General features: G+C 50.0%; 4 protein-coding genes and 1 long non-coding RNA gene across 6 annotated transcripts; 3 read left to right on the forward strand and 2 right to left on the reverse strand.

Annotated features, from left to right (window-relative positions):
• Window positions 1–1,204: 1,204 nt before the first annotated feature.
• SARAF (store-operated calcium entry associated regulatory factor) lies at window positions 1,205–11,510 on the reverse strand. 2 transcript variants are annotated; one of them, XM_067297276.1, is made up of 6 exons: window positions 11,374–11,510; window positions 10,991–11,166; window positions 9,342–9,726; window positions 6,077–6,185; window positions 4,114–4,232; window positions 1,205–3,562 (listed from the first exon to the last, which is right to left on the reverse strand). In XM_067297276.1, the coding sequence occupies exons 1-6, from the start codon at window positions 11,477–11,479 to the stop codon at window positions 3,537–3,539; spliced, it is 921 nt and encodes a 306-aa protein (XP_067153377.1). In that variant the 5' UTR covers window positions 11,480–11,510; the 3' UTR covers window positions 1,205–3,536. The 2 variants fall into 2 exon arrangements, with proteins under 2 accessions (XP_067153377.1, XP_067153378.1); XM_067297277.1 differs by lacking the exons at window positions 1,205–3,562; window positions 4,114–4,232 and adding an exon at window positions 4,926–5,245.
• A 290-nt stretch (window positions 11,511–11,800) lies between these two features.
• On the forward strand, window positions 11,801–17,523 carry LEPROTL1 (leptin receptor overlapping transcript like 1). The gene is made up of 4 exons (XM_067297278.1): window positions 11,801–11,886; window positions 12,382–12,457; window positions 13,809–13,995; window positions 15,077–17,523. The coding sequence occupies exons 1-4, from the start codon at window positions 11,871–11,873 to the stop codon at window positions 15,191–15,193; spliced, it is 396 nt and encodes a 131-aa protein (XP_067153379.1). The 5' UTR covers window positions 11,801–11,870; the 3' UTR covers window positions 15,194–17,523.
• Window positions 17,524–17,925: 402 nt separating this feature from the next.
• Window positions 17,926–32,174, forward strand: SRP72 (signal recognition particle 72). Its single transcript, XM_067297279.1, has 19 exons — window positions 17,926–18,068; window positions 18,938–19,058; window positions 20,877–21,000; window positions 21,801–21,944; window positions 22,734–22,845; window positions 23,997–24,028; window positions 24,653–24,777; window positions 24,868–24,925; window positions 25,115–25,246; window positions 25,524–25,652; window positions 26,152–26,224; window positions 26,832–26,896; window positions 27,883–27,982; window positions 28,505–28,604; window positions 29,204–29,281; window positions 29,960–30,097; window positions 30,351–30,388; window positions 30,727–30,886; window positions 31,904–32,174. Exons 1-19 carry the CDS (start codon window positions 17,942–17,944, stop codon window positions 32,076–32,078), a joined length of 2,031 nt encoding a protein of 676 aa, XP_067153380.1. The 5' UTR covers window positions 17,926–17,941; the 3' UTR covers window positions 32,079–32,174.
• Window positions 32,175–40,044: 7,870 nt separating this feature from the next.
• Window positions 40,045–53,217, forward strand: LOC106495844 (uncharacterized). The gene is made up of 4 exons (XR_010884313.1): window positions 40,045–40,125; window positions 40,505–40,545; window positions 41,580–41,726; window positions 53,033–53,217. It is a non-coding gene; the product is annotated as an uncharacterized lncRNA (long non-coding RNA).
• Window positions 53,218–61,395: 8,178 nt separating this feature from the next.
• SPINK2 (serine peptidase inhibitor Kazal type 2) lies at window positions 61,396–66,687 on the reverse strand. Its single transcript, XM_067297038.1, has 4 exons — window positions 66,615–66,687; window positions 66,253–66,290; window positions 65,929–66,038; window positions 61,396–61,562 (listed from the first exon to the last, which is right to left on the reverse strand). Exons 1-4 carry the CDS (start codon window positions 66,667–66,669, stop codon window positions 61,517–61,519), a joined length of 249 nt encoding a protein of 82 aa, XP_067153139.1. The 5' UTR covers window positions 66,670–66,687; the 3' UTR covers window positions 61,396–61,516.
• Between the last annotated feature and the right edge of the window lie 1,404 nt (window positions 66,688–68,091).

Below are 68,091 nucleotides of genomic sequence, written 5' to 3' on the forward strand. Positions count from 1 at the left end.
GTGATATACCTTGTGTCTACCAGTGCGGAGACTAGCCTTCCTAGCACTGTTAAAAACCCTGGAGAGTTAAAGAGGCAGAATACTTTTTTCAGGTCTAACAGTTCCTACAAAACTTTTCCTTCAAGCTTTCTCCTGTCACATCGTGTGGCTCAACTTCAAAATGAACCTGACCCCAAGAAGCTTATTTCAAATTTAATTTGAGGCTGTGACAAGGGAAAACTTCTCCAGAACCAAAGAATTGGGGGCGGTTATGGGATTATGCACTCACAGAACATTTAAAACAAACACCTAACCCTGCTGATCAGTATAACACACCTTACAGCCAAAGAACAGAGCAAGCTGGGTAGCATGGCAGTCTGCAGAACTAGCCAAGATCTGACTTGGCAGCCGAGTTCAACCACAAGACAGGATGTCACAGAAAAAGTTTCTCTCTCTGCATCTGCTTTCTTTCACCACATGCTTCTGAGGAATTGAGCAGCAAACCAGGAGTTTCATCCCTGTAACGAGCTTTGTGAAGGTGGAAGCCATGTCAGTTAAGAGCAGAGCTAGGCCCAGGTGCAAAGCAGAACTGCAGTTATTACACAGAGGTGTAAAACATCCTAAACACTAATATATGCCTTGCAACTGTGCAGCTAAAGAAGCCACCAAAATCCTGTCCAGGAGCAGAAGGCAGACTAAGACCAACAGTTCAGATATTCAGGAAGAAAGCTCAAGGTTTCCTATAAACACGAACCCTAAGCCACCTTCCATAAGCTCTTTTCATTCAGGAGCCTCACCAACACCCTTGACCTAGACCAAACTGCACCCTGGAATTTGCAGGCCCTGGTTTAACCTTGCACAACTAGTGTCCAGACGTTGTACCACCTGTACCTGTAGGCCATGTCTCTGCTCAGCGGCGACGCGTTCTCAGTGTAAGCAGCAGACCTTGAGTTTGCTGGACCCATAACCAGCAACCGCAGCAGCGATCACAACTTCTTTCGAAAGGTTCAGCTAAACCCCTGTAAAACCAGAAACTAACAAACGTAATGGACCTTTTAGGCAAGCTTAGAAACCTCGATTTACATGAAATCCTTCATTTCTTCACGTGGCTCAGTATTTCCATATAAAGTCTAATCAATAAGATAACAAAATAAAACAATACTGGGAATAGCATGGCAATGCGGAGAGCCCTGCAGGCCTCCAGATACTGCTTCAAAGACAGAAATACCCCATTCTGACCTTTTTTATTACTTTATCAAAGGGAAGGGCAAAAACATCCTCTAAACAGATTCAGCAGCGTACAGAGGCTACAGCAAGTCATCACATTTATGCATCATAACAGATTCAATGCAGGAAATATAAATACAAATGAAAACATTATCTAAAACGTTTTACAGCACATCATAATTTTAGATCCAGCTCCAAACTCTACTCCAACAGTTAGACGGTAAAAATCCAGTTTCATTGTTAATAATTAGTTGGTGCATAGAGTAGTTACAGGTTGCAGCCTGAATACACTTACAAGCAAGTAAAAACTGCACATTTAAACTAGGTTACTTTGCTATACTTGGCCGAAAAGATAGAAGATTTACCGCATCCTTCTCCCCATAGCAGATAAGACATTCTAATTGGCCAACGGCAAGGTCTTCGCTTTTTCCTTGCTTTGCCGGTCGTCGGAGCAGGCTGTCAGTAACACTACCTTGCCTGTATTTTCCTCCAGCCACATAATCCTCAAGCTGCTCCGAGCAGCCGGCCTCCAGCATCAAACACACATGAACCTCTCAAATGATAAATCACTATTTTAATCATCAAGCTATCAACTGCATCAAGATTTCACTTTTTCAGCACAAGCTCTACACTCTTTAGCAGCTTTTGTTGGCTGCTTAAAGCTTTCTGTACATTTCTTGCTGCCTAAGCCAGATACTGAACTCAGGCATAATCATTCCAGCCAATTATTTTTGGGCTCATGAGCAGACACAGTTACGTTTTGGATGAGTAACAGTGAAGTCACCCTCCCAGACTAACCACACCTGCTAAACCTCCTCGTGGAGACGCAGCTTACACCAGCGAGAGCGCTTCGCTTTGCTGGAATAGTTTATGCCAGCTCCCCTACACAGGGGGATGCCTCCCTTCCGACCGCAGCCGGCACAGGGAAGCTGCTCGTGCAGGTGCTTCTGAGCCGTACGAGCGTGAAGGTCTGGCTTCTGGAGAGCGCCCAGCCGAGCGGCTCCTTCTTCACGCTTCCCCCACAGAACCGGGAGAAACGTCACTCTGTTTTTTCAACAATTCCTCTTCCTCTCCCAGGGCACAGCCAATCACAAGGACTGCGATACTTCTCAGAGGCCAAAAATATCGTTACAGAACAAAGCGAGGCCTCTCTCATACTGAAAGAGTCCCATTCACTCTTTAACAGCACTTAAAAAAAAAAAAAAAAAACCCGCAGGAATTCTCAAAAGTTTGTGTCCCATTAGCCATCGGCTTCCTTTCTTTGCTTAGTCTTAAGACCTGCTATGGTCTAGAGATACTACCGGCTTTGGAATAAGAATTCTCCCTTTCCATTTGTAATAAAAACCTTTGGTTTACTCTGTCCTGGAGAGGTGGGTCTTGCAGGAAGAACAGGAGCTGAGAAACAAGCCAGGTCACATCTGAAGCTTTCACAGCATTGCTAACTTTCACAGTAAAAATAAAATAAAATAAAACAGAGAAAGTCTAGGATCTTAACGTGGGTAAAGTGCCTACAACCACCTTAATTTAGAGGACCTCTAAATTCCCTCTTCTAGAAAAAGGTCTAGATTACACAAGCACCATCTTGTCTCAATTCAGGTTGTTAACTAATTACCAAAAGGATGAATAAAATCCCCTAAGTTTGTATGGTCACCTGGATAAAGCCTAGAACATGGACACCTTCAAATCCACAAATTTTTGGCTCCAGGAGTCGCATAGCACAGAGACAAACATCAGTGTTAGTCTCTCTACAGCTTTGCCCTCCTCTCCACTAAAGAACCCCCCCCCTCCCCCAAACTCATCTGATCAGCTGACTGCACTTACAGTACTGTTCACTTAATTTCACAAAGACAAGCGAAAAGAGGCATAAGGTACCCCTTAGAGAGCAGGTGGATTACATACTAGGCCTTCCAGATGCTGGATCACAAGGAAAAACAAAACAAAGCAGAAAACAACCCAAACACACAGAAATTCTGGATTAAATGAAGGTTACCCCAGAGTATGAGTAAGTTACTTGCTTTGCAAATCTGGTAAGGCTGCCAATGACATCAGTCAAGTACAGGCAACTGTAACGTTCCTTTTTTTTTTTAAATTTTGTATCTTATGATTTTTTATCTTATGAGACGCTGGTTTTGTGAAACAGTGGATGTTCCAGTACCTGCTATACCCTGAACAAGAATGAGTCCACATTTCCACAGGGAAAAAGAATTATTTGCCCAGTTCTTCACACCTCTTCTCATATTCACTCCCAAAACCTACTGTTAATAAAAAAAGGTGCTAGCACACATGAAGAAGGTTTAGTTCAATTGCTGAGATGCAATAATGCCAAGGATTTATCTTCGTTTTGTGCCACCAAAGCCTACAAAGAAAGAAAAAAAAAAGTCTCAGCTCCACCACAGCCTTTCCACTAGGCTCTCCCCAGTTGTAAAAAGAAAAAAAAAGAAAGAAGAAAAAAGCAAAAAGCTAAAGTTGGTAAGCAAATCGAGTTAAACAAATTCACATAAAGCGCAGCAGTAAGTAACTGTGGGCTGACAGCCCCGAAAAAAGCTCTTTGCAGCTTAAGACAACCTGGTTTCTACAAAGAAGTCATGTTGGTACACGTTTGCTAGAGAAGGGCACGTGCGGTGCGCTCCGAGGGAAAGCCTTTAGCTAACGCACCCCGCAGGTGACGACAAACCCAACGCCGGCAGTACCATGCTAACCGTAGGCCTGTGGGGGAGCTTCCCACCGCACAGTGCCGCCTTATTGCTATAGGAATAGAGACAAAAGACCTGGTACATGCCCATCCGTAACCAAATCCCGGCCAAAATAAAACTAGGAATGCTTGCTGAACCTCAGCTAATGTCTGCGTACTTTGGATAGGCTCAAAGTCTCTTGAGCTTCAGGAGATCAGAGTCTCCTGTGCCTTACCAGAAGCAGTTCTTGTTCCTGAACTGCTGCCCTGTGTGGAATTGCTGGACTGTCCACACGTCGGAGGTGCAGCCGCGTGATCTGTCCACGTACCGAAATACGGGGAATGCGACTGTGCTCTGACGAGAGAAAGAGAAGAGGCGTTTGTTAGTGACCTCATGAAAAATGAAGGTGGTATTACAAACCCCAGCAGCAAGGAAATGCATCTCTGAGGGAGAACTGCATGCGTGCAGCTGTTTCAAAGCTGTAATCCTCCCTTTTTAAAAGAACTAACATGCTGACAGCAAGGATAGCTAACGTTATCATACGTAACATCTACAGAACTCTCAAAAAAGTAGATTCAGCATATCAGAAGCGTAAATGCAGTTCAGCAGTGCCTATGTCCCAGCTGCGTAAGGTAAAAGAAAGCATTCCTCTGTGCCATTAGCCACCTTGAAAAAGTTGGATCGATACAGCTGCTTTGTCACGGCCTCTGACTCACTGATTTAAATTATTTGCTTCTATGGACATGGAATTTCCTGCTGTTGAAATTCACAAATTGCCATCTCACACCTTCTGGCACCAGTATTTTCGGGCACATCGTTTCAAAAACGACGAACAGAAAGAAATACTATGCCAAGTAAGCCTAAATTAGAAATTTTATTTATATATTTGGACTTAAGTGCTCAGTTAGGCCTCTAGTATCTTAAGCACCAAGAACAGGCCAGTGAAACAAGGGAAATAAAGTCACAGAATCTATATATACACCTTGTATTTAAAAGGTAACGAGCATCAAGCCAAGGCAGCTTTTAATGTTCCTTACCTTTCAGGAATCCTTAGCAAGGCTAAAATAGTAAAATAAGATGATCTTTCATCCTTTAACCTTTAAAGCTCTCCTCAAAGTGAATTTATAGGCAATTCCTATTTCTGATGGAATCACTGTCCCAGTTTCACCTCACTTGACTCTACAGCATCAAAACTGCCTACTGGACACTTTTTTCTTTATACTTCAGAAGTGCTCTCATCTCCCAAGCTTCCATTTCTTTAACAAACAGGCAATCCTGATCAGGCTGCTATCTTTACCAAGCAACCTTACCAAGCAGGCAGATGCTTCAACACACTCTTGCCTGCACGGTCTCTCTTACTCCCACACCTTCAATAGAAAAAAAAAGGATGTGGTTATATATAACCTATTATATTGCTACGTGCCTACAGAAGGAGAATTGATACATGCAGTTATTTGATAAACAGAGCAAACTACTTGGGCTCTACAGAGTCCCTGTAGAAGCCGCATATTCCCTCTAGTGAAGCCTAAAATGGCAGCAATTGCTCCCCTTACTAAGCTGTTTATCTAAAAATAAAGCGTTTTAAATGTTTAAAAGTGTTTACCAAACACAAACAGCAGATGTTGGCTCCAGCACCGAAATGGCTTTTGAATGCTGCCTGTGTTAAGTTTTTCCAAAAGGCAACTTGCATATGACCTACAAATCCTCTGGAAAAACCACACCTCTTGGATTTCCATACATGGGCCATGGCGAGACTAGAGTCAAACCTCTCTAATTTGGCCACACCGAATATCACAGAAGAGCAGCTGACATCCAGGCTGACTTTAGTAGAGATGACACTAGAGATCTATTTGCAAATAGTTTTATGCTTAATACTTTTATCTGTGTTTTAAGGCACTCTGTACAAGAATTGTTTAAATGCTCATGTTAAATTTGCAGGCCATCTGCCAGGTCAGAGTATTCAGATAAAGCAGAACCAAGAACTTTAGTCCTCCCAATTCCCCTCTCCCAGAAAGGAGTTTGAAATGGCTTCACCGCTGGAGCTACAGATTGCTCTTCAAAATTGCTCCAGAGGCAGGATTTTACAGTTTGAATGACACAGGACAAAAAAACCCCTTACAAACAATGTACGCAGAGAATACCCCCAGAAAGCGTAAATACTTAAGCTTAAAACAAGAGTGACAGCATATATATCTTACCTGTGACTGCCAGCCAAGTAGCCTAGCAAGCCTCCTGCTCCTAATCCAGTCCAAAATCCTGGTCCTGAATTGGTTCCATGACTGGAATGAGTCCCAAAGCTGCCAGGTTCTTAAACCAAGTGGAAAATAGAAGACGTATCAGTTAATGGCACCTAATTCTCAGGTCAGCTATTGCAACAAGACTCTGCCTTGTTAAAGGCAAGTTAGACATCAGATTCCTGTTGATTTCAGTAGATTACAGATCGAGCCCAACTTGAAAGGTGTCATGGTTTAGAAAGCAGGAAAAACACCCACAAAAAATCCCACCAGCAACAAATATAAGCTGCTTTATGTTAAAAATTAGCTTCCACTCAATCTTACAGCCCTGATGTTTGCAAAACACAAACAGCCCCTGCCTGCGGATTTGTAAACGTACAAAGTAGACTTAAAAAAAAAAAACAACAAAATCTGCTCAAGGTCACACAGCAGGTCAGGGGCAGACTCAGGAACAAAAATCAAGTATCTTAAGTCCTAGCAGTGACCTAACCATTAAGACACGTTGCTTCTAACCTCACTCAAAGCTTCTGCTCTTTTTGAGTAACAGTGGCTCAGCTCGGTAGCTAACATTACTTTGTATTATTTCTGGTAATTCTAGCCTGGCATTTGCCATCAAAAGACTTGTTAACTGCAATCGCATTGCAAGGTTTTTATGATGCATGAGTCACCGAGCTTGACCAATACCTTGATGAAACTGCAAGCAGATCAAATGGGTCGAGGGAAGAAGAACCACGATATTACATGTGAACTGAGCAGCGTGGGGTTCTGACTCAGAACTAAATGCATTTTGTTTAGAATTAAAAAGCAAAGTTGCAAAAACAAAGCTGAATCATTTATTTGGTCTAGAGAAAAATGGGGATGAAAGAACAAGATCAATTAAAGCTTTAACATATTTCATAACAAAGTGTAAAAGACAAGGACTGAAATAAGTGGACCAGAGATTTTGTATGCAAAAGTTGTACATGGCCTGATTTCTCTTCTTTAAACTGGTGTGGATTGCTTGAAGTTACAGAATACAGAAATCCTGATTTAAGTTATCAGTTTAAGCCTACATTGGATATGATAACGAATTTCATTTTGAGTGCATTGGAAGAGAGGTAACTCCCACAGGAACGATAACACCACTAAACTATGCCGCTTTGGAACCAAATATAGCATTTAATTTACTGTAAAAGCTATGTTAACCAGGGAGATGAACCAACTCATTTGTTCAAGAGCACCATGGCTGAACACTGACTCAGAAAACGGAGTCATCTTTTGTTGAAAAACCTAGAGTAAACATTAAGGATCATGTCAAACCACCAACAGAGGAAAAGTGGAATATAATGAAGATATGCTAGCTAAACGAGTTTCACAGGAGGCATTCTGCATGCTAAGGAGATTTAAAATGAAGCAAACTAAATATTAACAGCAGTAAGTGAACTACACCGCTTGGCATTACTGTCCAGATTTTCAAAGGTAAGTACATGTTTGGTATACATGCACATACACACCCAGAAATGTGCCTTTGCTCTGCTGTTAAAACTGAAGATAGATACTAAATCCATGAGGCATCATAACACTTAATTTGAGTTGGCCCCAAAATTAAAGGTTTTCCTCCTCACTGTCTGTATTAGAAGTAGCATTACTGCAGTGAAATCTCAAGAGGAATCACTGACAGTAGTTATTTAAAATGCCATAAATTAAGCCATATACAGCTCCCAATGTGCATTTTAAGTTTCTCAATTTTCAGTATTAATCCAGAGAAAATATTTTCAGCCCCTCAATCCTTGCTGGATTTCACAGGCACTTGCAAGGAAAGGTGTGTTGGTGCAATTAACTGAAAAGCAACAGGACAGAGAAGAAGAGGAAATAAAAAATAGAGAGAAAAAGAAAGAGAGGGAGAGAAACGTGACCCATTACTCCGACTGCTGCCTGGTACGATGGAGCCCTGTCTTGTGACCAGGGCTCTTTAGTAACTACCGCAATAATGCAATAACGTCAGTGGCATGCATACACAAGGTCACTAATAAATACACCGCATAGACAGATTGTCTGAAGTCTGAAATAACGAAATAGAAACCAATTTTCAAAGCCATCAGTAATACAGGAGCACAAACCCTCTAATTCTCTAGGTCCACCTGAAAGCCTCTGCTGCACATGCCCTGCACAAGAATATCCAGGGTTATCCTGGCACCCTCTGTTGGCTCACTGGCTTGAGCAAACCTAGTAGCGGGCATAAATTCTACTCTCACGGAGAGCACTAATAGTCAAGAGTTTATATTTGAGTAGTGAAGTCTAAGTAAACTTAACCCTTACAATTCACCTACTTGATAGGACCACTTCTCTATGTCACAGAAAGCAAGCAAGACAGAGATAAAGCGACTTGTCAGAAGATGATCTGTTCCTGTGCCAGGAGCATCCCACATGATCACAGGGTAAAATCAGTCAGTCAGACACCAGATGAATAACATTCGTTTCCCTTAAATGCTCTGGGTGTCCAATGCAGTCCTCTTAAGTGAGGAAATAAAAGTTATCAGTATTCCGGGAAAGGGAAAAGGGGCATTTTTCCTAGCAGCAGCCTTGTCATTGGTAATACAATTTCCAGTTCCAGATGTGAAGCACCGCATAAGATGCAGCTGTTGCGCCTCTAAAGATAGCTCAGACTCTTCTCCCTGCTCTGGGAGCCGCAGCTTTAGACCACTGGGTGGGACTACACCGAGGCATCTGTCACACAGATGACTGGTACGTGATACTCAGCTCTAGCAAATTAGGAATTAATGAAATAAGGGTCAGGCAGCCCAGCAGTGGAAAAAGCCTACTGCAAAGTTTCAAAGCACTTCTTTAACACGTTTGGTTTTGCCTGCGTTAGACTATTCTCCTCTCTTCCAGATGACTTGTGAAGGTTATTCTTCCCCTACCACAATCCTCACATTTCACCCGATATCACCATTTATGGGGGGGGGGAAAAAAACAAAAAAACCCTTGCAGAGCTTTGGGGGATGGGCTTTCAAATTTTCAAGGTTTTCAAAGGTTTGCTGAATGTCCTGCCTTGAAAGCCGGTGGGAAACCAAGCTCTTAATTTTTGCTTTTGAACAAAGAACAGAACGGAAAGCTGGCTGCAGCGTCTGCAGCAAACTCAGCACAGTACGCTGCCAGTGAATTAGTGTTAAGTCTATCCCACCTGCGCTTGCTGCAGCTGGCACAGTACAACCCAATTTTGAGTCCCATAACAGGCTTAGAGCCCTACCTGTGAAGCTGGATTTAAAACCAGGAGGAGGGGGTGCCTGCTGACTGTGCCAGGAAGGCCCGGAGAATCCATCACCAAAACTCTGCTGAGGCTGCTGGTTACTGAGGAAGAGCTTGTAAACTCCATAAGCGAGAATCAGAAGAACAATTACAACAATCGCTCCGGGACCGGAATCAGAAAAATCCTTCCTTGACTGATAATAGCCAGAGCCAAAGCTTCCAGAGGTCTTTGCCTTCCTTTCACCTTCCTCAGTCAGCTCGAGCCTGAACAGCAAACTACAGGATCCTCTCAAGATGTACGGATCATCTGGATAATCGTAGCCTTCGCAGCTCACTTCAATTTGTCCAAAACGATAGCTGTTTGCCAAGTCTGCTTTACACTGCCACTGGGGGAAAAAAAAAAAAAAAAAAGAAAGAAGAAAAAAAAAGAGAGAAACAAAATACAAAATATCACCTGCTTCTTGGAAGATGAAAATACCTGTCTGCGTCACCAAATATGCTATGAAATAAGGCAGTAACTATCAACAAATCATTTAAAAGGCCATAGGCTAAGGAATTTCTGAGCATTCTTATTTTGAAAATAACTAGGAATTCGAAATTAACTAGGAATATTTTTAAAAATCCTAAAAGTTAAAAGAATCTGATCGTTCAGAACACAGAAGAGTTGTAACCCTGAAATTTTTTTGCACTGAACAGGTTTTTCAGACATTCCTTTAGCATTACCAACGCTTCTAAAAATAACCCGTACACTGTGCAACAGCGACTTAATAAACGCCTGTCTCATGCAGCCTGGGTAGCAGTACTAAGGAGATCCTATGGAAGTCTGAAACCCAATGCATATGATTACACTTATATCCAGAAGGAAATAAAAGGAAATTGTGATACACACCCATAGGCATTTGCATGCAACTCATTTAACAATCAAACTACAATTCAGCAATGGAATTTACACGGATTCTTCAGTCTCGTATTTCCTTGAAGTATCTGGACTTAAGTATCATCTCTATCCATAAGTGGTATAGATTTTGAAAAAAAAATAAAATAGTTTCTAAATTAATAACTCAGGATAGCAGTAGGCATTGTCAATTCAGATCTGACTGTATTTTTACAATACTGTGTTAGTTTTAACAAGCAACTTCAGCTTTGATTCCCGATTAGTCTATTGGCAGGAGCATAGGTAATAGCTATCAAAGCAGAAATATTTTTCTATTTCTTGAAACACCTGGCATAAATACTTAACCTGCGAGACAAAATCATCGAAGTTTGAACTTTATTTGGCTTTAAAAGTACGGCTGAAGCAATGCAAAACTCTGTAGACCTTTTTATTCCACACCTATTGGGAAGCCATTTATCTATACCAAAGCAAGAGCATCCTCAGGGGCTTACATGAGTTTCACTGTATAAACTCGAACGATGGTCTAAAAACCATTGAAGGCTTGTTACGTAGTGTTTTTTGGTTAAGCCTTCAGAAGCGTTTCAGAGATATACCTCAAAAATCATTTGGAAAGACTTCAGCATTCAGGCTGAACCTCGCTTATCAAAGATCCTTTAACAGGAGCGAAGCTGCACTGGCACCTCAGCCCTTACTGCTCTTTTCCCGTTCAGAAGCCGCGAGGGCTGCCGGACGCGGGCTCTGTTCGGCGCCGTTACCTGCACGTCGTGGCCGTCCCAGCCTCTGTTGTAGCACTGCACAACCTCGGGGGCCGCGGCGCAGCCGGCAGCGCCGCCCGCGCACTGCAGCTGCGGGACGGCCGCCGTTCGCCGGGAGGCCGTGTACTGCCCGCGGCGGAGGGTGAGCGCCTGGACCTCCCTCAGCAGGACCCTGCCTGAAACGGGAGGCACCGAGAGGAGCACGGTGAGCGCGCGCTCCCGGCAGCCGCACCGGCGACGCGCAGTCCCCTTCCCCCCCCACCCCCCAGCGGGCCGCCATTAGCCCAGCAGGCCCCGGCGCCCCGTTGCCATGGCGACGCCGGGCGCGGCAGTTGGGATGGCGACTGGCGGAGCGGGAGCGCGCCCGGCCCCAGCGGCCTTACCCGGCTGCTCCCAGCACTGCGCGGGGCCCGCCGCGGCGCAGAGGAGGAGCAGGAGGAGCGCGGAGCTGCCGGCAGCGGCGGCGCGCCCCCAGCCCGCGGCCGCCATGACACCGCTACGGTGAGTCAACCTTCCCCCTCCGGCACCGCCCCTTCCGGCCGGAAGGGGTGGTGGCTTGGAACAGCTGCGGCTAAGCTCCGCCCCACCAGCGAGCAGAGCCAATGGAAAGCGCGTAAGTGGCATTTATGGCCCCGCTCCTTGCGGGAGAAGCCGCATTACTCCGAGTAGCTGCGCGAGCGTTTCCGTAGGCGGGGCCCGGGTGGGGGGAGGCGGGACGTCACGTGACCGGAGCGGGCCGCGGAAAGCGGGCTGCGCGCGCCTGCGCCTGCGCGCGAGCCGCCCGGAAGCGGCTCCTGGGCCGCCCGCGCACTTCCGGCTCCCGGCGCGCGCGCCCGCCCCTGTCCGCGGCGGCTGTGCGGCTCGCGGGACGGGCAGCGCCATGGCCGGTATCAAAGGTGCGCGCGCTGGCGGGGGGGGAGGGCAGAGCCGTTGCCCTGGCAACCGTGTGTGTGTGAGGGGTGGGCGGCCCTGCCCCTCCCTCCCTGCCTCCCTCCGCGGTCGGCGCGGGCGGACATCTTCCCTCGGCGGGGCCGCCGTGAGGGAGCGGGGCGGGGGCGAGCTCGGAGCGCGAGGGACGGAACGGGACGGGGCGGGTGGGCCTGCCTTCCCTCCCCCCCCCCCCCCCGCCGGTGCCTTCCCCTGCCCCCTTCGCGGCGCTTTCGCTGTTCTTGACAGAACAAAACTTCTCTGGGGCGTCGCCCGCGCCGTCGGCTTTGAAATCCTGAAGCGCTGGGTAGAAACTGCGCTTTGCAAGCGGCCGAGCGACAAGCCCGGCCCGTCCCTGGCGCTCCTTTGATGGCAAAGCTTAAATCCTGCTCGCGGGTCGTGCGTGGGGCTTCACGCGGTTTACTGAACCGGCCTTTTGCTCTTGGCTTGTGTTTTCTTTGTAGCTTTGATCAGCCTGTCCTTCGGGGGAGCAGTTGGACTCATGTTCTTGATGCTTGGATGCGCCCTTCCCCAATACAAGTAACGTGCACACTCTTCGTGTTCCTCGTTCCTTTTTGCATGTCTCTGATTTCGGAATAGGTTGGTTTTCATAATTAGCGAGTGATAAGCCCTATGTGCGGAGGCAGCATTTTTCCCCCCTCCTTTCTTGTGCCTTCCAAAGTTTGGGATGGTCATCCAGGACTTAATTCACTGTATAAGTGAAAGCAACAACAGTTACCTTACCAGACTTGGATACAAACTGTTAAAGAACGCACTGACCAAACATGTTTCCAGTATTTTCCCTCTCTATGGCAGATAAACTAATAGTATCTGCTGAAGTAGGTAGCACATATGTATTATCAGGGAAGTGAAGCGTTTGCATTTCCTGAGTAGTTCATGATATTTGGGCTGTTGGTTGCTATCAAAGGTGGACCCTTGGCTGTTTAACACACCAGGTAAAGTAGCACCTAGAACGATTGCTACGGCTCAGCTGTTGTTGGTTTTGGTCTATTGTCTCCTATCCCCTAATTTCCTAAAGGAGTGGGGCATGTCAGGCTTATGGCTTTTGACCAAGTGAGTGCTAGTTTTAAAGAAAATCTTCCAAATCTATGTATTTAATATTAAAAATAAAATAAAAATACCCTTTGTTAGTCTTTGCGTTAGAGGCTGTGGATTACAGTTCTCTACTTGTATGACTAACTTTCTTATGCCAGCTCTTGTTTGTTATAAAACTGGTGCTGGTGAAACGATGACTTAGAAGGGAGATCATTGTGCAGTCATCCTTAAAATAAAGCAATCAAGTGTTTATTTAGAAATGGGTATCTGCCTTGGTGCGTCTGAGAAATCGGATACTGGCAAGCTGCAAACAATAAAAGAAAATGTTTCCAGATATGATGGTGCAATTCATGCAGTGGTGGTTGCCCTCAAAAAGAAAAACAATTGTATCAAAGGTCTTGATGCCTGATGGCTGCTGAATATTTGCTGAGAGCAGTACTCTGTTCTGTGTATGTGCATTCAGAGTTTACAGGCAAAATGAGCTAAGAAATGCAGCGATCTCTGCAATTCTTAAGTAAATCTGGCAGGTTAAACATAACAGTTAAGCTCATCTTGCTAGACGTTACTGGGTTTAGGCCTGCTCAGTGAAACCTTGCTCTGTGAATATCCTGCTAATGAGTTCTCTACTGCTGCAGTTGAGGTCAACTGACAGAGTTCCCAAACACAGTGCGTTGGATTAATGACAGCTTGTTCCAGAGCAAAGGATTTGCTTTGCCTGGGCTTGTGTCCATCTTTCCCCAAAGCTGAAGCTGGATGGGGAAAATACCTTACACTGATGTTAACGAGTAGGAAGTAAACTAAGTTAACTTTAACTTTTTTCTCCTTTCTTTTTCAGCCAGTACTGGCCACTGTTTGTTCTGTTTTTTTACATCCTTTCTCCTATCCCGTACTGCATAGCAAGAAGATTAGTAGATGACACAGATGCTACGAGTAATGCCTGCAAGGAGCTAGCAATATTTCTTACAACAGGCATTGTTGTCTCAGCATTTGGGCTACCTATAGTGTTTGCCAGAGCAGAACTGGTTAGTAATGTTTCAATCTCTGAAATTGTTCTTTGCTAGATAACTTTGTTCTTTATCGCTTGTATTGAAGGTAAAGCTCTGAGGCACTAAGCAACTTTTATAAATATGTACTTAAGATGCTCGCAGTGGAAACAGAATAAGAGAATTCTTTCCGCAAGAAAGAATTTTCCAGCAACAGAAGCATGGCAAAAAAGGGGTGCTTGCCAATTGCTTTACATGATCTAGGAATAAACCCTAACATCTTATATACGCAATGCAAAGACAATCGGGTAGAAAATAGCAGTGTGAAAACTTAACAGGCAAGTAACCAAAGGTAGAAGTGTACAGAATATGTGAAAGATAATTTATGAAATAGTTGGGCTAAGAAAGTAAGAATAAACAATGCATTTTGGCACTCGTCATAAATGACATGGAGTTTTCTTTTCTTAAGCCTCCAAGTTATCATTATCTCTTTCTCATTATATGATTTAGTTTTATGTCACTTAAACCCCTTAAAAGATGATCTTGTTTGCTGAAACTCCTCAGAGAACATTACTAGATCAAAAAACCTGAAGTGCACTTTCATAAAATCTCTTTAGGCAAGAACAGTCCAAACGATCTGTTTGAATGCCTGACACCCTTTGACAGAGTTTTGAGCAAACTTTCTTGCTCTCTTTGGAAAACGAACACTCCCCTCCTTATTTTTTGTTACTAGGATTTTTATATTTTAAAGGCCTGCGTCCTTAGCTGTCTGTTTAAATAAAGTTGTATAGTAGGGTTACCAGGTATAGGTGGTCTGCAGTCTTGTTTGAGGCTGTTGCCTAGCCTTACTTAACTGTTGCTGGATGTTACAGCAAAGCAGCTTGCCTGCTAGCCAGCACGTTGACCATCGCTGGAAGGAAGCGCAGTGCTCTTTGGCCAGCTGTATGAATTGGTCAAGTCATTTTGGGTAAACCCAGCCTCCTTGGCATAAGAACAAATAGCGAACCTTGCCTCACGGGTTTGTTGCTCAGCTTCTGTCTGTCGCGACATCAAGACGTTTCCTTTTGTCTTGCCTCTATTGAGTTCGCTGCCTACCTAACTAAATTCCCCTTGTTCACAGATTTACTGGGGCGCGTGTGCACTTGTTCTCACAGGGAATACAGTCATCTTTGCGACGATCCTAGGATTTTTCTTGGTCTTTGGCAGCAATGACGACTTCAGCTGGCAGCAGTGGTGAACGGAAGACAGAACTCTCACAGACACCTTGTCATTTAGCGGCCATCCATACAAACGGGAGAATGGGCAACGAAGAGAAGTAGCGTAGCAAGCCTCTTGAGTATTCTAGCTACTCCTTTGCTCCTTGTTCGTTCTGAGTGTACCACTGTTTTGCTGATGGATTTCTAGGTTTTATGAAGTGGGGAGACGGCTGATTTCACTTTTACTTACAGTATATTTTTAGGTGCTCTCTTGGTTTAAACTTGTCGTTCTTGTTCTGTTTTGTGTTTATGTAAAACTTTAAAGCTGGAACAAGAATGTTTAAATATGCTTTCAGAGAAGATTAAAAGCTTTAAGTTTAGCAGTAAAACTAAGCTTCAGAAAACTTTATTTTTTGAATATGGTGATTAAATTATGATGCATAAAAGCTGAAGTGAGGTAAGAGGTTGTGCACCACCACTGTCAATTAGCAGATACGTAGATTGTTACTCTATTTCGGTGGGTACAATGCAGGGAAGTACCAGTTGTAGATTCTTCTGCTGTTCATACCTTGCTATGCGTGGTGAATGTCGATGACATTCATTTAAAGAGAAGGCTGAGGAGCAGGCAGAGTTACTTGGGAAAAATCCTAAATGTTAACATCGTTAGAACTTTTACCTGCTTTGTTTTCAACATTTGTGTGAATGTGACATGCAAATATTCTGTAAATTTATCGATGCTATGACATACAAAACTAAATTGCATTGTGGGGGAAGGGAAAAATAATGTTTAAATTCCATTTTGTAATCTCTTTTGAACTGTTTCTATTTGTAAGTGTTGTATTTCTGGTCTCTTACCACCACAAACGTGGTAAAATGTTCATTTATGGAAATACTGGTCTGTGTTAATTTGAAGCATATACAAAACTCTTCCCTGCTTCCCCTTTTTAATTTATTTTATACATAGTATATAGAGAGTAAAACTGCTTTTCAAATGTAGATTACACTTGTTACATGTTTAACTTGCCTAAGAATGAATGTTGGTTTTTTTTCTTCCACACAATGCAGTTGATGCATGACTTTTTTGCAAGTCGCTGACTGAACTGATTTCACTGACTTTAAGTTCTCATGCACTATTTGTTAATACTTAATGTTATGTCTAGAATTGTAGCTCTTGTTCTGTAAGATTACACACACAACTTCAAATATTTAAGACAAATTGTCTGCATACCTCTCAATTGTCTGAATCTTTTATTTTAAAGAAATCTGCCATTGGACATTCCATCACGAGAGAGTTGATGAATACCAGGTAACTGGGTTTCATTGTACCACATACAGTGATAAACCTGACCAAAAATGCTTCTAACTATATTTTTATCCAACTTAAAAAAAAAAAAAAAACTAGAAAACTTACTGTGCGTGATTAAAAGCTAAGGATTGCTTAGATCTGCTTAACAGTGCAGCCGTATGAAAAGGCATAGAATAAGCAGGTCTTAGCTGTATTTTGTTTGTAATATTTCTGTGTGCAGATGTAAACAAAATATAAAGCTTGAATATTTGAAGTCAGAGATAATCATGGTAGTTACCTATGCGATATGTTCAGGGAATTTATACCAGCAAGGAGGGGTGTGTTTACCTACGCTTGCTACTCTACTACTGTCATCCTGTGTATAAAATAAGGGGGAAATTTTTATCTTGTATCTGTACTGCTAAAGGAACAAGTAGGTGTCAAGACCACAGAGCAGAAGCGAGTCTTTGGCGGACAGCGTTTCAGCCATAACTAAATGCCTCACCAAACTGTCTGTGTTGATGATGTTGGAGGGTGCCTCAGGGCTGTAGAATCACCCATTTTATGAACTTTTTTCAATGTGACTTGTGCCCCCCCTTCCCCACCCCCAACATAGTAGATGCTTTTGAAAATTTTCTGAACTAGTGGCTAAATGTGCAGTCTCTGCCCTTGCAGAGGACTTGGACAAATCTTTTTTTTTTTTTTTAAATCTGTTACAGACTCTTTTGTGGACAGAAGCAGAGTTTTCTTTCTCATTCCCATGCTGCTAACCTGTTTGTCAGTGTGATGCTACTGTCCCACTCGCGGGGCCCTAGACCCGTCCATGCAACAGCTATGCATTTTTGTGCGTGTTAATTGTGTTCACAGCATTATGTTCTTCAGCTTGCACACCGACTACATGCAGCGTTGCTCTCATTTCCGAGCTAGGCACCTGAGAGGTATGATCTTTCGTTTAATACACACTGAGATAGCATTACCATCCTTCTGTGGGGAAAATTTTGAACAATAAAAATTTTAAATAGCGGTCCGAGTTCTGTATATTTAATAAAAAAAATACTCTAATAAAAGAGTATTCTGTTTAAAGTATTAATTGTTCTTTTCTTCCTTTCTTTGATGGGGTTGTCACTCCGGTTGAAGAAATTTCCTCGCGTTATTCAGTAGTTCTTAGGTGTGTTTCAGTGTCCGCGTCTGAAGGTCTAGGATCACCCTAAAGGAGCGGAGGATGTAATCCCAGCAGACTTCAGCAATCGGCGCTGCGCGGTGTCTGAAAAGCTCGGCTCTTTCGGCTGAGGCGGTTTCCCAGGAGGGAGAATGCGGACAACCGCCGGCTGTTAACGCGCAGACGTTTCGGGCGCGGTTCGCAGGCGGCACCAGGCAACGCGCAGCTTCCGGCGGCCTCGCCCCCTCCCTGCTCCTTCCGGGGCGCCGCCCCTCGCGGCCCTTCCGCTTCCGGGCCAGCGCCGGGCACCGCCTCCCCGCCGCTACTACGCGGCGCGCTCCCAAGATGGCGGCGGCCGGCGGCGGCAGCGGCGGCGGGGCGGCGGCGGCAGCGGCGGCGGCGCTGTGGAGCGAGGTGAACCGCTGCGGCCAGAACGGCGACTTCGCCCGCGCGCTCAAGTCCGTTAACAAGAGTGAGTCGGCGCGCGACACCCCCCTTCCCCCCCGGCTCCGCGGCGCATGGGCTCGTCCGACCCCCCCCCCCCCCCGTGGTCCGGTTCGGTCCGGTCCGGCCGGGGGCGGCGGTGACCAGTGCGCGGGGACGAGCCCTGGGGGATATATATATATAAAAAATATATAAATAAATATATATATATATATTTTTTTCCCCCCGGGTGGTGCCTTAGCCTGCATATGGCGTGAGTGACTTCTGGCTCGCCCGGGAGCAAGGGTTCGGGTTGACGTGTTGGCCGTCCGAAATGGTGCGGCTCCTTGTGAGCGGCTCGGTGTTTTGGCTTTGATGTTTGCTGGGAAGAGGGGCCGATCTCCTGTCCCGACGGATCGCAGAGCGGGAACCGCGTACAAAATCAGCTACCTGTTAAACCCACTTAGCTTTCCTGCTCCTTCCTCACTGGCTTCTGTTGGCAGCAAAGCATTAGCCTGTAAAACACATACCTGCCTAGATCCGTACTGTTCTACTGCATTGGGTGCAGTGGCCATCTTCTTCCAGAATACGCTTTGCATGGAGCCGAGGCAGGTTTGGCACCCTGTTTTCCGACTGGAAGTGAAATGCCAATGAAAGGTTTGGCCAGGTGTGCACAACTCTTCAGGTGTTTTAGCACAGTGGTCGCTTAGGGTAAGGTCACTGCTTACGCTGCGCTCTTTTATATTGGCGGGGTTCATTTCACATTCTGAACCGAAGCCAGCCACGCTAGGGCCCTTTTAAATTGATGCGACTGCTCTCTCTGGGGTTTTCCAATTTGAACAACGTATGGCTCTGCTAACAAGTTCGGGTGTCTGACGTTTAGTTAGCGTGTTGCGTTGAAACTGGTTTCCCCTCCAGTACTGCAGATCAGCAAAGACGATGTGACTGCGCTTCAGTGTAAAGTGGTGTGTCTTATCCAGAATGGGAGCTTCAAGGAAGCCCTCAGTGTAATCAACACCCACACCAAAGTGTTAACCAGGTGAGTCGTGTCATGCTGCACTCTGCAAAAAAATGGAACTGTGAGTCCCTGAGAAGCTGGAGGGGACTGGTGGCCAGCAGTATCAAGAGCAGGAGGTGCTCTGAGGCAGTGGAAGTGGGGTTTCCAGTGAGACACGGAGTGCCTTTAGAGATAATCTGGGTCAGTCTGAGCCTATCTAACAGCTTGCTGCTACTGTTGAAGGAAATGTCCCTAATCTAGTTTTCAGACACTTCCATGACCTGATTTTGCTTGTCAACCTGGGTGAACGCCAGGGCTGTTCCAAAGGAGAGGAGGGATCTCGTGGCAGGGTGAGGAGAGGAGGGAGAAGCCCTTGTCAGTGGTAGTGAACTCTTCGTTTTTGCTTGGCTGTTTCGTCTGACTGCTCCTGGGGTCCTTTCCTTGCCAGCCTGAAGGTATTACTTCAGCTTTTGGGATGGCGTAGTTCTGTGTGCATGTTTAGAAGATCAGGACCTTGGAGACCACTCAGGTTTGAGAGCAAATCGAGCTTCAGCCTTCCTGGTTGTGTCATTAAGCAGACTCTATAATTGTCTTCCTATCAGTGATCTTCTTTGTGCAAAGACTAGGATGAAAATTGCCACTCAGTAACTGCGTGGCAGCAAAATTTTTGCATTTCAGACGCTCAGGATTTGCATTCTAGTCGAGGAACAAAAACCGCAGAAAAGTGTGTTGTGGTATCAGAGTGAGGAAACACTTCCGTGCTTATATTCACACCTGGGGTTATAAATAAAAAAAAAAGTTAGTTTATTCAAAAATTTCTTCTTTCTGGGGAGGAAGGGGTTTGTTTCAAGTTTGTAGCTTGTTTTTTAATGTGTGTTGGGCAGGAGGAGTAATTTCTGTAGGTTCAACGGGCTTCAGAGTTCTCCCTATGATTCCTTTATCTTCTCTCTCTCTCTCTGTTCTGCAGAGCAGGAAGAGTTGTGGCTCTTGCAGTTTGCCCCGTCCTGCACTGAGGCCTGCCCCCTCCTTTGAATTCTTAATGCTATTCATTTATTGTCAGACCCCCCCCCCCCGACTTAGCTGTGCTGAGAACATTTTAAATAGACAGAGAAATGGCTGGTGACAAGCGGCTGTTGCTGCATTCCCAGCACCAGTGCTGAGCTAAGGGAATGGAGCGGTAACTCGGGGGATAGCTGGAACATAGTTTGCAGGACTCCGCTTGATTGATAGCACTTCTCTGCTGGTGTGAATTTGGCTTTGAAGCTGATTTCACGTTTATATCAGCGAATCCTTTTGTTTCAGTTCTACCACGCTGATATTTCAAAATAGGTTAATATTGCCATTGGCTTAATATCAGACTATCAGACTGTGTTTTATCCCATTTTCCTTCTCTCTCTGTGGGACATGGTTATGTGTATTTGAAAATTTGCAGTAACAACCTTTCCTTGTAGCAATATGCCTTCTCCTTAAGGAGTCACATAATGAAGTTTGCTATTATTTTACCTTTAAGCATTTGACTCACGTAATCAGTAGGAGGTCTGGGAAATTTCTGCCTGTGTAAAGAGCAGATTTGAAATGCCAGATGTCTGGAGAGACCAGAAAAAGGAACCTCCTCTTTAAGCTGGAGTTCTGATATTTCTTCCCTGTTGGATACAAGCCAAGTATAAGACACTTTCAGTGCTCAACAGATAAATAGTTCAGTGTTCTGGGATCAAGTGCTCGGCTCTGGTGTTTGGGCCCTCTGGGAATGTAGCAGTCTGTAACTAATTAGGACAGCTTAGGCAGGCACGTTCAGGTGGGTGAACGCTGCTTAACGAAGACTCCAGGTGCCTCTTTTCAGCCTTTGTGTTGTCCTCACAGTGACATTATTGCCTTTGAGAAGGCCTACTGCGAATACAGGTTGAATCGCATTGAAAACGCCCTCAAGACCATTCAGAGTGCCAGCCAGCAGACGGACAAACTGAAGGAACTTTACGGACAAGTGGTAATTACAAGCTCCTCTTCCCAGTGGCAGTTTCACATGCTGGATGTCCTGTCCATGCTCTGGTGTGGGGCAAGCAGGGGGGCAGGATTTCCTCCTCTGTCCGGAAGGTTAGGAGGTGTGCAGTCCCCACCTGCTCCAGCTTGGGTGAACCTCAGTTACCTGCTGCTGCAGGAAGAGGCCTTCCCTCATGGCCGCTAAACCAAGGCAGTGCATTCATGACTTCCTCTCCCCTCCCGGGTCTGGCCTGGTGTAGTTTTAGAAACCAAAGGGATGGGGGATGGAAGAGGGCTGATTGGATTTGTTTGTGGTTGAGCCCTCCGCTTGCATCAGATACCTGTCCGGGAAGGTCTGTGGGACTTGACATCTCAGGTTTTAGAGGTGAATCAGAAGAGAAACTGTTTTTCACCTATGGTTTCTCTCTGGTTGATCAAAACAGTTTCTTTGAAGAGTTGGCTGTCCTCTCAGTAGCACGGAGGACTGTTCATTTAACCTCAGAGTGAGATGGTCTAATCTGGAAAAAGCCTGGCTGAGAACAAAATTGCGTAAGGTGCTTCTTTTAAAAGAAGCTCTTTTAGGAGAAAAAAACTGTGCAGTCTGTGTCCGGGTATCTGCTGCCATTGCTTGAGTCCTGGCAAAAATCATCTACAGAGCTTGCCCTTAAGGCTGGATGCGAATATTAGTAATGCTGAGCCTAAAACATATAATACTCTGTTAGTGCCGGCCCATGGGGAGGAAGGAGGCTGTAGTTGCTGGCATACACAGGGCAATACTCTTCTGAAGACTGTTCCCTTTTTTCTCAGTTGTACAGGTTGGAGCGTTACGACGACTGTCTAGCCGCGTACCGGGATCTCATCCGTAACTCCCAGGATGAATATGAGGAAGAGAGAAAAACCAACCTTTCTGCTGTTGTGGCAGCACAGAGCACGTGGGAGAGAGTGGTGCCGGTAAGCGTGTGCTCGTATGTGTGTGAGAGCAAGAGCCAGGAGAACAAAGTGTCTGGAGTCCTAGCTCTTTAACAGGAGAGAAATGTTTTCCTGACTTTTAATGACCTCTGAATGTGCTGGAGATCACCTAGGGGTCTCCCCTATGTTGATGAATGAATGTGCTTGTTGGTCTGTGGGCTAGTGAACTACACTTGGTCACTGATTTCCAGGAGAGTCGTCTTAGCGGCTGTCTCAGCAAAGCATGAAGTACGTCTCTCTGAGGCTGGGTTAGGCAGAACACCTGGGGTGACGAGCGCTTTCCTCCTCCTCGCTGTGCTCTTGCTCTGGGTAAAACGAACTGCCCAGGTCACCCAACCAGGCTGAGGAACATTTTTGTTAAAGAGCAATGCAGATTTGAGTGTCAGAGACCTTTGTCCTCAGAGACGTGCGTGGCGTGCTCAGTTTTCCATTCAGTGCTCTGGATCCTCTTCCTAGTTCTCCAGAGCAGCAGTTCCTACCTGTCCTCTTCCAGCCTAGGCAATGCCCAAGTTCAGGCCGGAGTTCAGCTGCTGCCCTGCTGATTGCCCGGGGCTTTGCTGGGCGCTGTAACGGAATGTCCTTTACGCCGTGACTGACTTGGCAGATTCCTGCCCTTCTAAAATTGCTTCTAAGTGCAGCTTTCTGTAGCAAATCTGACTTTGCAAGGAATAGCTTGAGTATTTGTGAAGACTGTAGCTTGTATCTGCTGCCTGTCAAATCTGCATAGATCAGTTGGTATTTACGCTGTGTTGCATTTGTTTTCCACGCTAGGAAGATTTGGGCCTTCGAGAAGCTACCTACGAGCTGTGTTATAACACTGCATGTGCGTTGATCGGGCAAGGAAAATTGAATGAAGCGATGAAGAAACTCCAGAAAGCAGAAGGTAAAAATATGGTGAGGTTGGAAGGATTGGTATTGGTATTGTGCATTGGTAGTTTTGTTCTCTATACGCCCACTTCGAGAGAGAATGAAGTTTTGACTCTCAATTTAAAAACTGACCAAAAGCAGGATTTGCTGTAGATTTCCAGGTGGTTCCTGCCAGGATTGGTGTGTTTGTAGAAACATTTCTTTGCAAATCTTTTCTAGAGCCACACTGCATGTGGCATCTCCTGGCATTCTCCCGGCCTCCTGATTGGGATTGAATTCCTTTGAGCAGTTTTTTCAAAGTGGGAAGCAGATACGAATAATCTCTTCACATAAACCTAAAATGTTTAATCTAGTCCCAGTCCTAGTTTTGTTATTCAGTATATATAAAAAAATACTTTATTGTCTGAGTTATATATAAAATTAGTACAAGCAATAGATGAGCTTTTTTGTAACCTGGATTTTTTCCTGTAGGGCGGAAGGGGGATTTTGCATGTGTGTGGGGTTTTTTTTTTGTTTTTTTGTTTTTTAAGGGAGCAGGGGGGAGAGGATGAATTTCTTCATGATTTATTTACTTTTGCAGACGAATAGCTCGATTCTGTCCTGAATTTGGTGATAGCATAGCAGGTCTCCCATATGCCTAATTTCTTGAGCATGTGTACTTTCTGGGATTAATGAACCTGTGCGCTGTACTGGTAATCCTCTGGAGAATAAAACAAGTGATGTTCTGGTGAGGGCCATGAGGAAGTTAAGAAGTGAGTGGTATCTGTGCTGAAAACTAATGGAATTGCTGCCCCTAAAGGAAGGTGCAGTCTGAATATTCCAGGCTTGCAGCACTTCCTAACCATAGCGGTTAGTAGTCACAGCTGAGTGGTACCTGTGTAAAAGATGTGGAACTAGGTTTAACGGAAATTATTCAGGAGAGGAAACCAGTGCGCAGCTGTGCTCTCGGAAAGCAGCTCTGGGACAGACAGTATCTCCCGTGTGTTTGATGTTTCTCCTGCTTGCATCATTCTGGCTGGTAATCCAGCGTGCCCTGTAACGCTGCAGCAGTCTCAGGTGTAACATCTGCAAGGGACACGTGTGGTCAGTCTGTGCTCCCGTATGCTTCTAGACTGATTTTTCCCTAAAGCCTTCTAAATCAGGTTCTTCGTTTTTTTTCCTCTCCAGAGCTGTGCCGCCAGTCGCTCTCGGAAGACTCTGTAAGTTGCTGACGTTCCGAAAAGCGTTTGCTTTACACGGGGACAAACAAGCGTGCGGTCAGAACGCGTCAGACCGCAGGCAGGCAGCAGCCGGAGCTGCTGCGCGGCGCTGCCCCGCGATCGCGCTGCTGCTCGTGCCAGCTTGCGAGGCTGCGCCCCAGTCGTGGCTGTTGCGGGAGCGTAGCGCTGCCGGCTGGTCGCTGCCGCGCTCCTTGCGCCGTTGCCCGCGCTGGTGTGGGCAGCCTCGGGGCAGGGTTGTCTGAGGCCTCCCTGTGACCCATCCACGCTGTGGGTGAACCTGCTGGGTACGTGGCGGGAGACTTGGGGGATTCGTACCCCCTGCCGCTGGTGTGCTTCGAGCAGAGGAAAACATAGAGCACAAGTTGAGGGCATCTGCACGCTCTCACAACAGCGGGTGAGGAGTTTTCCTCTGTCCTGGTTCAAGCCGGATAAGTGTGTATTTGTGCTGTGGCTGCAAGGTTCCCCTGTAGTGGCTGGTGTTCTTTGCTGCTAGTACTATGCAAGAGAGTTCATAACATTTGGAAGCAAAATGCTGAAGTCAGGGGAAAAGAGGTGAGATTGCCCCCCCCCCCCTTTTTTTTTTCTGCCTTAATTTTCCTTCAGGATGTGACTGAGGAAGACATCGAGGCTGAACTGGCCATTATTCATGGACAGATGGCTTATATCATGCAACTGCAGGGTCGTACGGAGGATGCTCTACAGCTCTACAATCAAATAATCAAGTTAAAGTAGGGGCTTTTCTAAAACAAGTGCTCATTCTTCCAGCTGTAAAGAGACCTCTGTTTTATAGCAATGTGCTTTCTTTTTTTAATCCGCAGGCCAACAGACGTAGGACTGCTTGCTGTCATTGCAAATAATATCATCACAATTAACAAGGTACGGAATTACCTGGCCGCTTTCAGCGTGGGTCTTCCTGGGCGTTTCTCAGCCTGTTTCTGTGGTTCTGCGAGGGGAGGGGGGATGACTGGGAAAGACTTTTTCCTAAAGCAGAAGTTAAACCACAGGCCCCGAGACCTTTTCTTGTTCAAGCAACATCGTGAAACTGATGATGTGCAATTTCCGCAGGACCAAAATGTCTTTGACTCAAAGAAAAAGGTGAAGCTGACCAATGCAGAAGGTGTTGAGCATAAACTCTCCAAGAAGCAGCTCCAGGCGATTGAATTCAACAAAGCTCTGCTGGCTATGTACACTAACCAGGTAGGGGAAACTGATCTGCAGGAGCTGGCTACAAATTTAGCACCTTCCACAAGAACTTGGCTAGGCGGAAGAGGAGTGTGGGGTTCTTAGACGCAGCTGAACTGCCACCAAGAAGTCTTGTTCTTAGCCCTGCGTGCCCCTTTCAGGCAAGCGTCGCTAGCGGCTCTTCTTGGGCGTAGCTGGTACATCAGCCCCGTTCCTGCTCTCCTTGGGAAGGTCGCTGCGTCAGGCGCTTGCAGAGGTTGAGCGAAGCGTGTTCTCTCTTCCTCCCCCTCAGGCGGATCAGTGCCGCAAGCTGTCAGCAAGCCTGCAGTCGCAGAGCCCGGAGCATCTGCTCCCTGTGCTGATCCAGGCAGCCCAGCTGTGTCGTGAGAAGCAGCATGCAAAGGCTATCGGGCTTCTGCAGGTAGGTGAGGGAAAGCGCTCTTCTGGCCCGTCTCCCTTTAAACTGGTGCTGTCTGCTCTCTTGCCTGCTGTTTCACTTGGTTGGGTTTCAGTTTCTGGGGTTACCTGACCATGCTTGTTTTGCTTTAGTTTAATGCTGCTAGAAAGCGCTTACACCCAACTGAACTATACTGCTTTTGAAGGGAAATAGTTCCCTTGCACCGTTGGTTTTTATACTTAGGAAGCTGTAGCAAGCTTCTTCCAGGACAAGCAGTCCACTGTGCTGCTCCGCTTCCAAGCAGTTTGCAACAGCTTCATTTTGGAGGGAGTGGGTGGCCTGGTACTGAAATCTGAGAGCACAGTGGGCCGCTGCTGTTTTTCGGGGCCCTCTTCTGCTCCTTGCCGAAGCCTGCTTGTGCTGGAAAGCTTCCCTTGGCTCTTGCCAGCTTCGGTGATACGGCTCACCGGAGCAGCTGCCTGGTGCCCGCGCGTGTTGAATGGTTCTTCCCTCTGCCTCGCAGGACTTTGCGGACCAGCACCCTGCCAGCGCGGCCGAGATCAAGCTGACGATGGCCCAGCTAAAAATTGCTCAAGGTATCCAGTGTCCTCTGCGTTGGGAAGTGTCTGCACACGATCATGATGCAAGAGGGAAGAAAACCCAGGCTGTCACTGTTGTGCCAGGGGTGCAGAGCAGAGATACTTGCAGTCGGGCATTCTGTACAGGAGGCTGTGGCTGGATAGAGCTCATGTCTTAGTGCCTGGATGTCTGCTCTCCACAGATCCCCGGAAGAGCTGACCACACTCTTTGTGAACGATCGGGCTGAGTCTGTCTTGGGCCAGGGGATGTCTTGGGAGCAGTGTGGGGCTCCCTGATAGTACCATTCCTGCATACAGTCAGGCAGCACAGCGTTGTTCCCAAAAGAGAAGAAACTGCTTGTAAAAGGTTGCTCCTGAACCCTTGTGGGAGGTGGCAGAGGCAGGGAGGAGGTCTGTTGACTGGAAATCGAGGTGTGGAGGTCTGTCCCTTGTTCCTGGAAATGAGAGACATATTTTGAAAAAAAGGGGATCGTTTTGTCCCTGATGTTTTCCTGTGGCTGCAATTAGCAGAAATTCACAGGCTAGTGTCTTGCCCTGCCCGTCAGACAGGGTGAAGTGTTGTCATGCCGCTCAGAGCACGCTCTTCCCCCTTTTTCTCTCCTAGGCAGTGTCACCAAAGCCTGCATCATTCTGAGGAGCATAGAAGAACTGCAGCACAAGCCTGGTATGGTAAGCAAAACTCAGTCTGAACCGCATGAGGCTTTCCCTTGTAGAACAGCTTTGTATCGGTTGCTCCGTGCTGCTCCTTTCCTGTGGTTTTCCCTTGAACTGAATGTCTGCAGGGAATTTGAGCCCATCTTCCTTGTCTTGGGCAAAGCTGGGGATATAATTTGCATCAGGTGGCCTGACTTGGCTGTAAAAGTACTTTGTCTGTCAGCACAGATGCTCTTGACCTGCTTTCCCACCTTCTCACCATCCCCCAGACTTGCATGTTGCCTGGATTTACTCGTGTAACATCACTGAAGCAGCTGCTTACGTTGTACGAGCAGTTGGGAAGTTTTTGAAGCTGCTTTAGGACAACAGGCATTAGGGAGAAGATCCCGCGTGTCCCATCCCCACCGCATGACCCCTATCTGTACCCATCTGGCATTCAGAAAAGCCTGAGGGCCTTGAAAATGCTCGCGTGTACAGCCTAAGCCTCTTGAGCGGGAGCTGACAGTTGTAGGTCTGTTGCACTTGCACGTGCGCATGGTCAGAGTAATTTATGGAGGCGGTCAGCGATACCAGTTCCTTGCCCTGGATCATCTCCAGCTGTGACTTGGGTATAGAGCAGACAAGTGGTGTCTGCACCTCATCTCTTTAGCACTGGTTTCTTTTTTTCCAGGTTCTTGGGGGAGGAAACGGGAGAGGAAATGCTTGTCACTTGACAAGACTTGACTATAGAGAAGGTGCCAGGCAAGGAGGCCCTTTCTGTGAATGCTGCCTTAAGGTTGTACTGCAGGAGGAAGATTGGCAGGGACATTTCTGTGGGAGGGACCTGGTTAGGAAGGTCTTGCCTGGCTATCCCGTCTGTCACCACAGCTGTTTTTTAGGGACACTGAGCAGGAAGCTTGCACTGGCTCCATTTTTAGGAAATTCCTTAAATTACTGCTGACTCCCTGGCTACAGACAACTTGCTTGAGGGTCTGCTAAAAGCTGCTCTTGCATATTTGCAGGTATCTGCATTGGTGACAATGTACAGTCATGAAGAAGACATTGACAGTGCCATCGAGGTCTTCACGCAGGCTATCCAGTGGTATCAGCAGTTCCAGGCAAGTCGAGTCAGAGGATGCAGTGCGCAAGGCACTAAGTGCCTCAGTCTTTTCTAGCTTGTCCAAACTCAGCTTCTCCTGCTAATGCGTAGTCCCAGCAGCTCATCCAGTTGGGATTTTGGAGACCTGCGAGCTCCTGGTTGTTGTTTCTCTCGTTCTGTGGCAGGCTGCCGGTGCTTGTTTTGTTATTGTTATTTTGTTATTTTCGATGTGTTGCAAGGAGGGAGCAGCAGCTCCTGCTGTTTCTGTCGGATCAGGGGAGTGGGGATAACGGGTGCTCAAAGGCAGCGCTCGGAGCCTTCTGCCTGCTCGCGGAGCTCTGCAGAGCAGCAAGCAGTCGTGTGTCCCAGGCAGTCCTGCCTCACGTCCTTGAGCGCAGAGACGGCCCTGCTTTCTGCCCGACAGGGTGCTGGGCTCCGTTCTTCTGGGTCAGGTCTCCGGGACTTGGGGTATTGGAGCCAGCTAGAGCTGGGCTCCATGCTGCGAAAGTGAAGAGCTAATCACGGCTGCTGTGTCTTTCAGCCAGAGTCTCCCGTGCATTTGTCGCTGATAAGGGAAGCTGCCAACTTCAAACTGAAGCACGGCAGGAAGAAGGAAGCAATCAGTGACTTGGAGGAGCTCTGGAAGTGAGTCGGGGAGTTGCTGAGAAGAGCCTCGAGACCTCTGTGCAGGCTGTCGGGTGCCAGGTGGTGTCTCACGCAGCTGGGTGACTGGCAGCCCTCCGTTAGAGCTGCTTTTGCCCAGGGGCTCCGATGCAAAGCCCCATTCAAGAAGGGTGGGGGCTCATTCGTTTGATCTGTAGCTGATGTTCACTTGAGAACCTGGTTGGCTGGTCTCAGGGGCCTCTGTGTACAGCAAAGGTTGCTTTGGCTGCTGAGCTCTGTTGTTTTTTGCAGTGCTGCATAAACTGTGGATGTCCAGTTTTTCATTTTATTATCTGCTTGACGGGATTTTTGAGGGGGGACTGTTAATTCCCTTCTGCTAGCGGGACCTGAGAGGTTTTCCTCCTTGACTGCCTGCTTCATGATACTTTGGAGACCTCTCCATCCCCCTCCTCGTCCATGTCAGTGACGTGTGGCGATGTGCTCTGGAGGAGACCGCAGACTGGCATGTCTGTCCCTGGACATAGCAGCTGCGCTGAGGCAGCCAGTACTGCATACTGATACCAGTATCTTGGGGTGAGTATGTGCCTTGGTGACCTGATCTTTCTTTTCTTACTCCAAAGGCAAAACCCGAAAGATGTGCATACTCTGGCACAGCTCATCTCTGCATACTCCCTCGTGGACCCTGAGAAAGCTAAAGTGTATCCTTTTGATGGTCGTGTCTGGGGAAAGAAAGAGGTGTTTTGGCTCCCTGGACTTCAGCCATGTGGCGGATTTGGGCCTACTCTCATCTGAAGAAAAGTGAGGAAGGTGTCTAGAACGGCTGTGTGTCCAGGCCGAGTCTTCTGGAGCTGCTTTGTTTACTAACTGTGGTTTGATTCCTGTGGGATCCCAGGACTATTTTGTTCTTGGACACCTCCTCTTTGAGGAGTGGTATCTTAAGACTAGGAGAAACCAAAACTGGAGGTCTTCTGTCTTTTCTGTTGGAAACTTAGACCTGTGGTAGTAATGCAGGACTGTGCCCAACCAAACATGGCTAAGCTCTTGCTGACCCAAAATACCAGGTTCCCATACAGCTTTTTCCCTCCTCAGCAGCTTTCAGAGGAAGTTGCTGCTTCTGTCCCCATCTCAAAAGAAGGGAAAAATGAGGCAGTGGGAAATTAAGCAGCTGATCCCAGCATGTGCAGTGAGCTGGTGAGAGCTGGGAGTAGCTCCCTAGGTCTGTCTGGTTCTGTGCCACCAACAGGCGGAGTTTGTTCAAGCTGGAGTTGCCCGTCTGCATCTGTTCACGCAAAGCTGATCGTTGCCCTTCTGTGCTTGCCCCTTGCTGCTGGCTTGTCCGCTCTCCCGGTTTGCATCCCTGAACTCCCCCTTTGCAGTCTTAGCAAACACTTGCCTTCCTCGGACACCATGTCACTGAAAGTAGATGTGGATGCGCTGGAGAACTCCCATGGAGCAACTTATGTTCGGAAGAAAGCTGGGAAGCTCGCTGGAGACAGCCAGCAGAAGGAGCAAGGGTAAAGGGCGCTGCTTTGGTCATTCTTTCGGGTGGCAGAAGAACCTCGCCTGGCATGGTGGGGGTATCGCTGTAGAAAGGAGGCTGGTGGAATGGGAGCCTCGTAAGCACCTGCGGGAATTTAGGCAGCAGCAAACTTAAGTTCTGAGAGAGATGAGAACGGTTCAGCTTCTTTCAGAGGTGGTTTCTGGTTGGCTTGTTCACTGTGTCTGTGCTGTGTCACAGCTGCTGTTTCCCCTCTTCTTCCCTTTTAGGCAAGGGGATGTGAAGAAGAAAAAGAAGAAAAAGAAGGGTGAGTTGTGTTTCCTAGCCATTGGCAAGGCACAGCTCCAGAGAGCTGACCGGACTGTTTCATCCGGTAGCCAGCCCTGAGCACCCTGGCACTCTTCCCGGGAGCTGGAGCTCTTTGCTTGGGCTGGGTGCCTGTGAACCCAGTTGTTCATGATAACTTCTTCTGAACGGGGCTTTTCTCCACAGAAGTGAGAGCAGCACCCAGATGGGGGTGAGGGAACATGTTGTGGTTTGCTGGGCTCTGCACATCTGGCTACCGATATCCCATGTGTATCCCTTGTTGATGCCTCTCTAGTGTGTTGACCCCAGTCTCGTTTCCTTGCACTGGCTGTTCTGCAGGAAAGCTGCCCAAAAACTATGACCCTAAGGTAACCCCCGACCCCGAGCGGTGGCTCCCGATGCGAGAGCGTTCATACTACCGTGGGCGGAAGAAGGGCAAGAAGAAGGACCAGGTTGGCAAGGGGACGCAGGGCTCGACGACAGCTGGCTCCTCTGAACTGTGAGTACCCTTTGCAGGGCTCAGTGCGGGCCGTCGGCCTTGGGCAGCCGGGAGGGCTGGGTTTGCGCTGCTTTCCTCTGGTTCTGTTGCCTTACCAGTCCTGAGTAGCACAGGTGAAGCTGTGTGTTGTCGTTTGCACCTTTTACCAGCCGCTCTTCCAGAATATCCCCAAGAGGTCACTGAAAATCAAAATAATCTGATAAGCATGCTTGAAGCCAGACCTAAGGTGCAAATAAAATTCCCATAGTCTTTTAATTGCTTTTCTTAGCTTTGAAGATGAGATGAAGTACACATGTCCGCTCTCAAACTGTGTGCTCTTAAGTCTTTTGGCTGTTGGAGAGCTGCTAGCCATGATTTGGGGAAATAGTTATGCTTCCTTGTAACGTGACACTGATTTGAGCTGGAATCAAGGTTTGCTGCTGTGTATGAGGCCTGACAGCAAGATGGTGACTTGCTGGGTCTGGGAGAAGGATGCGCTTTTTAGAATAACACAGGGAATTGCCAGTGCTGGCTGATGCAGTTCCCCTTTATACAGCTCTCTTCCAAAATGGGAGCCTTTTGTGGGACTGTTGGCTTGAGCAATGCTTGTAAGGAAAGGTGGCGCAAAGATGCCCTTGTTGTTAAGGAGCAAGGAAGGATATTGGAGTCACCCTGCCTAACGGGGGGCCTGAACTGGTTCTCTTGCATTGCATGAGCTGTCGCCCATCTATTCAAAAGTGAGTCTTGCTTTTTTTGTTGGGGACGTCTAATATTTAGTGAACATCAGAGTTAGAAGGTAATTGCCTGCCCTTTGAGACGTATTTCCATCATCTGTCAGCCCTTCTATATACCTTGGAGCTCATCTAAGGTGAACAAGGTTTCTTGCCTGAATGCCCTCGCGTCCATGATGCTCTCTAGATCTCATGGGGCAGCTGCTGTTTTTAGCTGTCAGCTTCCTGCCCAGCTGTCGCTGAAGTTGTCCGTCTTGCAGGTGGTTGTGAGCCTCTGTGGCATCTTTTTCTCTGCTCTTTCCTGCAGGGATGCCAGCAGGACTGCCAGCAGCCCACCTACCTCCCCTCGGCCTGGCAGCGCTGCAGCTGTATCAGCCACAAGTAACGTCATCCCTCCCAGGCACCAAAAGCCAGCTGGGGCCCCAGCCACCAAGAAGAAACAGCAGCAGAAGAAGAAGAAAGGGGGCAAAGGAGGGTGGTAAAAAGCGGGGAGCCTTGCCTCCCTCCCTCGGTCGAAGATGCTGGTTGCAGAATAAAGGTCAAAAGCAAGTGGTGGCCAAAGGCTCCTGGCATCCAAAGCTCTGTCCTGTCTATCGGCAGTCTGGGGGGAGATGGGCTGGTATAGGCACCATGATTTGTTGCCTTCCTCACGCTTGCCCCCGCTGCGGCTTGTCTTGCTCCAGCTCTGCCTGTGCAGGGAGTGTAAACCAGAACAGGGAGCCAGGATAAGTGTGTTTGAGGTCTGCTGCATTTCCTCCTCTTGAGCAGACGGCCTGGGGTGTTGGATGCAGGAGTATCCGAGGTGCTGTCAAAAGGGCGCCAGGCTGGGGGAAGGGATCTGATGCTCTCGCTTCAGCTAATCTCAAATGAGCAGGGAGAGGGTGGCGTAGACTTCCGACAGGTCAAAACAGCACCTTCAGGGAGAGTTGTCAGATGTCATCCTAAAAGATAAAGGTTTCTGTGTCTGAAAGAATTCAAAGCCAAGGCCTGAAGAGGCTGGAAGCCAGGGAAATGTTACTGTGGATTGAAAAAAAAACCCAACCAACCAAACAGGTCAAACCTGACTGAAACGCTTTAAGCAGATAGAGATGCTGAGTTGTGACACTGCTGGAGCTGTGACCAGGCTACCTGAATGGTGCCCTGACCGCTCGCCCTGGGGATGTGTCCCTGCGTTGGACCGGTCTGGGAGCAAATCCCATTGCAGGGGGAGAAGGCAGCAGTGACAGCTGTGGGGAAAGGCGGCCTTCATCTAACAGCAAAAAGCCAAGAATGAAACAACTCTTTATTTTACTGAAACCCTAGGAGTTTGCAGTGCCAGACTGGAAAGTTCTTGAGTTGGGCAATAATACTGCTCAGAAAGGGATTAGCACAGAAGGGTTGAGGTTGGAAGGGACTTCTGGGGATTATCTAGTCCAACCCCCCTGCTCAAGCAGCGTCACCTAGAGCACGTTGCCCAGGACCAGGTCCAGACGGCTTTTGAATATCTCCAAGGATGGAGACTCCACAACCTCTGGGGTTGCGCCTGGGGGTGCAGGTGCGTGCACAAGGGGGGGGGGGGGGGTGGACGCGGCACCGCACTGCCGCTGCTGTCCACCTCCATGTCGAGGAGTCTGCGGTGGGACTCCTGGAGAGACAGGAGAAAGGCTGCCGCCCTGCCTCTGGGAGTCCGGCTCATGCTTAAAAACCTTCATTTTCACTCGTGCCCTGCTCCGGGTGATTCGACGGCAGCGGTTTTCCACCCTTAGGGTCCTGCTTCCTCGGAGGAGACGGTGTCGTGGTGTCAAGGAGGGTCTGTGCTCATGCAGCGAGTCTGCTCTGAGGGAGGGAGAGAAGGTTACCAGACCCAGCTGTGTGAAACCAGCCCAAAGCAGAGGTGTCCCTGCGTGGTGGTCCACAGCCGCTGCGTGCTGCACGGCTGCTCCTTGGCGTTCACGTCTGATGAAAGCCAGGAGCAGGAGAGAAGCTGAGCCCACGGTGTTTCTCTGTCCCTGCCTGGGGATCGTCCGGGCTCGGCGCTGTGCGACCCTGGCAGGACCTCTTGTTTCTGAGTCGCCCTTCCCTCCCCGCTCCAGGTTGGTAGTGACTGAGATGTGGTGGCTGCAGACTGACCTGTGTGCATGAAATGTCTCAGGCCGGTTTCAGGTAAGTCCGTGCATGGCTCTAATCCGGTTACTGACCTGGTCCGTAGCGTTGCTCAGTCCAGGGGTTAGCAGCCTACGCTGCGATCACGTGGCACAACATGCTCAGCGGACTGCAGGGTTTTGTTTTGCTGGCCTGGGCGGATGGAAGTCTTTGTACCATGAGATAGCTAAGGGGGGTGGTGTCCTGCCTCCGCAAGGCCCAGGGGCTCCTGGCTTCTGCTGAGTTCCTCCTGGTTTGGGAAAGAAAAACGCTCCCTTTGAGGTTGCTGAGCCCTGGGTTATGCTATGCGAGAATGCACTGAAGAAAGGGGGTGGTGGTGAGCCTCCGAAACATCGCAGGACGACATCAGGAGCGCCCGTCACGTGTGTGACGTGCTGGTCACGGCCCTTTGGCTCCTTCCCAGCGGCAGCCTGCAGTTCTGCCAGGGCTCTGGAAAAGAGGCAGGCTTGGATTTAAGTGAAAGCAAAGATGATTGGAAGCACAACAAACACATTGAATTCGGCAAGGGCAGTGAGAGATGGGCTTGGAAAGAGCTCCTTGACGAGGCAGGAGACAATTAGAGGGAGCTCAGATGTACTGCTTTGAAAACTTGCCATGTTTGGGGGACTCGCCCGTGACTTTTGAGCACCTCAGTACTCTTTAGCGAGTTGCTCTGCGATGTACCTCGTCCCCCCGAACCTTCGCTGTATGGAAGGAAGGGAGCGGACCTGGGGAGTTGAAGCATACTTAAAATATTATAAAAATATTATGAGCTGTTCCTGCTCCCTGTTACACTCAACCAGCTGCCAAACTCTCTTTGTTCCCAGATGGGAACGACAGTCTCGGGCAACCTGCTGTATATGGCTTCGCCACAGGGCTTCGCCGTCAGCCCTGTTTTGAAGGTGGTTCGCTTTCCTTCATCTCCAGCAGAGAAGAGGTCGGGTAGAAATGCACCCTGTGCAAAGACTTCTCCCATCGCTGAGGGCTTACTCAGAGAGTCTGCTGGGACTTGGTTTTTCTCTCTTCTGAAGCACCTTCGGTTATTGGCAGTGTGAGAGCTGCGGGAGCTTTGGACGAGTCCCTGGTGTCACCCAGATCCGATGCTCTGGAACGGAGCCCCTCCCGCCTCACCCCAGCACTGCATTTCGCCCTCGGAAATTGTGGGTCTGCCTTGTCTTGAGGATGTGGAGACAGGTTGTGTGAGGACATTCCCACGTGTTCTTTCCGTATGCTGAGCTTCTTCCCCATCTCCCTTCTTTTCTAGCTCTAGAGTCAGAACCAATGAGGCAATAAACAACAATAAGGAAACCGAGCCCAGAATCCTCTCAAAATAAGAGCCTAAAATGGAAAGATTAAAAAAAAAATGTTTCTGAGCATGCACGTATGTTCGCATGGGACTTGTTTGGGGAAAATAAAGCGATTTCCAGTCTCACGCGCAGTAACCCTGGGTTTTCAGCCCGGGGCCGCTGACTGCACCCCTGGGAGCAGTGCTGCTTTGATTACAGCGCGCTGCTGTCTTCGCTTCCAGCCGGGCGCAGCGAGTCGCTGTGTTCCCACCGGAGGATGTACCTGCCCGAAGCGATGCTGCTGCCGCTCATCCGCGTCCTCGTGGATTCGGCTGATGGTGCCCGGCTGCCTGTGGTGAAAGAGCTGCTTCATCAGCCGCTCCAGGATGTCTCCACCTTGCTGGTGGCGGTTCTGGCCACCACGCAGGGAAGAGTTCCCCAGCTTGGGCTGGCAGCAGCCCCGAAAGCAGCCGCAAAGCCGCTGCCCGTCCCCTGCACCCGCCGCTCTTCGCGTGGATGGCGGCCGCGCTGTGGCTCTCTGCTTCCAGACGCCGCTGGTTGCCCAAGTGGCCCGTGCCACCGGGTGCGCTGAGCTGCGAGGCGTCCCCGCGCGTCCTGCGACTCGCCCGGCCTGAGGCGCTGTCCCCTGCCTTCCTGCCGGCCAGAGAGGTGAGGCGAGGCGATGCAGCGCGGCGGCCTGAGCCTTTGCACCCTGCATCCCGCCGCCCGGACGCGCCCTGGGCGCGCCACGGTGGGGAGAAGCCGACCGGTTCTCCCGGGGTTTGCGATGCCAAGGGCAGCTGCCTTTTTGGAGTGAGATGCTGCCGCTCTTGCAAAAGCTCCCTGGGGAGAGATAGAAAGCAGAGAGGCCGGAGCAGCCCGGGATAGCAGCCAAGGGAGGGACCTGGGCTGCATCCCCTGATAAAGCAGTCTGGGAAAGTGGAGAGAGCTGGTGGGAACAGCCCGTCCAGGGAGTGCAGCCAGGCCTGGAGCTGAGCAGCCACACTCCAAGCTGCGGACACGTGGGGGATGAGCCTGCAAGCAGTACATATACATATATATACATATTTTTTAATACTGGTTCACAAGAAGCCTAATTTAGAGACGTATTTCTGAACTTGCTGCTTTTAGGCGGGTCACGGCTTCGGCAGGGGGAAAGGGCTTGGAGCAACCTCAGATTGCACTCATTTCCATGGCAAAGGCCAAGTTTTCTGGCTTCGGTCGCTGAGCTGGGAGATCTGGGAGGAGGTGCTGGAGTGGGCCTTGGCATCAGCAGTGCTGTGAAAAGGAGGGCGAGGAGTCCCACGCTGGTGCAGCAATCCCTCCTGCTGTAGGAATGCAGTTCCCCGAAATCTGAGCGTTTCTCCTTAGCAAGGAAATTCTTGGATTCAGCCAGGAGGAAGGGTACGAAGGGTATTTCTCTGCTCTGGAAGAAATCTTTCTCCGCACTTTTCCAGGCTCTCATTACCACCTTCCTCTCCTGGCAGCGAGTGGGTGACAGCTGGGGGCAACAGTAGCGTTGGCTGAGACACGCAGGTCCAGTTAGGGCTGAAGTTACCCCATGGTCGGGGTGAAAGAAGAGGTGATGGGTCTTGGGAGGACAAGCGTGCTCTCTCTTGCACGTGCAGGAAGGAAGGGTGCTGAGCGTTCATGCCGTAGGGGACCATCCCGGGATGCCACGGCCACGGGGTGGCAGAGCCTTCTTGGGGGGCCAGTGCTGCTGCGAACGCGTACGTCCCTCCATGGCCACCCCGAACCTGCGTAGGTGGAGATGTGGGTTACGGACGCCGCGGCCTTGGCCAGGCTGGATGCGTCAGTGCTACATGAACTGTAGTTTGAAGAGCATCGGCGAGAGGCAGTGGCCTTCTCTCCCCGTGTCCTGGTGACAGTGGAGGAGGCAGGACCGCTGCTGTCCTCCGCTGCCGGCAGGGCTCGAGTGGAGGTGTGACAGCCGGCGGGCGGCTTCGAGAGCCGGCCCCGCCACGGTCCGACCCGACCTGCTCCGTCATCGCTCCCCCAGGCTTCCTATGGGCTTGACTCAGTTCAACCCCGAGGCGTTCACAGTGAAGGAGACTGCTAAGAAGGTGACGTGCTCCGCTCGGCTCCGGGATCTGGCTCGCCCCGTTAAGCACTGGGCTCCTGTGGAAACGTGTCCCGCTCCGGACAGCTGAGATCGACCTCCGGGCTGGACTGTGGCCGGAAAACCTCCTGGAGCGCAGCACAGGGGCAGCACCCCGCAGGAACGCCTTCTTGTGAGCAGCTCCCTCTTACCAGGCTTATCTGGGGAGTTAAATAAAATCGTCCTTCCTTAAGAGCAAAATAGCAGAGGAAAAGAGTGGAATTTGGCCTGATGTGGGCAGCCTCTCTGCCGGGGAGCAGTTATGTTTGGGGTTAACCACTCTTGTTGTTTCGGGTTAGTCAAAGACGTAATGAAATAACGGTGCTGCTGGGGGAAGGCAGCACGGGACCTGTTCTTTCACATGCAGAAACGTGACAGAGCGAAGCCGACAGGGCGCAGGAGGCTGATGCAACACAACTCCTGGCCTTGGGTTTCAAAATGTTTGCTAAAGTTCAGAGATCTTACTAGTGACACGCAGAGTTTTGCGCTTGCAGCAGAAATAGAGACACAGAAGGCTGCAGAATGAAGATCCAGGGCTGGACTCGACAAGGTGCAAAGGTTAAGAGTTTGGAAATGGTGCGGGGGGGACGAGCGTGGGGTCGGCGTGGCTTTTGGGCCCCATTTTCTTGAAGGCCCAGGGAATGGGCAGACCCAGTGTTTTGCTTTGCATGCCTCTTTGATACCAACTTTGCAAGCTGGTTGAGCCTGCGTGGTTCAGATGTGCAGTTGTGTGACGTGGGGCAGAAGATTTGAGCTTTGCATTGGAGTTTTTGGAGTCCAACCCCAAAAAAGCAGAGTGCCCCTCAGCATAAGGGAGGAGGAGGCCCGCTGCAAAGGCTAAGAAGGAAACAGGTATTGGTGCCAGACTCTGCAAACCAAACCCTGAGCTCCGGTCAAGCCTGAGGGTAAGTCAGTTTGGCAGCCGGACTGCTGGGGGGCAGCGCAGGCTGTGTGTGCCTCCAGCGTGGGACCCAGCACAGGGGAGATCATTTCCATGGTTCCTATGAGTTTGGTGTGTTTTGCACTGGCCACCCAACCATTGGCGCTGGGCTGGAGATACTGAGGCAAGAGAGATGCTTGCCAATACGGGAGAAAAGGCATAAATGAAAGTACCACTGAAGGAGAAGAACAAGCAAAAATACAGACTTTCCCAAGCACGTGGCAGTTTTGGTGCCAGTCAATGTATCTTAATCTTCTTCCGCTCAAGGAACAGAGGCAGCTGACCACAAACCAGGAGAGGATTAATCAGAGGATCCACTAATTGCTCCGCTAAGCCACCAAGCAGAGGATTTTTCTGAACGAGGTAAGGTCACTGGGTAATGGTGCCGGTTCCTTTTTTTTGCCCATGCACCGGCCTGTACAAGGAAGAGGGGGAGAGTTTGGACTTTGCGCAAGAGCTCCAGCATGGCCACATCGCCACGGCTTGTAGGTGGCTGGAAAGGTGCCAGTGTGGCTCCCTGCCCGCGTCGTTGCGGTGCCTGCTGAGGCCACTTTGGAGAAGCGCTGCCCTTCCAGAGGTGTTCGTCTCCTGCCGCTGGGACACGGAGCGCAGGCAAGGACACAACACGGCTCCTCTCAGCCAGAAAACTTTGCATTTTATTAATGCACCAGAAAAAACCCGACCAGTTCTTTCCCTTCGGTGACATTTAACAGAGATGTGAGAGGTGCATTCAAGGGGTCTTGGCTCGGGCTGGTTACCATGTAGGCAATCGGTTTGCCAATATCTTAGAGCTACCGTTTGCACCTGGAGCCAACCAAGATCACGCTGATGTCACTTCTGGTTTTCCAGGTGGCCTCTGCTCTGGATGTTAAAGCTAGCCCACATACTCTGTATCTGGGGATCATAAGGCAAGGAAAGCCTTCTTTTTTTTTTTTTTCCCCACTCCTATATTTGGACCTTTCATGGTAGCTTTTCTGCGAGGCCAGGACACGGGCATGAGACTGCCTGGCCCTCTGCAGCCACTGTTAATGATGTGAATTGCTTGACAGGTTGTGCAGCCATCGAAAGCTCTATACATACACGTATCTGTATATAATCTTTTTTTTTTTTCTTTTTTCCTGGTTATGTACACTTTAAATAAAAATTATGTTAAATAGCAGGGTATTTGTTTGTATCGCAAAACCTATTGCGATGGGGGAAACCCAAGGAAACCCACTCTGAAGAGTTTTGCCACCGTTTGCGGCAGGTATGGGGACAGGAGCAGCATCCTCTAGTCCCTGACGGACCCACTCTCCGAGGGCAGCCCTTCAGACTTCCTCCACTCCGCCAGGCGCTGCTTGAACCATTTCTGGAGGAAAACAAACAAAAATAAAAACAAAGAGGGACTGAGCGCGCAAGGCTGAACAGACCTGCTGAATCACCTTGCTGAGGAGCAAACGGAGCCAGCGCGGGGGCCCAGGCGGGGGAAGCACGCGGCGCTGCTGTCTTTCAGTGAGTTGCTGTGTTGCTCCCAGTCAGCGCAGGCAGCGGGACAGCAACTCCTGACCCGGCGGTCCCGTGACCCACGTGGGCACCTCTTCCAAACCCCTTGCTCGTGCTCGGTCCAGAGCTTGGCAGGCTGGGCAGGTCCTCGTTTTAATGCTGTGCATCCAGATTTTTCTTATAAACAGAATGAGGGGGTGGCTAAGCAGCTGCTGGATGGTGTCTGTTTAAATGCCTGGAGCAGTGAAACCAAAAATGACGGGATCCGAAAGCGAACCCGCTTCAGAAAGGATGAGAGGCAAAACACAGTGGCTCTCGGTAGATTTAAGGACAAATAGCTTTAAAAAAAATGGGCTAGAAATGATCTAGTCTTCAAGCAATATACTTGGCTGTGTTATTCTCTATGCGACTTGGACTCGCTAAGCCAGCCCCCGGATCTGCTGATGCCGGTTCAACACAGCCGCAGCTCGAAATGGGGGATAAAATGCAGCTTGGCTAAAGCCACATTACCTCTGTAAGAACAGAGAGAAAATTCACGTGTGCCAGAAGCACAGCTCAGCCTTTTGTTTGGGAATACGCCGGTGATTTGCTTTGTTGCTGCTCATTTGGTTGCTATATTTGTTCGTGGCTATTTTTGAAGCTATTGTGGTGCCTAATGGTACAAACGTGATGTCCTCCGCAAGCGGCTCTCTTGCGCGAGCACTGCCTTGGACCACGTCCAGTCGGACGACGGCCTGGTTGACCTCCTGTTCCACTTCCTGCCCTGAACCGCTGTGTCCTGTCGCCTGGCTCTACCTCTCTGCATTGCATTTGCACTGGTAGTAAAACAGCTGCTATATATAGCCGGTAAAGCTCTCCAGATGTCAGGAGCGGCAACTCTCCGTGTTATATGCAATGCAGGCACTTTGCAGCTAAGCGCCCAGCTCTCGATCCCTTCCTTAACATGACCTTCATCTCTAGGGGCACCCTGGATTCAACGAAAGACGTGGCCGTCAGCGAAGGTATCTCCAGAGGCGTCCTGGCCTGTGCTTAGTCCTCGCTTCAGGAAAAAAAGGTCCAGTGCTATTTCTAAGGAGGAACGAGCAGCACCAGCACTGTTCCCGGGACGGGCTAGCTGCTGCTCGGCGCTGGGGCACGCGACCGCAGAGGGGGAGGCTTCAAGGACGCAGGAGGCAGGAGCGTGTGGGGGACAGGGAGGTCTATGGGGGTGCAGTGTGGGGCCGGAGGAGTGCGCAGAGACAGGGAGGTCTATGGGGGTGCAGTGTGGGGCCGGAGGAGTGCGCAGAGACAGGGAGGTCTATGGGGGTGCAGTGTGGGGTGCAAGCAGAGAGGCTGCGGAGGGGCGCAGGGTTGGGGGCCGAGGGGCGCGCACTCACCAGGGTCTGCTCCTCGGAGAGCCCCGTTTCAGCCGCGATGAGGCACAGCGTGGTGGGGTCGGGATGCTTGTTCACCTTGCAGAAGTTGTACTCCAGGATCTCCAGCTGCTCCTCCGTGGGCGTCACCGGCTGCTCCGTGGCCATCTCCTCCCGGGGCAGGGCTACGGGCCGGGCGCTGGGGGGCAGAGGGGCTGGGGTTACTGCCTGCAGCCGGAGCATTCCCATCCCCGCCAGCTCCCTGCTGCTGCGGCAGAGCGCGACCCCCATCCCAAACGCGCGCCGAGGGGCACCGCCAGGAGCCCCGGCCCCCGCCGGCCGCCCCTGCCTCAGTTTCCCCGCCGCGGCAGCCGCGAGCCCAGCAGCGCCCGGCTGAGCCGTCTCACCATCCCCAGCGGGCAGGAAAACGCAGCCTGTCCTCAGCTCGGCGGCCCCCCGCTGCCGTATTTATAGCCAGCATGACTCCCGCGGGGACAATTCCTGTTTACAGCCGTATTTAGGCCCGGACGTCACTTGGGGGTGATGTCACGGCAATGGGCACATGGTGGGGGGGATTTCTTAATTAATTGAAACCATTACTTCTTCTCTGGGGCAGGGGACAGGGCCTGGCACACAGCCTGGTGAAATCAGTGTGTGGTTTTTTTTGTCTCCCTGGCCACCAGCAGGGCTTGCGTAGGCGCCTCGCAAGCTGAAGGATGCAGGATGCGTTGGGAACGCGGTCTCGGAGCCGGCGGTCGCCTCAGTCCCCCTCCTGATCGACATCTTGGTCGCCTCCTCCGCGGCACGGCCCGACGCCAGCAAGGCTGGTGGTGAGTGGGTGGGCTGCTTTGCTTTTACTGGTATTTGGCATTGCCAGGTGTCGGGAGACACAGCCGGTCACGTTGCTCCCGTGCATCGCCGGACCGTTCGTTGCAGGCTCCCCGGCGGCGGGGACCCTCTGGGCCCCCTGCTCCCTTCCCCGGCTGCGATCCCGAACCCTGCCGTCCCCGGGATGCGGCCCATGCGCCTCCGTCGTGCTGCGCCCCAACTGCAGAGCTTTAAACCCGACTGCCCCGGGGCGCTCGCTTCCCGGCAGCACCACTGGGAGAGGGGCTCAGCTCCGAAATTGCTCCGCAGCCTGCAGGGAGCCAGCGGGCTGGGGAGACCCCCTCCTTCGAGAGCTTCACCCCAAAAAGCAATGCCTCACCGAGCCTTGCCTGCAGCAGGCTGCTTTGAGTAATAAACGGATCCTCTGGCAGCCGCGTAGGGGCTTATAAATAGATGCGGGCTGGTTGTGAAACGGCCTCGTCTGCTTGAGTCACTTAACCAGGGGTAGTAGCACGGCCATTGCACAAGGCTGGAGCGCCTTCCAGCGCCACGGCGCGTGCTGGTGGGCGGCGCGCCCGCCCCCCCCGCGCCCGACTGGGCAAGGCCGTCCCTAGCCCTCGGGCACGACGGGGCGAGCCGGCCTTGCCCGCGGCGCCTCACCACCGCTGCTTCCCAGGCGTCGGGGAGGAAGGGGACAGGAGAAGTCCGCCGCTCCTGCATCACCCGTCGCCTCCGGAGGACGCATCTGGCTGGACCGCCATCAGCAGCAGGGCCCAGCAGCTCATGAACCATCGTTTGCAGCGTGCTGCGCTAACGGGCATTAACGTATGTGCATGGATTTGCATAAGAAACGCGCGACTCAACTTTCCTGCTTCATGTTCATGGCTGCTTCTTCTCCCGATAATCTCCGGGTGCCCAAGGCATTTTCCCGCAGGGTGCAGAACTTCCTACCCGCCGGCAGCTCAGGGTGCCCTGGCGCCTGGCATGCGATGCCCGATGCTTTTTCCTTGCCTCCTCTGCGCCCTGGGCCTGCAGGGAGAGCGGTTCTCACCTCTTGGGGCTGCGCGACGGCTTGCAGGAAAGCCTCAAAACCCTGGGGGGGTCCTGCGGGGCTCTGCAGGTCTCTCCGCGCTGGGGGTGACTCACTGGGGCAGAGGTGGCAAGGCCGGACGCGCTGCCGCAGCAAAATCACAGCGCTGGAGACACTCGCTCTGCGGTACGAGCCCAGCTCCAAAGCCCTGGGGAAGCCACGCTCGGCTCTGACTAACCACGCTGCTTTTAGGTGGAGCGACGTGAGAGCTGCCCCCGGGCAGAGCTCGCAGGTGCCTGCGGGTGCCCGGGGCTGCGGACGGCTCCTGCCGGCATTGCCGTGCGTGTGTGCGTGGGGGTCCCCGCGTCTCCGGAGGTTGCGCCGTGCTGCGCCGCTCCCCGTTAGCGTGGCCGGCGAGCTGTTTAAATGCGCCTCCAAGGGGCTGGAGGCGGCTGCGGCCGCTTTTAGCTCGCAGCTATTTCCTGCCGCCGGGGATCGAAACAGCGAGGGGGGCCGTCATGCAGAGGGGCCCTGCTGCCCTCCCTCGATCTGCTGCAGAGCCGCGGCGGAGGCGTTAAAAACAAACGGGACCCTGCCGTAAACAGGGAGACGCCACCTGCCACGCGTCCTGCCGACGGCCGCTCGGCCTGTTAGGTGAAAACGTCTGACGCGAGCAGCGCAGGCAGCAGCACAGCGGCTGCCGGAGCCCACGCAGGTCGCCGTGGCCCCCCGGCCCGGGGTCCTGCTCGAGGGTCTCTGCCTGCCCCGGGGCAAGGACCGTCTGTTCCATCGCAGCCCGGCCGGGTGCTGCTCCAGCCGCCCCGGCATCGGGGGCACGGGTGAGCTCCCCCCAGCGCATCCCTGGCCCTACGGCCACCCCAGCACCCCGGATCAAAGCCTGCGCTTACCTGGAGCTGGCAGGGAGGAGGCAGCGCGTAAAAAAAATCCCCCACAGGTCTTCGGCAACTGCTTAAGTACCTGCGTGCGTGCGCGCGCGTGTGTGTGACAGGTCGGGACCTGAAAAACCTGCCGCAAATCGCCAGGACTCCCGGGATCCGCAGCCGCTCTCGGGGCTGGTAATTCAGGTTTGGCACCCGCCCGCCTTGGCAGGGCTCAACGCATGGTTGTACGCGCTCCGGGGCTCTTGGTGGCACGGTGCAGGGCTGGGGAGCGGGGCAGGACGTCCCCCTGTGCCGCCAGCCTGTGCTCTCCCCGCCGAAAGCAGCTGCGAGCCGCCGGCTCTGTGACAGGGTGCATTGGACGGCAGCTGAAATAGAGGCGCCTTTTAGGGGGGGAGCTGGTTGTCTTTCAGTTCACAGGATGCTGGAAAAGGATGCTGGAAAATCAGAGGGCTTGGAGAAAGGGCTCGTGAGATGCTGACCGAGGGGTTGCAATGGCTTATCTGCCGGTGCGAAAGCAAAACCGGCGCTGGGAGCAAACAGCTGAAGAGCCGGCTGGAGCCTGGCGCAGGGATCCCTGCCCCTTGGGAGAGGCGGCTGCGGCCAAGAAATCTGCCGTACGTTCAGCAACTGAGCCAAAACCGTCCCGAAGACTGGATGGCTCCGTAGCGTCAGTGGAGACAGGGGCCAGGGCGAGGGGATGGCGACGCGATCGGTGCTGAAGGGCAGACAGACCCACGCCAATTTTCCTCGCGGGCTGACGTCAACCGAGCAAGAGTACTTGCGCCGCGCGGGTAGCCTCGCTGCCTGACAGGCCAAGCGGTGCTGTCTGATCCCTGCCGGAGGAGGTTCTGGGGAGAAGACCTGATCCTGCGTGCCTGGGGCAGGCGCCTGGCCAAGGACACATCTCCTGTTTACTGCCAGGGCTGAGCAACCGGAGCGCGGGTAGCGCTGGCTGCAGAGAAGCAGGTTTCAGGACGCGTCCGAAGGGATGCTTCTGGTGGCCATGGCTGGAGGAACGAGGGTGCAGCGGACCCCTGCAGCGGGGCACAGGCCTCGATTTTGAAGCCGGTGCACGAGGCACAGGCGGAGGCCCTGAATTGCATCCTGCCACACGCTCAGCAGGGCTCTGGTGGGTGTCACCACCTGCCTGCCCTCTGCCGGCGCTCTGCCCAGGCACCTGCTCCCGGCCACCCTTGCAGACGGCACAGCTGGGAAGAGAGTCTGGTCCGGAACAGATGTTTTCATGTTTGCATGCCAGCTTTTATTTTCCTGCATGTATGTGCCCCAAGCTTTGCAACCTGCGAGTAACCTGGCCGGCAGGAACAGGAACGGTTCCCCTCTTCCCTTGTTTGTTACCATCAATGGAGAGAAAGTCTTTAATGTGGAAAGAAGCTCTTGCCTTCGCCTGCGGACCCAGCCCAGACTTGCACCGGGAGAGCTGGCAGCACCGTGCTTCAGGCTGAGACACGCCACTGAAACGGCTTCCGAACCGCCGGGAGTCCTGCAGTGACAGCACAAACGTCACGCTGTGAATCTGACGGTGCCTGGCTGGCAAACGCCAATGCTTTTCGGATCCGGAAATCTTTTAGGTTCCATTCCTGTTCCTGGGAGACGGTCCCTGTGCTGTTGGAGTTTGCACCTCGCCTGGTGTGATGAGATCCTGGCCCAGATGACATCCCTCGGGCAGCAGAGTTAGATTAAATAGAAATAAAATGCAGAGTGCATCCAGGGCTGTCCTGGCATCTTCCTTCCCACAGGAGAAAATATTGCAGCTGCTGTGCCGCGTGTTTGACATGCTGTGCACGGCACTGCGGCATGCAGCGAGGCGTCGGCAGCTGCAGGCTGCAGTTGGCATCCTGCTCCTCTGGACCCCGCTCTCAATTAGCATCCAAGACTTGCATGATAGCGGCAAGTCGCCTGGAGCCGCTTTGTCGGGGCGCTGGGGACACAGCTCACGGCCATCCCGGCCCAAGCGCTGCCCCACTGAAGCACCGTGGAGACGGGATGGAAGAACGATGAAGAGGAGCGATTGGAAGCGCCGACCCATGAGGAGCATGAGGAGTATAATTCAGGTTCCCTGACTTTCTGACTCGTTCACACCACCTCTTTGCACACACGTCTCGCTCCTGTATTTTGTGGGGATGTTTTTCTTCCTGTAAATTGCAGTTAAACGCAGCATCTCTTGTCTGGGCTCTGAGCAGAGTGTTTCTCCTTTTTCTAATTAGGTGAGAGAAAAAAAAAAAAGTAAGTTTCTCAGAAACTATCCTCCCCCCAAGAAAACCAACCCCAAAGAGAGCAAAACCTCCCCTTCTCCTCTGAACGAACCAATGCAAAGGAAAACTGCAAAAGTCATCTTCTGCTTTGTTTTCCGGTGGTTTTCTTTTTTTTCTTTTTTTTTTTTTTTAATGATGTGCTGTTTTTTTCTGGCTACTAATCTGAGAAAAGTGGCTGAAAACACAGCTTTACTGATTCTTTTGGCTTCCATTCAGTTACAGAAGAGTTTCCTAACAGGCCAGTACTGACTAAAAGGATAATTCCTGCAGTTAGTCAGATAGATTTCTACCTGCCAAAACCACTTGTCCCAAGAGACCTTAGGAGGTCAGTTGCTCTGCAGGGTGCAGCTAAAAATTGCCATTATGGGACACCCCAAAACACAAGAAGTTGAGTTAATCACTGTTTTTTTGATCACAGAACTGGCAAAATAGCAGCGGGAGATGAGAAAGATCAGGAATCGCTGCATACCGAAACAGGCTTTCGTCAGAAAAGCATGATATCGTACATGCCCGTGGGGCAGTGCTGAGCCCCTACTGCCACGTCTCTGCGACTGTCCCCTTGCCGCGTTTTCCTCGGGAATACCGATGCCAGCTGCAGCCCGAGAGCCAGCGGGACGCAACACGGAGCGTCGCGGGGGCCGGGAGGAAGGGCAGGCGGCACAGTGGGAACGGGAGGTGGTGGGCACGGGCGGATCCTCGCTGTCCTTGCTGCTGCTGCAGCAGGGCCGGCCGCCCGCTGCCCGCCCAGGCTTAGCAATAGTCTCGGCCTCGCTCTTGCCTGGTGGAGTTTCATTTTGCTTCACTAAGCAGGGCTCAGCCCGTCTTTCCTCAGCGGCAGAACTGGCCAAGGCCAGAGAGATATGAATCACTTGTGACTTCCAAAACGATCCCCACCTTTTCTCTGTCCATGGGATACAGCCGTGCGGATGGAAACTGTGGCGTTTTATTGCTCTTCCAGTTGTTCCAATACTTCTCAGAGAACGGTGTCATCTCATCGGTATTTCCATTTGCAATCTCTGCCCGGGGTACAGCCTTCCGCCCTCCTTCTCCAACCAGATTGTTTCGAAGTGACTAAAACAGGCGCTGATACTTGCAGTTCCTTGCCAGGAGACTTTTCGACAGCGCTGCCCTTGCTTGTAGGCAGAGCGTGCCCCGGCACGCAGAGAACCAGCCGGGCATCACACGTGTGAACCGCCTGCTGTACCCAGCCCAGGAAAACACTGGCTCCAGCACTGGATATCATGAAAGCAGGAAAGAGGCTGGAGGAGACGAGCCGATCTGCTCTTTCCTCCTGGAACGCCAGAGGAACGCAAAGAAGAGCGAGCACCTTCCAAAAATCCTTCTGGAGATTCAGACAGTCATGCATTTTTTACGGAACAAGTCAGGGAGCTGGGAGACTGGAAAAAATCTGCTGAAATCAGTCCTAGCCAGATCCTCGAGGCTAAAGCAGGCAGGTTCTGGAAACCTGACCAAAATATTTACATCCAGGCCAACGGGGGGACTTTATCCCTCTGGGATGCAGAGCAAAAGCCACTGGAGCAGCTTCTCGTCAGGGGTGAGCTTTGCTGCAAGGTTTGCATGTGACAGACGTGGCCTACTTGGAAATGCAGCGCCAGGTCTGCCCTTCCTCTCCATTCCAGGACGGCATGCTGTCCTGAAGGCCTGCCACAAGGACAGTTAGGACAAGGACCGCACTCTCCCCCGTGCTGCCCCCAGAGCGGGCAGCCCACTGGTGCCGGGCCAGTAAAGCCCAGCGCCTGTCTCCGGCCTTGGCGGCAGGTTGTTCTCAAGTGGCGGGAGCAGATGCAGCTCTGCGATGGCATGTCCCCGTGGGGTAGTAGGACAGGCTGGGGACATTCCCTGCCACCTCCTGTGTCACCAGTGGGGTTTTTTTTGGATGGTAACATCAGTGCCCTGGGCCACATGGGAGGCATCCATTTAGCTGAATGAAGCCTCGCCAGGCTTTTTATGCCATCTCCCTCCCTCCCCTGGTGGGCTTCTCCACATCTCCCGACGGGGTGCCACTTTTTGCGGGGGGGGCTGGGAGGGTGCCCCTCTCTGTGGGCGTCAGCTGCCAGCGCTGCGGGAGGCGCCTGGCCCCAACACCCGCCTGGCGACGGCTGTTACGCGGCAGCTGGTGGCGGGCTCGGTTTCTGTCAGACCAGTTTGGGTAGGCAGGTGGCACAGGGTGACCGCGGGTGCCTCCTGAAAGCCGACCTCGGGGAGGCCCTCACCACACAGGGCCTCTGGCTCCCGGGGTATCAGTGCAGGCCCGAAAGCCAGGAGTGTGCCCAGCGCAGGCACCTCCACGCAGCGGGTGCCATGGGTGTGACAAGGCCTCCTCGGGGTGTTTGCAGCCCCCTTGGGGGCTCCTTGGGCTGCTGCTCCCGGCTCAGCAGCTCTCCTAAAGCAGATAACGTGGGGTCCCAGCACAGGGCGAGGGGCTTGGGTGCCCTTGGGGTGGCGGGGCCCAACAGCCCCATCCCCAGCCCTGGCCTTCCCCGTGGCCCTGGAGCTGGGCTTCAGGATGGGCAGGGAGAGGCTCCCAGTTTAATCCTTTAAACAAACAAACAAACAAACAAATTAAATCCTATTTTAATCCCAGCTGGTCAGTCGTGACCTTTAGGGTTTTACAGCAGGGTTTCATACTTTGCTGTTTCTGGTGACCATGGAGGAGTCTGAACTGCAGAATTTGCAGCACAGACCCAGCCCCAAAACCTAAGAAACATTGCACAGGCAGAAGAGGGGGACAGGGGTGAAAGGGACAGGTGTCACCTTTTACGCCCTGAAATTGCGACTGTCTCCAGGGCAAGGGGTTTGTCTGGGCACAGTTCTGCAGCGCTCATTGCTTATCCATGCCTGTGTTTATGGGGACGGTGCGGTTACCTGTGGGAGAGGGTGGGCACAAGGCAGATGCCTCTTGTCACAGTGAGACGCTGGTTTTTGGGGGGGGGGTCCTTAAGATGTGTTGCCATCCCCAGCTGGCCATCTCAGGGGTGCAGCTCCTTAGAGAAAAGAAGAGTTAAAACAGGATCTGCTCCTGTGCCTGTCAGTGACAGCACAAACTCCGCGCGTGTTACCAGGGAGGCTGGCGCACCCCTGGGCTGCTCTGCACAGGGTGCAAGAGGTACACAGTTGGTTCAGATCCTGTGTGCTGTGGGATGAGCGAAGGGGGAACTGGAATGGGTCAGAGGGGTTTCAGCAGGAGCAGAGCTCTCCTTTCCTTCTCTGACAGAGGAGGTAGGTTTGTGTTTGTGTGGGCTGGGAGCCTGAACTGGGAACTCTCGCTTGAGAGAGAGCGGTGTTCTTCCTACTGCTGTCATTTCCTCTCGAGGGTCTTTGGTCAGCACAGGTAATGCTGGGTCGGTACAACAGAGTCAGGAGCGCTCAGACGTCAGCCTCGGTGAGGAGCCCCACCCTGCCAACACACAGAGCACAGGAGGACACCGAAGCGGGAGGAAATGTTGAGTGCGTGCCCAGAAGTGGCAACTGAACAGGTCTAAACAGTGCTCCCACCTTGGGGGCAGGAGCACTCAGCTCCCGGAGGGGCAGCTGTGTCTGGCACGTCTGGCCGGGAGGGCTCAGAGTGGAGGCAAGATGATTCCTGAAGTACCTCTAAGGATCTATTGATTGAGTAGTTGGAGGGGGGTGTTTTCCAGAGAGGTGCGATGTGAGCAGGGTGCTGTGCTACACAGGCAGGCACCTGGATAGCGCTCAACCCACGGGAGAGCCCAACAGGCACAAACAAGCTCAAACACCTATAACAAACGTGAGCGAAAGGAACTGTATCTGGGTCACGGTTTAAGGAAATCCCGCTTTGCTTGCGGTATCTGTTTTCGCTTCTTGTCCTGGACTAGTCTGAGGGACGCAAGAGGCTGGGAGTGCCTGTTCCCTAGCAGCGCTCCCCACCAGCAGTGGGGTTGGGCCCTGGGGTTTGCTGCCAAACTGAGGCTGCTTGAAGCAGGAGGGCTCCCAGCGCTGGTGTGGGATCGCCTTCCTGCTGTTGTGTCTTACGCACCCATCACTCTTGGCTAGCTGGTGCTAAACAGCCGGTGTGTCCGACTTCCCTGGGCAAGATCTTCTCCCTTCGTCAAAGGCTGTTTCTAGGCCTAGACCTATCTAGTGAGAGCTTCCCCAGAGAGGGCTCAGTGTAGGGCCACATCTCCTGTGCCTCAAGCCTATGCCCGGGCCACAGGGAGCTGTACCCAGTGCGGTGAGCACAGCAGAGCGGTGCTGAGCGACACTGCCCACTGGAAAGCTGTGTCCCCATCACCTCTGCGGAGCACAGGCCACTCCTGTTGTCCAGCGCTGGCCTGTGTGCACGGCCAGGGAGCACTGGACCAGGCTGTCATGGCTTTTCAGAGACAAGGGACTGTCCCCCTGTGGCTGGGCACCTCTTCTCCTGGCAAAGGTCAGTATTCTGCATCTAGCAGATAAGCAACGAAGTAGGTCAGTCTCTGAGCACTAGATCTCTCTCCCTGACTGCCCTGCTCCCTGCTTTCATGCTCAAGCAGGGCAGGTTGAGCTGGGAGATGGACGAAGCTCTCTGCAAAGAACAAAATATCTACATGAAGGGAGGAAATACGCCCGGGTAAGACAGGTAGTGTGTGGGGAGCTACGGGATGCAGACAGCACTGAATTGATTGTAGCAGCTTGAGAAACTGAAGCCCTTCCCAGGCAGGTTTGGAGCCCACAGTTCACAGGACTGGCAGCTGCAACGAATGTTTAACAAAGATCGACTGATCGGGAGAACTGACAAAGGAGCTGCTTTTCTCAGAGCTGCCAGTGACCAATCCAGCCTGGGCCAAGTAAATGTTAGTGTTGTGACAGGAAAGCCCAGGATGGGGAACAGGTGGTGCAAACCCCAGGGTTGCTTGCTGTTGCTCTGTGCTTCTCTTGAAATACACTTAACAGTTTTGGGTTTTTTTTTGGGCAAGATACTAATTCCAGCCTCTGCCGTCCATTCAGCTCTTCTGCTGGTAAATGCACCTTCACTGGCCTGTGAGGTTGAGCAGGGCTCAAGTTAGGGCAAGGCACAGAAAAATAGCCTTGAGTTCTCCTGACTTGATTTCTCCTCCCCTCCCCTGTAGCTGGAGTGTGTCCTGCAATTTCTTCATCAAGGTGCCAAAGATGGGATTAAGGGACTTCCTTTTCTTTAATGCTGCATCTTTCATTAGCTACAATCAACGAAAATGTCCATTAGCATGAGAATATGGATTCAGACCAGGCACAGCACGTGAGTAGCAACATGTCTGAACTACAACACCAGGAAGCTCTGCAAACCCTTGACCGTCTCCTGCAGAACCAGGGGTTTACCTTTTGCTTCCAGGCACATGCTGTGGCTAGTGAGATGAGCGGAGCAGCTGAGAGCCACGGTGCTGAGCGGCTGTGGGAGGCCTCATGCGGGTGTTTGTAGGGGGGGTTGACCTACTGAGAGTACTTGCCATTTGGTCCCAGGTGTAATCCAGCAGATCTGCTAAGATCGATTGAACGCAGAAGCAGTCCTAGCTGGGGTCAGCAGGAAACCTTGGAAAGGGGGTCACTGATAAAAAGCCTCTCTGTATTTCTTCCTCCACCAGAACCAGTGACAAGGAGCAGTGCAGACTAGTCTGGAGGGGCAGTAACATCCCTGGCGCTGGCACAGGGGAATGACTCCAAAGGGGCTGGGGAAATGCAGGTCCCAGGAACATGTGTACAAAGGGGGATCCATTCAAGTGTCTACAGTGACACTTTCTTCTGGGTTCTACCCAGAGATGTCCCAGGCAGCAGTGTTATAATAAAACCCTTCCTTCAATGTGAAAACAAGGAACAACGTGAAGTCCCCTGTCTTCCCTAACGCTGTGGGGCATGAAGGAAATGGCTATATGCATCTTCAGTTGACCAAGAAGGAGGAAGAACGGGAGTCTCTCTCTCTCTGTGGGTGGCTGGCAACTGTCCCTCACGCCCCTTTGGGCCTGCCCAGCACTAACAGACCCCGGCAGTGCTTCAGTGCCCAGGCAAACACCTGGGTGTCAGGGACTCCTGGAGCTCATGGAAGCTTTGGGGATCTGTGAAGCTGATGTATGACCTATCTTCCTACAGATACTGATTTCCTCCATTTTTTTCAGAAAATGTAACAAACAAGACTGAATGTCTCAGATACCATAAGAAGCCAACATTACCTTGTCTGGCAGGAGCAGAAACACAATATTCTGTAATTCACAAGCAATCCAAACACACCCTGCAGCAGAGATTGGTACACATGCCTGGGAAACACATATCTTCTCCCTGCCTCCTATCTTGTTCCTTGCACCACAAGGCCAACAAAAGCATTTGTGCGGCCTTGCAGTGAACTGAGTCAGGGAACTGATTACACTTCAGAAGGACCCAGTTCTTTTCCCTGTGCTGATCTGGCTTGGTGCAGGCTCTGTTAACGCAGCGGGATATGCAGCTGCACAAACACTGGCACAGGGAGGGGGCAGTGCACGGCAAAGGGCAGATGGCTGGGGAAGGGGCATCGCAGCAACTTCCTCAGCTGGCTCAAGGCCTGTGCCATGCTGCTGGGTTAGTACTAGAAGACCTTCCTTTCCCTTAGAGTGCAGTGATATCTTTCAGTTGTGCTAATTGCTTTTGGGATGAATACGAGTTGGGCTCCTTGGCACTTCTTTTTTCCAGTTGGGTATTTTTTAAAGCTTCTATCACAACCTCACTGTCCCTTGGTGACATTCAGAGCGGAAGCATGAATGATCCCATGTACTTCTCCTGTGTACAGTGTTTCATCACAAGGAAACCATTACACTGCAGAACAGAGAGGACAAGAAATGATGCTGATCTCTTCATCCGGCATGCAGGCAAAATTCCTGGTAGGGCCTAAGGAGCTCCTGCCTGCAGAGCCAGAACAAGCTCCCACCCTTCAGTTATTGCCTTTGGTTTGGTGCCTACCTGTCTCCACTGTACTTCCTCAAGACCAGCAAATGATCATTCAAATCAAGTGGCTGTGTGCCAAAAAACAGAGACAGGGCAGATTCTCTGCCAACTGCTGCACATCACACCAGCAGGGCAGTGGTGGTGGGAAAAATCTCAGGAATGTGCTTGCCAAGACTATCTTTCTTTGCTTCTTTCAGTGCCCCTGACCACACAAGCTCAGAAGAGTAGAATGGGGAGAAGCCCAGAGCCAGGAGAACGCTGGGCTGTCAAATGGACAAACAAGTCGACACTCCTGAAAGACTGAGATCATACACTGTCTGGCGTTTTTCTTCTCCATCCCTGAAAAATCTCACTGGTTTTCTATTTTGATTCTTTGAACATTAACAAGAGAAGAGAATAAAATACGATAATATGTATGGATTCCACATCCTTTTTTTTTAAAGCGTATTTGTCAGCGATGAGCCAGTTTTCTCCTGACTGTTCACTAAACCTGTCTTACAGCAAAGCTCCAGTGAGAAGGACTGCAGTCCTTTCCCAGCTGATCAGTGAACTTACAGATGGAGAGAAGGTAGAAGGAAAACCTTTCTTTCCTGCAGCCCAAAGACTGATTACCAGCAAATGAAAAATAACTCTGGTAATGTTCCCCCTGCTAATTCTTGGCACAGTTTATCTGAGTTGCTCATCAGGTAAAAATCAGTTCTTTTCATGAGCGTTGAAATGGCATTCAGGATCCTCATTCTAGCACATTAATCCATATATCTGTGTCTGCTGCCTTCCTGGTGCACTGAAGAGCTGAAAAGCAATGTTTGTTGGGCAATGATGTAACTTAGTTAATTAATCTAATCAATTATCAGGAGTAGGCAAATGTGTCTTTTTCTTCTCATGAGCCCAAACTCTTACTTTTCCTTTCAGAGTTAAAAAAAACACCCTTTTTTCTTCTGATCACTTTTTTAAAGGGCTACGTTATGGGAAACAGTTTTCATTCTTTCTCTGTGTAAGAGTGGAAGAAGTCCCCAAAGCATGCAGTCCCCCCCCCCCCCCCCCACTTTGGGCTGGACCAGATAATAGCAGGTGCTACTAAGAGTTTACAGACTCTTATGCCCAGAGCTTAGGAAATCTCTACCTTGCTGATCCAGACAGATGACTTGCTTACTCCCTCCTCCTACTTAACTCTGACATGAGAATTTTCTAGCCTTTCAACTGGTAATACTATAAATAGTCAAGTAAACTTTGATTACAGTTACAAAACTATCAAACTTCCAGACACAGAAATTGCTACAAATTGTCTATTACCTTCTACTACTTATTAGATAAACTTAATTACTGAAGTGACTTACCATTCACAATCATTTCCTTACCGCTTTGTACATTCTAGCTATATTTATGTCTCCTAGCTTAAGCTTAGAGAAGGCATGTGCATTGTGGTATATATAACATGTGGGAAGCACAGGCAGAAATTAACAGCACACAAGCCACTCCATAAAAAGCACCCCCAGAAAAGCTCTGACTCCCAAGTAAATGCAAAGCTGCTTCGGTATCCCAAATGTCTGCAGGGGACTGGCAGACATAACAAAGGACGTGCAGGAGACCCAGGTCCTTCTAGGGTAGCAGCTGGAGGCTAGATGTGATACCCCACAGAACCTGCAGTGACACCAGACAATCACTAGATACGTTTAGCAGCTCAATTCCAGCCCTACTGTCTGCCCTCAAGAGCCTAACAGGATTTTTCAGCACCTGCTTAACTCTGTTACTGGTGAAGTTGGACCCCACTAACAGGGGTCCAACCTTGTAGGAACAGTTTTAAGTCAACTCTAAAGGCTTTTGAACATAACATTAAGAAAAAATATTCAGATCTCCTTAAAATGTAAAATAAAACAAGTGTACCAGAATCTTATATAATTTCTCACCAGTAGACAAGAAGGCACTTCAAAGGGGTAAATTTTTCCTTGAGGTAAAGATGAGATACAGTCACTGAGGAAAGTGACTTCTTACTTAGGTTATCCAATTAAGAATGCTCTATCCAGAAGCCTATGCTGCTTCTACAACTATTTAGGAGTTTTAAGAAAATGAAGCAACTTTCAAAAATTGTTATGTGGCCAGCTACAGAATTACCAAGCTAAGACAGAACTCAGTGCAATCCAAAGCAAGGCAATGAATGTCACAGGTTCATCTATGAGACATCTGCCAATAGAATAAAATTATTATAGAATACGAAACTATAGAGTGTCTTGCAGCAAACACACTTGTATTCAATGACCAAGAAAAAAGCAAGTTAACGCCACCAATTAAATGAGATCTACTGTGCATCAGACTGTAATGACCCTAATAATATAGATGAAAAGAATCAGGCCCTAACAGAACATTTATGTATACAAAAGGTAACTATTAATAAAAGGTCTCTGCTACACCTGCACTAAGAACATAAAATGGGATTTAAAAGAAAATAAGTGCTGCCACCTAGTGAGCAATAACAAAGTCCACAAGCTCAAGCCCTTCCTCCTGGCTGTTCTCCCATAGGATTTGGACCGTGGTTGCCACAACTAGACCTCCCCCTTCTACGCTGGTTCATGGTCCTGTGCAACCCAGGACAAGCACAGCGGCTACGTAACAGTACAGGCCAACACCAGACTGTCACCGATGAGGAAGAGAGAGGGACCCAGCTGTTTTGAAAGTCCCTGCTGGATGACTGCTAATGGCTAGCACATGTGCATAGGTATTTTCTGATGGACAGGGGTTTTAAACCACGAGCAATAATCTCTTGAGCCCTAAATGTTTCACTGTAAGCACGGTGAGTTTGATACATTTTTATCACCCCCAAGAGAAACACAGCAGCCCCAGTCATGAAAGAGTCTGCCAGGAATTCAAAGAGAGAAGCTTTTTTCCTTGCCCAAACTGAAGTGCAGTGTCACCTCTGGCTGAGAAAACCTGCAGACCCTCAAAACAGTGCCTGAAGCAAAGGCTCTGAGCACTTCCAAACACTTCCCCACAGCTAAGCTGGGAGCTGGGGCCTGGCTGTCGCGCAAAACAGAGACCCACAGTGTGTGCTGAGGAACAGCGTTCTCCATTTCTTAGAATGTTTACTGACAAACAGTAGTGGAAATTACATTTTTTCTGACTCGAGAAAGACCCAAAATTACAGAGGTGGCATATTTAAAAGAAAGTGACCCATGCTTGCAGCAAGAAAGGAAAAAAAGAAAAATTATAGTTTTGCAATAATTTCCCAACAGAAATTAGAAACAGGCACATATCAGGCTTAGAAAGGGGGAAGAGGGAGTTTTATGGGTCCTTGCCCTTCCTTCTCCATCATTAGCACCAGCCAGTAAGACATCTCTTAACCTTCATTTGACCTAGACAGATGCCTGCAAATTCTCCTCCCAATCAGATCGTGACTGCTAATCCTGGGAAGCCAGCAAACAGTGTAAAATCCTAATCAAAGAAAAATATTATCCAACCTACTGAGCTCAGACAGAAGAGAGAATCTTTTGTATCTTGTTTCACAATCATGCTATTCAGCAAATATTAGTTCCTTAGCCTCATGAAGATATAGTAAGCTAAGGAGAAGGCTGGTTAGAAGGATTGCTGAAGTCTAAAGGTGATCATGATGACATCAGTAACATCCCATGTTACTGATTTTAGCTAGTTCATAAATGGTGTGAGTAATATCAGTGAATACTTCGAGCAGTCAAAGGGACATATGGATTTTAATGCATCTGATAAATCAAACATGATGGTCACAAAACACTGGCGAGAAGTCCTGTGCTAGTCAATTATTAATCTGAACAAGGCTAGGATTTCATCAATTCCTGGCAGAGCCAGGCATGGCATGACTCAATGCCATACACCAGCCTCTTCATTAAAGACAAATATTTCTCTTTGCTTCAGCTGGAAATGCATGTTTAGGCAATTTGAAGTATAGCTAGAAGTATAAAGCACAATTTAAAATACAACATCAAAGAGCAAAGAAAAGTTGGGCAATACAGCTACAGCAATTGCAACTGAATTTCAGAACTGTTCCACCCCTTCTGCTATTCAGAAACAGTTTGCCTCACCGACAGGTTGCCTGGAGCATGAACAGTAAGATACATCAAACTAGAAGTTTGACTAAAAGGAAGTTTTCAAAAATAAGGAGGTCCTCGGCAACTTCTGCTTTCAATCATTCTGTTTAATTATTACAATGAGAAGAGCAATGTAAAAAGTTTAACTGCATACAAAAGAAAAAAAAAACTCTCAAGAGAAAAGAAATATGTCTGACTTGGTTTAGTGGAAAACTTAATGCCACCTGCTCCAAGTAGCTCGGGGTACCGAGACTGAGAGTTTTGCTTAGACCCAGTGAAATGTGGCTACAGCCTTAATGCCTGGGTTCCTTGTCCTACCCTGAGCCTGCCTCATCGTCTCCCCCTCCAAGTATCGCACATCCAGCACTCTGTGACGCCAGAAAAAGGAAGAAAGGAAGCATAGCGAGGCTCCAAAAACCTCCCTGCCTGGTGACTTCGCAGAGTAGTAGAGGCTGGAGCTGCCGGCAGTAGATTTATTCCTGTAGCCAAGGAGGCAGCTGGGAGGTCAATTTTGGGAGACTCGCATGTGGAAGCATGTGGAAGTCAGTCACCAACACTGACCCACAACAGCTACTGCTGCAACACCCGAAGGGTGGCTTTCCCTTTCCGCCATCATTTTGCTGCTCCAGCACTCTACCTGGCTGTATGTAAAATGGACCTCTAACAGAGCCACTGAAGACAACCGGATTGAATCACAAGAGCGACAACTCTTCATGGGCGTAAGCCTTTCCAGCATTGTCCTAAATGCACCACACAATTTTAACTTAAAGCGAAATGAAGTCCACCGTACTGAAACTCTGAGTCACCAACTTTTTGACCTATAAAGCTTCCTAAACACCAAACTGGATTACAATACAATACTGAGTTGGCGAAAGGACACAAATTATGTTTTGCATTCAGCTCTGCAAGGATCCAAATGACAGCACTGAGAGTCATTAATTTTTCTACATTTTACTTTTCATCATTGCAAAGCACATCAAAAAGATGGGACTACATAAAACAAGAGTATGATTTTGTAATATAATATACAATAAGAACTGAGGCAACATTACTTAAAATTGTATAAAATGTTTGTCAAGATTATTGCAGGAGATGATAAGGAAACATCTGCTCCTACATATCAATCTCTCTCCCTTAGTCTTCACAGATAGTTGTGCAGAAGTTACTGCCATTTGCGAAATGGCCCACATTTCAAAAGATCCTTAAGTGTCCTACACGTTACCAAACACAAAAACCATTTCCCCTACCTTCTCTGTAGATCTCTGCTGAATGAGGGGCATCTTGTCTTGGGTAAGACTAGAAAGCAGGATCTGTTACATACATCTGGATTTCTCCTCCTTCACAAGTATTTCTGTGAAAATACCTGTGGGAATGCAACACACATTAGCACAGCAAAACTCCAGAAACTCGTTCAGCTCTTCCCTTCTGCACCACAGGAGATTCCTGAGCCCTGTTAACGCACTTGGTGTTTCGGCCCTGCTGCCACAATGTGACATGGAGGAAATACCTGGGGGGGAAACAGGGGCTGTGTGGAGATACCAGCCCTACTCCATAATTACTGAGGATTGATGAGATGACAGGGTTAAACCCCAGGAACTGTATCCTGGGAGAAAGAAAACTTCATCCACTGTGATTTATACGAAAATAAACACACTTCATACAAGAAAGCTGTGATGAAATCCTGTCCTTGTTCATCTTCGTAAGAATTACCTATCCACCAGCCAACTACCAGAAGGGCCTAATGCTGTTTTTGAAGACACCTGCGACTTCCGCTTACATTAAAGGCTTCCAGGTACTTAGCACTGAGACATCCCAATTTCTTTGTTCAGAAAAAATGTTTTTGTCTACATTAGATTCCCCTCTTCCCTTCAATTTCTGTGTAAATGTAACAGCAACCCTAGTATAGACAAGGTGCAAAAAGCACTGGCACTTTTATGACATGTCTTCCTTACTCTCTTTGAAACCAGGTGAAAGATATCTTAAAAACAACAACAACAACAACAACAACAACAACAACAACAACAAAAACCCCCCAAACGCAGCATCTTGGTATTGGCTAGAAAAGGCAACACAAAAACCCCTTTCCATAATGTTAGCACTTTCTGACTTGGAGAAAAGGAAGTACAGATGTTAGGGGAAGATTTGGTGGCTAATTATATGCTGTGCTGAATGCACCACTTTGTAAATATGCAGAAGAGTAGGATTTAAAATCTATCCAAAGGTGGTATCTTATGGCATTTCTATGCTGGGAGCAGTGTTATATAATAACCATCGTCAGTCTACATGCTATTTTTTGTTTGGATTTGTTTTGTTTAGTGGTGTTTAATAAACACATGATGTGCAGTAATTCAATCTCCTAAAAAAAAAAAGTAGCTACTATTTCTTCTGAGTTTTGCAAAAAATGCAGTGCACGCACACTTTCTTCAAATACTGAAGGGGCATTTCTGTAACTAATGAGATTGTAGTTGTTAAAGTTGCCTTGTAAGCACAAACAGTAAACAAAAATAGAAGAAAGAAATAGAAAAGCAAACAACTTATTTTTTCCATTAATTCCTTAATTCATATTATAACCACACAAATAACTGCATTGGCATTTGGTACAACTGAAGAAGTGAAAATTTCCAGACCTGGAGGTGGAAATAACAGCTGGGTTTGCACAGGAACTTTCTAAAATGGATTTGCCACCAACAGAGAAAGTTGATTTTCCATCAACAATTGCTCGCTTTTAGAGAGGCCCTGGTCATCTTTTTTTGGCATCTATGTATTCTTGTCTCACTGTGACCACTTTATCCTAAGCTTCCACTCCTCCAGTTGTACCACATGTCAAGTAACTTTTTTCAGTGATTATTCTTTACACTAAGAGGATGAAAATAGGAATGGGCTGGAGGATAAGGATAGCGCTGACCTTTTAAAGGAACTGTAAATCAGAGGGATTATTGTTTTGCCAAAACTGAAGTCACTGACCTGTTAACATTCATCAGGTTTATAAAGTGTGCTGTATGCCTGCACTGCTGCTGCCCGGTAATGCCTGATGAAGCCATTATCTGGAGCTGGGATTAAAGCAGACACCATTTCACTGTGATCGAAAGTGGAGGCCATCCTTACAGCACCAAAGCACCCTAATGCTAACCAAATACATTTCACCGCCATTCGACCTGCAGACAACAAAGGTATTTTAGCAGAACAGCACAAAAGCAAGAAACCCTACTTGGCCTGTTGCACCATTTGCAAAACGAGTGGGGAAATAGAGAACTGCAACTGAAGGTTGCCTTTTGGGGAAGGGCACAGGTCCTCCACAGCGGAAGGTCGCCAGAGCCACTCTGAGGCACGCTCTTTTACAGGGATCTTTATTTTTCCAGTTGTATTTCGACTTTTGCCGCGGAAAGTCACTCTGCTGACAGGCCGGTGACCCCGGCGCCCAATGAGATGAGGAGGCGCCGCTGCAACGACAGCGCCACAGGGGCCCCGGTTAGAGGGGACCGCGCGCCCCGCCGCAGCTCCCCCAACGGTCCGAAACAGCCGTTACGGGGGTGGTGGCGCCCCACCTCAGCTCCCTCAACGGTCCGAAACAGCCGTTACGGGGGGGAGGGGGGGCGCCCACCGCCTCAGCTCCCTCAACGGTCCGAAACAGCCGTTACGGGGGTGGTGGTGGGGGGCGCGCGCCCCGCCTCAGCTCCCTCAACGGTCCGAAACAGCCGTTACGGGGGTGGTGGTGGGGGGCGCGCGCCCCACCTCAGCTCCCTCAACGATCCGAAACAGCCGTTACGGGGGTGGTGGTGGGGGGCGCGCGCCCCACCTCAGCTCCCTCAACGGTCCGAAACAGCCGTTACGGGGGTGGTGGTGGGGGGCGCGCGCCCCACCTCAGCTCCCTCAACGGTCCGAAACAGCCGTTACGGGGGTGGTGGTGGGGGGCGCGCGCCCCACCTCAGCTCCCTCAACGGTCCGAAACAGCCGTTACGGGGGTGGTGGTGGGGGGCGCGCGCCCCACCTCAGCTCCCTCAACGGTCCGAAACAGCCGTTACGGGGGTGGTGGTGGGGGGCGCGCGCCCCACCTCAGCTCCCTCAACGGTCCGAAACAGCCGTTACGGGGGTGGTGGTGGGGGGCGCGCGCCCCACCTCAGCTCCCTCAACGGTCCGAAACAGCCGTTACGGGGGTGGTGGTGGGGGGCGCGCGCCCCACCTCAGCTCCCTCAACGGTCCGAAACAGCCGTTACGGGGAGGAGGGGGGGCGCCCACCGCCTCAGCTCCCTCAACGGTCCGAAAGAGCCGTTACAGGGGGGAGGGGGGGCGCCCACCGCCTCAGCTCCCTCAACGGTCCGAAACAGCCGTTACGGGGGTGGTGGTGGGAGGCGCGCGCCCCACCTCAGCTCCCTCAACGGTCCGAAAGAGCCGTTACAGGGGGGAGGGGGGGCGCCCACCGCCTCAGCTCCCCCAGCGGTCCGAAACAGCCGTTACGGGGGGGAGGGGAGAGGCACACTGGTTTTAATACAATAACAGCACTCAAGTCCGTTCAAACAGGCAAACTTATTTATTAGGACAGGATATGTAGAAGGTATATTTAAGACGTTTCCATTTGGATTGGCTTGTCTTCCCTTCTCATTTTCTTAAAAGCCTCCATCTGTCTTATCAGCAACTCCCCCTCTTGAAAATTTGGACATCCTTTTTATTTTCACTGCAAGGCAGAACAGAAATATTTTAGAAGAGGAGCACTCCACGTGAATTTAACAGACATTTTACACAGTGACCTCTTCCAGTTCTTTGTGTTCAGGGCAATGATGTTTTCAGCAAACCTTACTGTGCAGTAACTGTGATGTAAAGATGTATGAATCACGCACACAGAGCAAGTAGCTTACCAGAGACAACCTCACTTTAGACTTTGTTACCTATGAAAACCTGATAAAATCACCTGCAAATCTGGGAAGTATCAAATCACAGGACAGAAATCTCACAGTGAGGGACGAAGTATTCATTACAAAGCACTCTCTGACACAAGACATGCTCCACAGTCCCTGAAGTGGGAACCAGATCTAATGCTGACAAAGTCTACCCCTTTCATTTGGGAATTCAGTGGGAAGGGTGTGTATCATGGTGCATCTCTGAATCCCTCACTTCACTAAATTTCAAATGTTTGGGTCTCTGAATGCTGGAATCTTCTTAAAGAAAATTTTAGCCAACTCTCCCTTGGTTTGGGAATGTTAGACTTCTTTTGGAAGTCCCGTACATGGTAGTGCTCCATTTACAAATCTCAGTTTACCAAGCAAGTGCAGATATAAGAAGAAAGGGGTATAATGCAAGCTGTCATAAATCTGCAGTTCACCTCCGTATCTTAATAGAATCAGACCGTGCACAAGAAATTTACTTCTCATGAAATTCATGTGGCTTATGATTATCCAAAAGTAGGGAGGATCTGTCGTAGCAGAGATCTTTTTACCAGAAGGAGGTGGAGCAGCTTAAGAAGATGAAACATGCCTGGGGGATGTAAGGAAAAGCCCAGCTGAAGAAGACAGCCTTATGCTATACTGTGCAAAGGCAGCCCAAACTGCTGGGTCTGTCTCCAAGGGGCTTGTGGTGCTGCCAGACTGGGTTTGAATTAAGATCAGCTGTTGCCACTGCTAATGAACAATAAGTGTAGATGAGACCCGAGATTTGCATTTGAGTACACATTCCAGAATGGATTAGATATAAGCATTATAAATAAATAAAAAATAATAAAATAAAATAAACAAACAAATAAATAAATACCAGCGGCCGGGTATCCCATGCTGTCATGGACCAGCCACAGCAACATCTCCTGCAGTGCTCTGATGCTCTGCAGCACATGGGGCTCTCCAAGTGCTGCTTGGCTCCAGCCCCCAAGAGCCTGCATGGTCTTGCACAGCTAGAAGAGCCAGTGGTCGGTACTGTCTTGGCCCTCAAAGGACAGATCCACTTAAAAAGTCCTTTAATGGGCTTAAACAGGTTGGAAGTGACCAGTGTGCTGACTGTTGAGAATCACCAAAGTTAATTCAGAGCTGATTTGTTTGCAGTTCACTATGGGATATAGCTGTATATCTGTTTCTAAGTCAGCACATTCCACTAAGTATCCTAGTAATTACTGTGCATGCAGCTTGTTAAGAAGAGCAGAAAGATCTCTTTGTTCTCCCTTCCTAAGGAGTGTGACGAACTGTACAGTGCACTCCCTGAAGTGAAATGGCCATTGCTTATGACCATGAACACAGCTTTTCAAAACTGAAATTCTTCCAGTAAGAAAGCGTTCCTTCCTTGTTGTGTTCATGCCAAGTCAAACACTTCAAAACAAAGCCCTCTCTCCAGACTGCACTAGAAAGCCACTGAGTAGGCCAACTACTGAATCGTTAAGGAAAAAAAATCAGCATCTGATCACCCTGTGTCCCTTCTGACCAAAATACATGTTTCTGAGCATGTAAAAAAATAAGCAAAAAATGATGGTTAAGATGAAATCCATCTTGTGTGTAACTGGCTTAAATCCTGTGGTGCACATTTCACACAAAACATGTACATTTAGTATAAGACGTAAGTCACATCATGGATCACTTAAAGAAATAAGTAATGATAAGGAGATAAGTACTGGTAAGAAATAGCAGGGTTTTGCCTAGAGATCCCTCTGTTCTGCCTGCAGTGCCGAAGTCTAGCATGCACGCATTTGAAATTGAGGGATCAAGCCTGAAAAATAAATCCTAGAAATGTAAGGCTGGATCCCAAAGCCTATCATTCTGCTCTGAGAAAGGATCAAATATCCTTTCATCAGCCCTGACAGATGCTTGTCTAACCTGCTCTTAAAAATATCCAGCAAAGCAATTACACAACTTACTACCACATCTGCTCCACAGCTTCTCCACTCCTCCTTCTAAGTACAGAGACTTTTTTTCCATCTACCTAGCTCAAATTAAGCCAGTAACATCCTGTCCTGGCCCTTGGTGCAGACAGTGACAGTGGTCAGTCAGTACTCCCTCTCTGCCAGCCTTCGAGGCTCTGTCTCATACTCCCTGTTCAGCTGTTCCTCTTGTCTTGACCTTTTATAATTTCTGATGCTCCCCTCCCGACTCCCTCCGCTTTGCCTGCATCATCCTCAAAACTTGATACAGGATCCCCGTGCAGAACGCAACGGCAATGAGGAGGACAGAGTAATTACTGCCATCTCTTACAAACAGCTCTTCAACTAATACACCTCCAAATAACCTCTCCCTTTTTGCAGTAGCATCCCATTGCTGACTTGTTCAGATCATGAGACGCTCTCTTGCCTGGATCTTCACCACATGGATTTGCAGTCCCTAAGTGTGATACTTGGCAGTTGTCTTTGTCTGTTATTGTATTGATTTCAGCCCTTTTCTACAGATCCCTGGGAATTCTGATACTGTCCTGTAAGGATTGTTGTATCTCATGTCATTTTGCAAATTCTTACTGTCTCTATTCCATCATCCAACTCATTACAAAAAGATGGAATTATATATATTACACCCAAGGGAGACCCTGCTTAATAGCTCTTTGCAGTTTGATTGCAAAATGCTGATTGCTGCTGTTTAACCCGAGCATTTCAAACTATTTGTCTACTACTAATAACTGTTTGTCTACTTAAGTGAATGTCAAGTGGAGCTATGTAAAATGCCTCATTAATGTCAAGGAGTAACTCCAAGGCCAGTTATTTTGCCAGAAAAGTAAATCTCATGGATTTGGTCGGATTATTCTTGACAAATCTGTATCGGCTTTTACTTACTGTCTTCTCCTCTGGCTGCCTACAAGTCAATTGCTTAATAACTGACTCCAACGTCCTTTTAGATTAGCAAAGACAGGTAGGTTCCTAATACGTAACATGCTAGCACGTCTTTTCTCCCCTTTTCAGAGATATGTACTACATGTGCTTGCTGACTCCCTGGAATTTCCAAACCTTTTCCAAACTGTAGGTTTACCAAACTTCCTTGCGATTTGTTGTTTGTTTGGGTTGTTGTTTGTGAAGTGCACTAGCGTAAGTGTTTATCAAGCTCTGCAGATCTGCTTACTTCTAAATATACTTTGACACATTCTTCCCTTCTTCTGGCCTATGTTCTTTCTATCTTGATCGTTTGAATTGTGTAAAGCATTTGGTCACAATTAACTTTATTTTTTTTCCCCCTAAAGTCAAAAACAGTTATTTCAGCCTTCCCTGTGTTGAAATCTGTGTATTTGTAATTTTGTAAGTGTCCATCACTGCTGTTCTGCTATTCTCACTTTTTTCTTTTGTTAGAAACAGGAACTCTATTCTAATTTCATGACCATTTTAATGTAAATTGCCTTTCACCATCTAATTCGCAAGCAGTTCCTCTCAGTTTGTGCTGAGAGGAGGTACTATATAGGTCTCCAGACTGTCATAAATGGGGGTAGCAATGCCTATTAAGTGCTGATTTACTGTGTTTTCAAATCTAAAAAAATAATGAAATTATTTTCATATGTTATGAAAATTATGAAATTATGAAAAAAAAAATATCCTCTATCAAATATTAGGAAAACTTATTCTTGATGTTTAAACATCCTGAATAGGAAAACAGTATTTTTCTCCTAACATTTGGCATTCTTACTCCTCCCTGTGAAAGGAAGTACAAGATATTGGGTCCCGAAGTAAAAATTTTGTAGTAAAAGCTGCGCTCCACATCTAGGTGGGATCTTTTGTGTTTTCTGTGAGTCTCCGACAGAAGGTCTGGAGAAGCCTGGACTTAAATTTAATGCTAACGAGCCACTGTACAACAACACTACAGGGTAAACCCTCTGCGAGATGCTCCTCCTTGAGAACTGCAAAAATGAATATGCAGTGCCAGCAGCTAAGATAACATGCAATCTAAGCCGTCTACAGGCATCACGGCAAAACCTGCTGCAAGGGGCCGGCGTTTGAGGAGAAGATGCTAACCCCGCAGCTTGACGGCCCGAGCGGTCCGAGGCCGCCGGCTCTCGGGTTAACGACCGGGGCGTGAGGGCGAACGCCTTCCTTGCGGGGCAGGCGCGGGGCAGGCGCGGGGCAGGGGAGGCCCCGACGCCTGGGGGGCTCCTACCTGTTCGACTCGCAGAGCACGCACTCGTTGGAGTAGGTCTCGCCGTCGGTCCCGCACACCGGGTTGTAGTCCCTCGGGCAGCCCGGCACGCCGTACCTGTTGCACGCAGGCTGGGGGAAAGAGGGGTGCGGAGGCGTTTGAAGCAGCTCCGGCAAAGGGGAGGCTGCGGAGCTCCCGGGCTGGCCGTGGGCACCCCGGGGGCTCAGGGCGCTCCGGGGGGGGGGCAGCGCCTGCCGGGGGGGTGGGGGGGGGCAGCCCACGGCGCTGCCGCCTCCTCCGCGCGAGGGGCTGGGGGGGCACCGGCACCGGGCGGGCCGCACTCACCGGGATGCTGGCAGCGCTGGAGGGCAGCGAGATGAGCCCTGCGGAGAGCGCCTGGCGTTAACGGCACCCGGGTCCCGACGGGCTTCTTCCCCCCCCCCCCCTCCCGGTAACGGCCCCGGTCCGGACCCGGTTCAGCTCCCCCCGCCCCTGCACCGGCCACCGGCCGGTAAAGCCCTGCCCCCGGCCCCGGCCCCCCCATCCCCCGACCGGCCCCGGCCCCCGGCCCCCCTTCCCCCGACCGGCCGGTGCCCGGTACCGGTCCCCCCCCCCCCTCCCCCAGCCGGCCGGTGCCCGGCACCGGCTGTGATTTCCCCATCGCGGGGCCGGCCGAGTCCCCGTGTCGCCGCCGGCGGTGGCGGTACCCGCGAGCAGGGCGGGCAGGAGCACCAGCACCGGCACCGGCACCGCCATCGCCATCGCCGGCACCGAGAACTGGCGGCGGCGGCGGCGGCGGGCGGGGTGGGGCGGTGCGGGGCGGCGCAACGGGCGCGGGTGGGGGGGGTGGGGGGGGACCCGCTGGAAGCGGTGCGAGGTTCCTCCCAGAGGTGCGCTTCCCTGGGGAACCCCCACGGAATTGGTTGCGCGGTGTCTTGGGCAACACGGGGAAGCTGGAAACATGCGGGCGGTGCCACGACGAACACCGTGGGGCCGTTAAAGCCCCGGCACCTCTCTCAGCTCAAAGTCGCATGAGGTGGCTTGTGCTGAGCTGTGAAGGCGTTGCTGACAGGAGAAGGAGAAAACGAATGCAGCCTCAGCAATAGAAACAACCTGCCTGCATCCGATGTCCCGGGAATCCAGGCCAGCGGGAGCTGGAAAGGCTTGGCACGCTGCCCTGCCGGCTTGACTGGGTGTCTCGGCAGTGCTGCGCTCCAAAGATCATCTGTCGGACGCTGATAACGTTGGTTAGATTTGCAAAGCCCGGTGGCTAGCTTTATACAGCGTGGAGGATTCTGGCTCTGGAACTGTTTTTATGCAGTTTCCTAAAATCTAGAGCATAGGCTTCCCCAAAACGGCCTATGCTTGTGTATATGAGCTTGGGTATAGATCCATCAGGTGTCCTGATATATCCCATGCGTGTACATATGCAGACATCATGCGCATCCATAACCCTTCGATTCTCTGGGTCAGCCCCCAGGTTCTTCCAAGCACGGCTCTTCTTTTTCTGTGCGTTTCTGACAGTGTCCCCTGTCCGCCTGGCGTTATAGTGGGCTTATTTTATTATCTCCTGAATATGATATTGTTTCTCCAGGTAACCTCTGAAGGGTGACTGCAGTGTTAGATTTGCAGTCAGAGCACACCTCTGAAGTTCATCCCCATTGCAAGATATGTTTCATGTAAAACCATCTGGCCTAGGTATTTTAAGCAAGATGCCTAATCGGGAAGTTTCAAGGCTGGTTGAGCATGTAAAGTGGTATTTCTCTCTGCTTTGTCTCCTTCCCCATCTTTGCCCAAACTTTTGCCCCCTGCTGGCTAAGCAACTTGAGAAGAAAGCATCTTTCTCTTATCTTGTTATTGGTGGGGTGGTTGCTGGATTTGCCACCATTGGGGGATCTTTAGCTTCCAGAGAGATTTCCTGGGGAGAAGGAGTATCAGGGAGTTAAATACCGGCAAGTTAGGCCAGGCTGGGTTACCTCACTTTTTGAAGCTGTGATTTATCACAGAAAAAGCAACTAGAGGAGGGGGCAGAAAGGAAAAATGAGGGTGTTGTTTGGGTAGGAGTTACGTGTTGAGTTGTGCATTTCTCAGGTTCATGTCACTAAATAATCATGCACAAAGTTCTTGCACAGAGCTGTATTTGCACAGGAAAAAAACCTAAATCAAGTAAGAGCTTCCTGACCC

Source organism: Apteryx mantelli, chromosome 5 (assembly GCF_036417845.1).
Source record: "Apteryx mantelli isolate bAptMan1 chromosome 5, bAptMan1.hap1, whole genome shotgun sequence".
NCBI classification, from domain to species: Eukaryota; Metazoa; Chordata; class Aves; order Apterygiformes; family Apterygidae; genus Apteryx; species Apteryx mantelli.

Excerpts from the sequence above, each read along its gene's own strand:
- SARAF (XM_067297276.1), bottom strand. The coding sequence starts at position 11,479 with ATGGCGGCCGCGGGCTGGGGGCGCGCCGCCGCTGCCGGCAGCTCCGCG. Across the intron at positions 9,727-10,990 it reads GGGACGGCCACGACGTGCAG|TGGCAGTGTAAAGCAGACTT; the intron begins GTAACGGCGCCG and ends TTTTTCCCCCAG. Across the intron at positions 3,563-4,113 it reads AGGAACAAGAACTGCTTCTG|GCTTTGGTGGCACAAAACGA; the intron begins GTAAGGCACAGG and ends CTTTCTTTGTAG.
- LEPROTL1 (XM_067297278.1), top strand. Across the intron at positions 12,458-13,808 it reads TGCGCCCTTCCCCAATACAA|CCAGTACTGGCCACTGTTTG; the intron begins GTAACGTGCACA and ends TTTCTTTTTCAG. Across the intron at positions 13,996-15,076 it reads TGTTTGCCAGAGCAGAACTG|ATTTACTGGGGCGCGTGTGC; the intron begins GTTAGTAATGTT and ends CCTTGTTCACAG.
- SRP72 (XM_067297279.1), top strand. The coding sequence starts at position 17,942 with ATGGCGGCGGCCGGCGGCGGCAGCGGCGGCGGGGCGGCGGCGGCAGCG. Across the intron at positions 26,225-26,831 it reads CCAGCTAAAAATTGCTCAAG|GCAGTGTCACCAAAGCCTGC; the intron begins GTATCCAGTGTC and ends TTTCTCTCCTAG. Across the intron at positions 29,282-29,959 it reads GACCCTGAGAAAGCTAAAGT|TCTTAGCAAACACTTGCCTT; the intron begins GTATCCTTTTGA and ends CCCCCTTTGCAG.
- SPINK2 (XM_067297038.1), bottom strand. The coding sequence starts at position 66,669 with ATGGCGATGGCGGTGCCGGTGCCGGTGCTGGTGCTCCTGCCCGCCCTG. Across the intron at positions 66,291-66,614 it reads CCTGCCCGCCCTGCTCGCGG|GGCTCATCTCGCTGCCCTCC; the intron begins GTACCGCCACCG and ends CGCTCTCCGCAG. Across the intron at positions 61,563-65,928 it reads GTGCTCTGCGAGTCGAACAG|TGAAAATAAAAAGGATGTCC; the intron begins GTAGGAGCCCCC and ends TCTGCCTTGCAG.